A 72,089-nucleotide genomic window follows, 5' to 3' on the forward strand; every position below is an offset into this window, starting at 1 on the left:
CTGGTAGTTGGGTTGGGGAGAAGAACAGGGAAAATGTTTGGTTGGGAAGAAGAGGAGGGAAAATGTTTAAGTGACTACAACGAGGCAGCTACTGCCAAGGTGCATAACGAAATGGGGAAATGGAGACTTGGAGAAAGAAAATTAACTGTTGAGACTCTTCTCTGTTCTGACTCAAATATACTTGACTGATGCATTTCATTCATGAACAGAGCAGCTGATACAAGAATGTCATGTCTGAAATTTCTACACTGAAGTGATGATGTCATTCATAAATGAAGCTTTGGATTAAGTCCTACTCTAGGAGACTCAGGTCTGCCATAATCCTGAGAAGCAAGGCCCTGCAAGGTGAGTCACAGTTCCTCAAGATCTACTTCCATGGTTGACCAGTTATTTGATATTGGGCATACCACTTGGCTTTCTGTGCTTCCTTCCACCCTACAATGTGGTGATAGGAGAGGCCCTACTTCCTTAGGGAAGCTACAATGATGGAGTGAGTTTGTTCAGATAAATCTTTTACACATAGTAAGTATCTTGTAGTAACAGGTTATTTCAATTCTGTTTTGTTTTCATTTGCAGAGATGATAACCATTCTCTTTGGAAGAACATAAATAATAGGTACTTAGGCGCTAAAAAATTGAACTGAGAAAGATTCTCTCCCCACTTGTTCTTAACTACTGTAGAACACCAATAGACCAGAGGGCATGGTATTTCAGGAATTAAGGTCCTAGTTAATAAAGCCTTTTTGCTCTGATAGATGCCAAAACATTTTCTAATCTAAACTGGGCCATTTCTATGACCTGCTGCATAGAGAAGCAGGGCAAGGTGAAAATTCTCTTAGTGGTAAGAGATTGATTGATCTGAGATTCATTTGTTAGGTATGACCTTACACATTCAGCCTGTGGATTCCAAGCATTAATTCTGAAGGATTTTCCATTAATCCACAATATGTTATTATCATTTGCTTCTTTCTGATGAAATGAATAAATAACCTAGGAGGTTAGCATCCTCTGAGTCCAAGGATATTTTCAGTAGTAAAACTCCTTTCTGTAGCAGTGTGAGGAGAGCAGAGCAAGGTGTGGCTTCTTGCTTTGAGGAGATTATTATTTTAATGAAAGGTGTGGGAAAAGATCCAGCTGGACCCTTCTAGTTCTGACTGCTTTGAGACCAGAGGCTGGGAGGTCTCAAGAGGGTCCGGGAATGGCACTTGACCATTATCCTGGACACAGAAGGTGTAGAGATGACAGGTTAGAGACTAGAGATGACCTTGGGAATGGATTGGTTTCTGAGATTGATTTTGAGGGAGAAATCGGATTTTGAGGATTGCAGATGGATGGGGAAAGACAGTTGTGATGGAAATAATCTTATAAGTGAAGGCTTAAACTTGTAGTTAGTTTGGCACTCATGTGCTTTGCACATTATAAGTAGACTCCTAATTTCTTTGTTGAGTCAACCACTGCCCATCTGTCTCAATGGGCCATAGTGGTGAGAAAATGTGACTGGGGTCAGATCAAAGTCCTGAGTTTCAGGTTAAAGAATTGGGCTTTAGACTTTGGAACTGGCAATGAAGTGTCCCAGCTTCTGAGATCAAGAGATGGGAAGTTATGATCTTGCTTTACAGCTCTCACAAGCAGCCATGGAAATGCTGGTAACTGCATTGTGGGATGAAAACCCCAGCAATTCAACAGACCAGAGGGCACTTTGTTACAAAGGCTCCTACAGGAGGAGTCCCAGGTGAGACAGAGGGTGGGCAATTGTGGGCTCCACAAAGCAAGCAGAGAAAGACAGGGGCTAGAGGCAGAGGACAATATGTGCAGAGCTCCAGGTGAGAGGAAAAGGCTGCTGAGAAATAATCAGGACACCTTTTCAAAGGCATCTGGCCATGGCAATGTTGTTTCCAAAGTTTATCAACTCACTGGAGCTAGTGGAAGTGAAAACAAGTGGTCTTAAAGAGATCTGGGATCCAAGAGCAATGCAACCAGCCAGGACTATTGAAAACCAAAGAGCCAATAGTTTCTCATTCCTTACACACTAGCTCAGCTCTGATTTTTCTTGCCTGATCTGCTTGCATGTCTCACCTCTTTCTTTCTCCTTTTTTTGTTGTTATTTTGCCCCAATACTGGGGCTTGAACTCAGAATCTGGGCACTGTCTCAGAGTTTTCACACAAGGCCAGTACTCTACCACTTGAGCCAAGGCTCCTTTTCTGACTTATTGCAGGTTGATTGGAGATGAGATTCTCACAAACTTTCCTGCCTGGGATGACTTCAAAGCATGATTCTCTAATCTCGGCCTCTTAAGTAGCTAGGATTACAGGTGTGAACCACTGGCTTTTGTCTTTTAGACTTCAGTCTCACCCAATGTGACCATTAGTATGACCTGTGTGTACAACACTAACTAATCCAGCATCTCAGCCCATATTCCCATGACAGAACTCTGACAATGTCCTTCATCTTGATTTAGTAGAGCCATACAACAGTCTAAAAACTTAATACAGCCATACAACAGTTTAAAAACTTCAGTTCCGGATTTTCAGTCCAATCAGCTGTGGCCAGGAAGGAAGGAGTGTGTGGTGACATGTCCCATGTATTCATATTTGGAGGAGTGGATCTTGGTGCCCAAATTTCCAGTGGCCTCAAGATGCCAGAGAAGTGATAGGTGTACAGAAATCCTGGAGTGAGTTGAATGGTGATTTATGGAGAGCCAGAGCCAGAAGCTGAAAATCTAAATGTGATGACCTGAGAACAATCCAGGTCATCCTTGGTAAGATCCATTCTTTCCCTCTTTCCCTCCCTCCCGCCCTTCTTCTTACCTCCCTTCCTCCTACTTCCCTTCTTTCCTTCATTCCTTTCTACATTTCCTTCTTCTTTCCAAGATCTGCTCATTCTGGGCCTACACTTTTAATTTCCTTAGGAACAGTAAAGAATAAATAATTCAATTAAGCCTTTTTCTATCACTCCTACTGAGAGAACACAGTGATAGGAATCTCCCCATCAAAGTCATCCGCTCTATCTTAAGTGCTCAGGGACAGCAAAGGGGCTGCACATAACAATCTGTGAGTGAGCAAAAGCATAAAGTACAACCCTCAAGTCAGAATATTAATTCTAGAATTTTGTGTTTATCTTGATGGTTACGTCTACTCCATTTTATTAAAACACTAAGAACTTCTTTGATCAGAAGTACATGAATGTGCTCAAAAGAAAAGCAAAAATCCCACCCCCACTCCCAATAACAAAATGTTCAAATGTATTTCCCAGGAGGGAAAATAAATCTGCATGAGCTGAAAGACAAGACTAAAAGACAAATCATTTTCTGAAGAACGATGGCTTTCTTCCTGCCAAGAACCCCCTTTCAAGCAAGGACATTAGCGCTCCTCTTCAGGCAGGCACTGTCTGTCCCTGTATGACAATAACAATTAAAGAATTAAACAATTAGAAAAGGGAAAAACTTTGTCGTTGATTTTAATTTTATGTTACATGAATTTATGTGTGTGTGTATGTGTGTGTGTGTTTCTAAAGCAATAGTCTGCAATTTATCATGCAGACCCAGTCCTTGTTTCCATATTGTAGATAATTAGTTTACATTACTCTACAGAAATGAATGGTCGCTGGTGATCTCCATTGCCTGCTAACAAATCACTTCTGTTGGGGACTCATTGACATTCTACTCAGGCCTTAACTCTAGGAGCATATGACATTGTCCTTCAGTGTTAAATATCAAGCTAATTTTTTTTTTTTAAAAAGGTCCAGTGTAGAAGCCCATTCTAAGGACTGATGGACACTCTATTTGCTTGTTTGTCTGTTTATTTACTCACTTACTTACTAATGTTTGTGCTGATACTGGGGCTTGAACTCAAGGCCTTCCATTCTTGCATAGCTTTTTCACTCAATCATTGGAGCCCCAGCTCCACTTCAGGCTTTTTGGTGGTTAATTGGAGATAAGAGTCCCTTGGATTCTGGCTGCCTGAACTGGCTTCAAACCCTTGATCTGGAAAAGATGGAGCGAAACAATGGAAAGGGTGACACTGATCGGTATGCATTGTACTCATAACCTGACTTGCGGAATTGAAACTACTTTGTACAACTATTAAAAATTGTTTTGATCTTTGCATCTCAGCCTCCTGAGTAGCTGTAGATTTCAGGACTGAGCCCTTGGCAGCCAGCTGTTTATTTTACAGGGAGGATTTATTTTCTTATAGGGTAGCTTTAGGTGGTTTCTGTAGTTACTGAGAAAAAGAAATCTTCCATCCTCATACTCATAGAGACGAGAGAGTCTAGCCTTGTTCATATGTCTTCAATATTTTGTTGCTTCCTGACAATACCCCTTCCAACAAAAGAAGCGCAGGTTTCAGATGACACTATGAGTTCATATTACTACTAATTCTATCTTTGAACATCTACTTACATTCTGTTTAGGCCAAGTATAATAAGTTACAATCATGAGTTAAGATTTTCTTTGAAAACCAAAGGTTTAAATATTAAGTGCATCTAAGGAAACATAGTAGGTAAATATCAGCCAAGATAGTGGGGGGGAAAAACAAAAACAAAAACAAAAAAGCAAAGACAGGTATCTAGGCAAGGTGGCACACGCTATCATTCCAGCGTTCTGGAGGCTGAAGCAGGAAGATCACAAGTTCAAGGGCAGTCTGGGTTTCAAAGAGGGTCTGAGACCAGCACCCGGGTTACACTGTGAGATTCTGTCAAAAATTTTAAAAAGCAGGGCTGGGAATGTGGCCTAGTAGTAAAGTTCTTGCCTCGTATACATGAAGCCCTGGGTTCGATTCCTCAGCACCATATATATGGAAAAAGCCGGAAGTGGCATTGTGGCTCAAGTGCTAGCCTTGAGCAAAAAGAAGCCAGGGACAGTGCTCAGGCCCTGAGTCCAAGCCCCAGGACTGGAAATAAATAAATAAATAGCAAAGCAAACGAGGAAATCAAAAACTCAATTCAAAACAACAAAGAAAGGGAAGATGATAAGATCATTAATATAGGTATGACTGGTGTTTGGGAAACATTAATAACCCAGAGGAGTGTTAGAGAAAGACCCAGGAAAGTACACTGAAGGACAGGCCCACAGAAAGAGAGGGGGAGCCCAGCCTGGAAGACAAGGGAGGGCTATGACATCATGGCACCAGTATTCTTTTAGGGGGGAGGGGTCCATGTTAGGGCTTGAACTCTGGGCCTGGGCATCATCCCTGGTCAAGGCTTTTGGTCAAGGCTAGTGCTCTACCACTTTGAGCCACAGCTCCACTTCTTATTTCTGGGGGTTAATTGGAGATAAGAGCCTCACAAGGGCTTTTCTTCCCAGGCTGGCTTCAAACTGTGTTCCTCAGATCCCAGCCTTCTGAGTCACTAGGATTACAGGCGTGAGCCATCAGCACCTTGCAGCACCATTATTCTTTCTGCTTTTGCCTCAGAGGGCAGAAATCCTGAGCAACGATCAGACAACTAAATCACTTAGCTGCCCACCACAAGCTAACACAAAGCCTGAAGTATTTACATCATTCTTTTAGCCAGAGCTCGGAGACAAGAACACAGCCGTTCTTGGCCTTAGCAGAGGACTTGAACTGTATCTCATGGCAAATCAGAGTGGCCAGGAAATTGGAATCCAATTGATCAGTTTGAGCTACATGCCTGCCACTATGGTTCAGGACATGGGGGCGCATGAGATTGGCTGTCTCAGGAAGTGTGTGTGAATGTTCCCAAAAACAACAACAACAACAACAAAAAAAAACTTCTGTGCAGGAAAAGAACAGCTACCCATCACAAGTGGGTAAGATTTCACCAGACAGGAGCAGAGTCAAGGGCTGGCAAAAGCCTTCTTTGGTGCTTAGGCATTCTTGGCTTACACCATAGTCTGGAGGCCGCTCTCCATCTTCCTTTAGGTGCTCAGAGACTCTTGCTAGCTGAGGCTTTTGGAAGATTTCTCCTGGACTTGTTCTCACAAGCCAGCCTTAGTCTGCTGAGCAAAACATTCAGCAGGCATGTTAACAGTAGTTGTATCCTGGTACAATAGGGAGCTTTGTGGTATACTCAAGGTTATTCTGTCACATTATAGTAGCTCATTGCAGTCTGCAAATGGGGGGAGGGGGTTTGGAGGGTGCATTGATTTATATAGCTGGAAAGGAGGGCTGCTTTCCAAGAAGAGCTCTGACCTTTGCCTGACACCTCCATGGATTTGAGATTGCCCGTGGTAAACTTCTTGAATCCGAAGGTTGTGGGGTTAGTGAGAGGTGAATTCACAATTCTCTGAGATAGCATGGCAGAAGATGGGAGGGGGGTCAGAGGAAATGGTTGAAGTGTCCCTTTTCTGCTACCTCAGCATTACCTGACGAGACTCCTCCACACTTGGAGCAATCCCATGGGAACAGCCATGTCTCACCAGCCCAAGAGGGATACAGAGGCAGGGACAGAGAAGAGAGAGGATGCACAGACACAATTCCAGGCCAAGGGCTGCCCCTCGCCCATTCCTTTCCACCTCTTCCCACTCCCTACGTTGTCCTCTGGTAAAATGCAGTGGTGGGCACCCAAAGTTTCATCTTAGCATCTCAGTGAGCTTTTGGAAGATACTACCACAGGAAAAGACTTTCCATTGTCTTGTCTTTCCACTTTTCCCTGTTGGCTGTAAGTCAAGCCTTTTAGAACACCTAGGAAGAAGCAGCAGGCAAAGAGAAGACAGCAGGAGTGAGGCCCATGGGGAAGTGGGGTTGGGTGGGTGGTTCTTCCTAGGTGTTCCATCAAGATAATCAACTCATCCCCTTTGGGGGTTTGCTCAAGGATCCCTGCCATAGGGGGCCCTCCTAAATGTTCCCTACTTCAATTCTCTGGTTGAGTTCTCTCCTTAGTACTTCACTCCAGGGAATATTCTAAGCATTTATCCTACTGATTGGACTGAGTTGCCTGTTGTCCCATTAGAACATCTGCTGTGTGAGGATGGGGATTTTGGTCTGTTTTGTTCACTTCGGTTCCACCCCTGCCTGTAGACCAGGGGCCGGCTTCCTCTATGTGATCTGAAGGACAGTGGGACCACAGCCCCAGCTGGAAAATAAGTATTCATGGTAAGATGTGAAGTGGCTTAACAATGATGAAGAATGAGGTGCATATGCTTGCCCTATTCTGGAGTTTAGGGGTGCTATGGGCTACATGGCATTGGAGACTTTGCTTGGGACACAGGACTTCCTGTGGGAAAGGGCTTTCCCTGGCTCCTCCACAGCCATTCGTCAGTGGAGTGGGTGACGAGGGGTGGAGTGGGATGTGGGAGCTGCCAGCCACCAGGATGCACCGTTGGAAAGCATCTTTCCCCAGCTCCAGCTGTTTAAAGGCTAATCTTTTCCTTCACGTGGGTTAACAGTGCAAAGTTGAATCCAGAAAAGGGTTCAATTCAATCTCATTTCCTCCTCCCTTTGATCTCTTCATTTCCGATTTCACTTCCTCTGACAAATTCCTCCTTCCATTCCCAGAACAAATAACTCTTGCTGTGGCACTTGGCCATTCTCAATCATTTTCACAGAGGCCCAGCTCCACATTTGGCCGCCAGTAACCATTACACCATGGATATTCCAATAAATGCCAGGCAATGGCTGGAAAAGGTTGGGCTCAGGGCAGCTCACCTGTGCTGTATGGAGCCTCATGCTTGGAAACCTGGGTGTAGCTAGGATACCATTCTATCAAGTCCTAGGGCATCCCCCCTCCCAAAGGGACACAGCATAATGAGGAGATGAAACAATGAAACAGGGCGTTTCACAGTGAACAAACCAGATTCCCCCCAGGGGTCCCTTGTGGCTGATATCCTGCCTTCAGCCCTTTGTGATTGTGTTTTCTTAATGACCTCATAGGTAAGACCCGAATATTCCATTAAAAACAATCAAGGAGCAAAATGTTCTAGAAGCTTCTGTGTTCTATTTTGACATCTAAGTCTCAATGTGAAATGGTCCCTGAACTAATCATATTAGTAAAACTGGCAAGATTAAAAGAGCCATAAACACACACGCTCAGTGTTTCAACATCCATTAAAATGTATACGGCAGTCTCCTAGAATATTTAATAGGCTTATATGATGACTGAATGTGAATTCATTCATCTCAGTCAAGTCGGGTTATTAAGATACACATGCTAAGTGATTTGTCCTGTGTTTATGCTGTGCTGGGAAAATGGGATCTGATTGGGGGGGGGGTTTGGGAAGGAAAAACAAATGTGGAGCAGTTCTTTATGGAAAGAATTGAGGCTCAGGACACCACTCCACCCTCCATTTCCAAACCAGCTTGATTACAAGCAAACTGCTCAGAGTTGTCCACCTGAAAAATGTGGATGGTTGTCCATGTCTGTTTCTTCCATCTCTGGCTCCTTGAAGTCTGGGCAGTGTAGGTGGGGCAGATCTCAGGTTAACAATGTCAGCTCTGACAGTGCTCAAGGTTCAAATCCTGCCTCTACCACTAAGCAGACACATGCTAAGTGAGCCTCAGATGCTCCATCTATAAAGGCCTGAGTAAGTAACCCATGTGGACCAGCATAGCTAGTGAATGCCCAAGGGTTAAGTTTAGAACTTAGGGTAACATTTACAGCTACTGCTCTCACTCTCCAAGTTGAGAATCTTACATTTTAGGTACATTATTTAAGCAGAGCCTTACCAAAAGCTTTGCAAAAACCAATGGTGTTAGTCTTGATTTGAGATAAGAAAATGAGACTCAGAGATGTTAGTTAACTTACCCAAAATGACACAGCAGATTGAACTGACTAAGGTCCTGGGCTCTTTTTGTATCAAATCTGTTTTGCTACCACCTATAGTTAATTTCCAGTGTTCAGGATCCCTTGGGGGATTCTATACACAGACTATAAGTATTTTTGTCCCCAGACACCACCTTTTCCACTTGGTGAACTTAAAAAAAAAAAAAAAAGAGTGGGTGATTATCTAATTATGCTGGGTTTTCTAGGGTTTGGACCTAGGAAGTTGAAGTCATATTCTCGACATCTGTTTTCTATCCTCCTTCACTAAAACTTAGTCAAGAGAGGCTTATAATATTATTTAAATATTTAATTATTTAACATGATAATTTGGTGAGATTTTTGACTCCACAAGATTAGGGTTTGGATTCATATATACTTTAAGCTAAGTCAAGTAGAGAAACAGTGTCATGCCATATCCTAAAATTTCCCAATTGTGTCAGTATTGACATTTTAGGCCAATTCTTCATTTTGGTGACTGTCCCTAGTATTCTCACAGGTGGTTGTCTGTTAAGCATCATCCCTGGGCTCTATGTACCAGAAACCAGGTAGCAATTTCACCTTCCATCTCCAGTTTCCCAGCTGTGACGGTAAAAACAATGTCTCCAGACGTTATTGAGTGTCTTCTGGGTAGCAAATTTGCTGGTGGTCAAGAATCACTGGGCAAGCTCAAGGTTGAAATTCTTGAGGTGAAGTATTCCTTTCATTCTTCATGGGCTTCTTCAGCAAATAACTTGTGGAGTTATTTCAGTTCTTGTTAAGTAACTGTTTAATCTGGTAACATCTTAGCAGCAGAATATTTGCCATCTCGAGATGTTCTTGATGTGAAGATAAGCTTGCAGGAACAGAAATCGATGTTCTTATCCTGGTGGCTAGCACTGGAAGAGTTTGCTTTGCAATGTGGAGGCAGCCATTTTCAAAATGGTTCCCCAGCTTGCAATGGGGCCAGTGCCCTCTGCTGGAAAGTTTCTCCGCATTGTTTCAGAAGGGGTTGGGTCAAATGGTTTGAAAACCTAATGCCAAGCAGAAGCTGTTAAGAAACAAAGGTCAGCGAAACAACCCAATTAGTTGGAAACTTTGGCAATGACTTCCTTTGCACTTAATAATTGTTTCCATAAGCATTCTGATTTCTCAGCTGAGCTTATCATTTTTTTTTTGGTACCAAAACTTCCTTTCCATCCTGCCATTCATCTACAAACCCACCTTTTTTTTGGTTGATAATTATAATAAGCACATCCACAAAAACATCGTATTTACTGATCATTGGCCATGTGCTAGCAACTTACCTTCTAAATGCTGTCTAAATAGCTCTAAGACAGAGGCAATCATTCACACCTGCGGAAACCAGGCCTGGAAGGGGACTGGAGGATCACTTGGCTCTGAATGGCTGACAAAGCCTCACCCTGCCCCCTCCCCTCGTTTCCAATCCTACCCTCTGCTGCTACATTCATTCATTCATCTTTTCTTTTTATTCGATTGTCAAGTTCTCTTTCTCAGCATGATTCATTATTGATCTAAGGAGGCAGTATATGGCTGTGCGGTGTCATTGTGAATCTGCTCTCCTTTATTTCAAGTCTATTTTTCATCAGATTATTTTAACTTCGGAAACCCCAGGAAGATAAGTTGCTTTTCTCCAAATGTCTTCTATGTGTCTAGATCACAGAATTTTAATAGGTCTGGGTACTTAGGAAGTTCATTGCTCATAGAGCTCCCTAAAAATATTATATCTGAATAACATTCATGCTCATCAGAATATATATATAATCAGAATCTACCCGAGACAGGATAATTTATAGCCTTTCTTATTAGTTTAAAAGCCTGGGACTCTTGTAGACTCTGGCTTAGTGGGTCAGACAGTCTCTCTCCTCCCATTTATCAGGCTTTTGATCTGATGTCAGTGCAGAGCATAGGCACGCCTGGCCCGCAACTGTGTGCCTAGAGAGATCACACACACAACAGGCCCCCTTCCGCTTTAAAAACTTGGGGGGTTGCTAGTGCTGCAGCCCTGCCTGGGTAGGCAGAGGAGGTATTGAGTTCCCAGAGTCCTCACTGCCTCTTTGTCTATTATTATTTTATAGTTTTGTTCTGCATTCCTTCCACTCAACCTCTAGTCCGTAGAAGCCTGTTTCTTTATTGGTTACATATGTCTGCACCTTTTTACCCCAGCAGGGAAAGACAAAATATTCTGGAGGGCTTGGAGGCCTAGGATGGACAGCTAATCCATCCCCAGCTTGAACTAATCGTCAGGCCGATGTGCTATTGTAGTAGGCCCTGCTCCGTGCAGCTGAGCAGTGGGGTTTCAATTTGTAAGAGCATAAACAGATACTAAAGTTGGAAGAACTGGCTGGGTCATTTGTTAGCAGAGTTCAGATCAAATTATCACAGCAGTCCCCTGCTGACAGCCTGAACAATTACCTCCTTTTTTTCTTGATCTTTAAATGTTTTCTGTTTCACTTAAGCTTCAGTAAATAGTTTACTTCTCATGGGCTTCATTTATTGACACAGAGGGGCTTGATTTATTTAATTTGGTTTCTCCTCCACCTTCCCAGAAAGCAGTAGTAAGGTTTCACTGAAATCTCTCTCTCTCTCTCTCTCTCTCTCTCTCTCTCTCACACACACACACACACACACACACACACACACACACACACACACACACAATGATAAGTTTATCATGGCAGGCTGAGGAAAAGGGTTAATGATGGGACTATAAATTACCTGGCTTTTTAACAAGAAGTTGAGATGGCCAAATTCTACAGCCAGTTTTTGAAAGCTTTCAAACAGGAACCCAAGCTCTGGTGGCTCAAAAAATATTGGAAAACAGAGTCAGAAACTGGGTATAAAAAGAGATTGCTGAGATTTAAAGATCTACATCTATACATGGATTATCCAAAGCACAGGAATGTAATTATTCCTTGAACAAGAAGAATGAAGATGAAGAAGAGGAGGAAGAGGTGGAGGAGGAGGAAGAAGAGGAAGAAAAGGAAGAAGAAGAAGGAGAAGGAGAAGGAGAAGAAGAAGAAGAAGAAGAAGAAGAAGAAGAAGAAGAAGAAGAAGAAGAAGAAGAAGAAGAAGAAGAGGAAGAAGAGGAAGAAGAAGAGGAAGAGGAATAGGAGAGGAAGAAAGCTATATTGTCTCTGTTGTATTCGTCTCTTTCTGTATAGACACATTGATGTTCTGTGTAAATTCACTGGGATTAACTCCAACATTTTTTCCTCTCTCTCCCTTCCCCCAGTTTCAACTTTGACTTTCTCTCTTTCCTAGTTACATTTGTCTGCTCCTTACAGTCCTACTGGGACGGATTTATCATCATTTGCTAACATATCTGTCTCAAAATCTCAGCTTTGATCAACTTGTATTTTATAACTTACATCTGTTCTACATTTAACCTTTTGTAATGCTGTTTTTCAAAAATAGTACCTGATCTAACAAAAGAATTGGACGAGAGGGAGAGCTCGAGTGTAGATTTCCTTTTTTTAAAAAAAAAATTATGAACCATACCTTCTTTGACCATATTTTTATTACTCTTCCAGAGTCCGTCTTTCATTAAATCCATAAATCCATCATTTTCCCAGCCTGGAGACGGGACCTCTGCTGATCTGAGGGCCTGGTGCTCTGAGTCCACCCTTCATTCTCCTGTTATGCACACCAGAGCTGGAGGCTAGGAGCTGGGAGGGTCTCCTTCACCGGCTGCCTGGTCTCCTCTGGCCTTCACACTTCAATGTGCCCAGGAGAACCAGAGCCTATCCCAACAATTTCTAACTCCAAACCTATTCTCATTTCATTTCGTTCCTAGTTTTAGTGAGGTTAGTTCCTTTTTATCAACGAATTGCAAGGTATTTAAGAAATAAAAAAAGTCTTAAACATTATATACTAAATACCCAACTGACTGTAATCTAGTTAAATAAAGTATTGCAAGTGCCATGAAAGACCTCTCAAAAGTCTCTCTCTTCCAAATTACATTTTTCTCATTTGTTCCTCAGAAAGATAACTGGCCAAACTGGGGTTGCTTATTTTCAGCTATGTTCCTAGACTTTATGAATATATATACTTGGTCTTCAGAATCCAAAAGTTCAGCATCTGTAGATTCCACCAATTTTGCATCAAAATATATTTTTTTAAATAGCTAGGTGCTGGTGGCTCATGTCTATAATCCTAGCTTCTCAAGAGCCTGAGATCTGAGGATTGCAGTTTGAAGTCAGCTGGTGCAAAAAACCAAAGCCCTCTGTGAGACTCTTATCTCCAACTCACCACCAAAAATAGGTAAAAGTGGATCTGTGGTGTACGTTGCAGAGAACCAGCCTTGAGCTACAAAGCTCAGGGACAGCACCCTAGGCCTTAGTACCAGTACACACACACACACACACACACACACACACACAATCGTTTTTGTACTAAAATTGTACTAATAGTATTGCCATTATTCACTAAATTACACATAATAATAAGTATTCACACAGCACTTACTTTGTATTAGGAAATATAAGCAATCTAGTCATAATTTAAAGTATATGGAAAGATTTGAATAGGTTGCACACAAATCTTATGCCAATTTTGGTATCTATGGAGGGGTTTCCAAAACCAGCTTCCTCAAAATACAGAGATGATTGCATTTCTTCACATCAAATTACATATTCCTCTGCCACTTACTTTCTTTACCTACCTTGTTAAGTGTACAGTTATGTAGTCATTTTTAAGCACCACACACTATTTTGGAGACAAACATCCTCATTGTTTCCAACTTTCTTGCTATTGCAAACAGTGGTGCTTTATGAAAATCCCAGGGTATGTCTCCCAAGGGTATGGCTGAGAGGTTTCTAGAGTGTGTTACTAAAAGCAGGAACCACATCCCAGCAGATACATGTTTCGGCTTTACAGGGTATCACCAAACACCTTTTTGGGAAGTGACCTCACCTTTTCACTCCCCCAACTGCAGGAATGTAATCACATCTCCTAAGCAATTCAGCTGACATGCTTTTGCTTGCTCACAAAGTTGAAACCAAAGGCTAGAGTAATATTACTTTACCACAGTGTTGGCCCATGGAAAGTGGTCCATTCATATTAGTTATGGTGATGATCAATTCACACAGAAATCTGGTGTGGTTGTCAAAACAGAAATGACCCTATGTTATATGAAAGCATACAAGTGAGCATGCTAGATTCAAGGTGATGGCCACCTATGGCTTATTCCCACTACATAGAGACATTGGGTCGGGCTGGGAATATGGCCTAGTGGCAAGAGTGCTTGCCTCATATACATGAGGCCCTGGGTTCAATTCCTCAGCACCACATATACAGAAAATGGCCAGAAGTGGCACTGTGGCTCAAGTGGCAGAGTGCTAGCCTTGAGCAAGAAAGAAGCCAGGGACTCAGTGCTCAGGCCCTGAGTTCACGGCCTAGTACTGGCCAAAAAAAAAAAAAAGAGACATTGGCAGCTAGGTTGGGGTGCCATCTTGAATAAGTCTTACCTTTTCTCATTATATTTACACCCACTCTCAGTCTAGACTCCTTTTGGTACATGACTTTGTGAGAGGATAGTTAGCCATGAATGCCATGGCCTCAGTTTGTTCCTACAGTGAAAGAAGTACTACCCAGGAAGATGGCAGCTCCACAGAACCAATTCCCCTTCCCTATCTCTGTCTGTGACCTATAAAGCATCCTGGAAACCATGGATTTCTTACCATCCTTGAAAGGCTAAGCTTAAAGAAGGTGTTTTGCAGGATATCTGTGAGTCATCTTGAAGATGGGTGATAATGACATTAATGATGAAGATGAATCACAAGGAGGACAAGGAGGAAGGGCATCATGGACACTTTATGTCATATTCTTTGCTGTGTCTGTTATTCAGAAGAATTCTATCAAGCAGCATTAGCTTCATTTCCAGCCCCAGTAGAACTATAAAAATCTATCCTATCTAAGTAGACTCCAGCAAAAGGTTGCGGAGGGGGAAGGGGGCGGTGGTGAGATGTTCCATTTTCACTCAAGTGGTTCTACACTCTAAATTCTAAATTCTTCCTTCTTCACATTATTAAAGGAATTTTCTTCAATAAGAGTCCACCATGGAATTGGAAACTAATCTTTGGCTTCAAACAGCCGGGGCCTCAGAACACAAACAAGTGGCTGATGAAACTGAGGCTCTGTGATTGGGCCCTCACCTCCTTTAAGTTGCTCCTCAAGTGCAGCTCAGGTCACAAGCTAGTACCTGGGGAGTCAGGCGACAGCTCAGGCTCCACATTGTAGCACTTTGGGGTGAGGAGGGAGACTGTGGGTATATTTCTAACACTCTGAGGGGGAGATTGAGCCCTATACCTTTTTCTCCTTCAATTTCCAGAGTATACAGGGCCATCCAAAATTCCCAAACATACCTGTTTGGATGAGGCTAAGTTCCTCCCTCCCTTCTCTCTCTCTCTCTCTCTCTCTCTCTCTCTCTCTCTCTCTCTCTCTCTCTCTCTCTCTCTCTCTCTCTCTCTCTCTCTCTCTCCCTCCCCTCTCCTCTCTCTCTCATATTTGGTTTTGCTATATTTGTTATGCCAAGTTCTACCCTTTGAAAAAATGCAGAAGCCCATTAACGATTAAGACGACAAACAAGCTTAAAACACATCTTAACGGAGTTCACAAATGTCGCAGGTGTAGGCAGGTCAAAGTGATATCTTGTTCTCCTAAATATTTCAACAGATAAACAAACTTTTGATTGTGCTATCTGTTAAAAAAATGACTTTGAACTGTGGGCCAACCCTGCCCACTTGGACTTTCTGAAGCCCACTCAGGGCCAGTCCTACAGATAAGGGGCTTGAGTGGTCCCAGCCAGCCGGGGCCTTTCATCTCACTTGGGCTGTGTGTGTACATGAGTAGTTTGCTTAGCTTGGCTCTGTTAGCCTGAGGACCTTTTTAAAATCCTCCCATTTGTTAGGCTCTAACACCTGATGTGCAAACAAGCCAGGAGGGAAAAATGTTTTCAGCAGCAGTCTGAATGCAAGGCACCTCCAGGCAGGCTGGTCCCTCCTTCTTGCTCATTATTTCTCTCCCACTCCCTGGATCTCTTCCATTCACTTCTCCTCCCCTTATGTCTCCCTTCTCTTCTCCAACCTCTTGCAGACAATAAAATGAAATCGATTGACTTTTGAAGTAGACATATTAAGTTCTTGTATCACGAAAAAAATAAAATCTTATGATAGAGAATGCAGATTGCCTGGGTTTGAAATCTGTTGATGTAGGTCCTAGTGCTGTGGTCTTAAACAATTTACACAATCTCTTGTAATTCCATTTGTCATCAATAAAATAGGGGTGACAATAGTATCCACTCCACATACGCCACACTGTAAGGATTAAAGGAGTTAGAGAGCTGAAGAATTAGGACATGACTTAGTACATTCTACACACTAAGGCTTGGCCAAAATGATTCTGACTTCATTAATACTGCCATTATTATCACCATTATTATCCTCAGTGGTCTTGAAGGAGTTGTGGTTTCCTATGGGGTCTTAGACAAGTGTCTCCTTGACTAAGGCAATGGCTCCTTTAAAGAATGGGATTCCCACAGTTGTGACTGGCTGTTTCTTCATCTGTAAAATAGTAACAGAAATACTGAGCCGGGCAGTGTTCTTGGCAGGATGAGAACTCACCAAAGCAGAAGATGAGGTTGGCATTGTCTGCCATGATGGTTGCCACAGCAACCCTCCGCACTGGACATGAGGCAGTAACAACAGCCAGTGTCCCTGAGATATTTTTCACCCAAGGACCACTGAGAAAATTCCACTTACAAGAGATTATCTCCCTGTAACACATCAGATTGCCCCCTAGTTTAATTTGTATCCATTGGTCTCAAATGGCAAGCACAAGAACATGTCTAACTGGGCAGCCATGCTCACTTGCAGAGACAGTGGGAGGACAATGCTGTTTCCTGGTGAGAATGCATGTGCTGTCTCAGCTTCTGCATGATGATTACAAGTTGGTGGCTCCCTGCTTTGCCTCTCCAGCAGGGGAGTTGCTAGGTACCCGATGAGGCAAATGGCCAGTAAGGAGATAAGAAGTGTGTGTGTGTGTGTGTGTGTGTGTGTGTGTGTGTGTGAGAGAGAGAGAGAGAGAGAGAGAGAGAGAGAGGAGAAGAGAAGATGGGGGGCAGGATAGTCAAAACAGACACACTAAACTGTGTGGCACTGTGGCCCAGTTCTCAGTAGCCCTTTAGTAGTAGACAGCTTTTTTTCATTGTGACACAATACCTGAGCAAATTGACTTAAGGGAAGTAAGGCTTCTGTTAGCTCATGGTTTCAGAGGTTTCAGTCCATCACTGCCAGGTCTGTGGAGAGGCAGAACACCACTGTGAAAATGGGATGATGGAAGCAGAGACAGCATAAGGGTCCCTAGGTAATACAACCCTCGCCCTCCTCCTGACAGCCATTCAGCCAGGAATTCATCCATGGATGAACCCACTGAGGAAGAGAAAGCCCTCCTGGTCTCTCGAAAGTTCGTCAACTTACAAGCAAGCCTTGAGCACATAAGCCTTCTGGGTCATTTCATATATACCATAAGATAAAAATACCAGGTATTGTAGTGTGTTACTCACATTTTCAGCCAGCTTATAAGGCTAATATTGATTTGCATTTTTTACTTTCACATGTGCATATAATATATTTGGCTCATAATAATTGTCTTTGTTGCTTTCTCTTTCCCTACACCTCCAATCTCCTATTGATCTATAGCTTTAACCAAGGTTCAGGTTCCTTTATACATAGTTACAAAGTATTTCAAAATTATTCCCTCTGCTTTTTTTTTTTAACGATATTGATTGTTGTCTATCTTCTCCAGATGAGGAAAAGAGTACCACAAAGACTTAAGCCATTTGCTTTGGAATATGTGACTCATAATGGTGAGGCTATAATTCAAAGACTGGATGACCCAAGGACTTGTTCAATTGCAACATTTGTGAGTAGGTGCTATGTTTCATAGACAAGGTAAGTTATGCTCAGACACTTTAAAAATGTCATTAACCGGGCCCTGGTGGCTCATGCCTGTAATCCTAGCTACTCAAAAGGCTGAGATATGAGGATTGCAGTTCAAAGCCAGACAAGGTAGGAAAGTCCAAGAGACTCTTACCTCCAATGAACCACCAAAAAACCAGAAGTGAGGCTGTGGTTCAAAGTGGTAGTGTGCTAGCCTTGAGGAAAAAAAGCTCCAGGTCCTGAGTTCAAACCCCACAACTGACAAAAATAAAAGTCATGAGTTACCTGCATTGATGATTTAGGGGATTTTATGCTGAATTCTATATGAGGCGCATCTCACAGCCCACTGAAAAATGTAGATGGATGCTAAATGAATTTCCTATCAGCCTGACTGCGTAGAGCCTAGAACACACTGACTTCTTGAGGAATGACAAGCACAGTCAGTTGGCCCCAGGTCCCAGCCTTCCTTCTTGTCCCATCCCTTCCAGTAGGAGGATGTTGCATTCAAGTCCTTTGTGAGGCCCTTCCCTTCAGAGGATGCTTGAAGAAGCAATGGAAGAATCAGCATGCCCTTTTGCAGTATGTTGAGCCAGAATTGGTGGCACGTATGGGGGGTGGGGGATAAGGTACTGCCCTATGATATACTCTACTCAGGCTGATTCCAGGAAGACACCACTTTCCTCCCTTCTCCTGTACCCACCCCCTTCTGGGGTCCCAAGAACCTGACTGCCACACACCAGCCTACTTCCCTCAATGCCTGCTATGGAGCTCATTTGATTCATTCCAAAGGATAAAGTGATTGACCACCAAAGAGCCAAGACTTGTTAGAGAACTTGGACACACCTCCTCTGTGGAGCAGGTCCACTCACTTCAGCAGTAGAACCAAACTTTAATTTTTCTTGTACAGTGAAGGCTGTATGGTGAGAGACGGGTGGAGAAAAGTGCAAGGAGCTTTAAAACAGTGTTCTGCCTGGGGCTCATGGCTCACACCTATAACCCTAGCTACTCAGGAGGCTGAGACGTGAGGATCACAGCTCAAAGCCAGCCTGGGCAGAAAATTCTGAGACTCTTGTTGCTAATTAACTACCAGAAAAAGCTGACACAAAGCTGTGGCTCAAGTGGTAGAGTAGTAGCCTTGAGGAAAGGAACTTAGGAACACTGCCTAGGCTCTGAATTCAAGCCTCAGGACCAGCACACCCGTACACACACACACACACACACACACACACACACACACACACCAAAACAACCCCCCACAAAGCATACACAAAACAACAACAACAACAACAAAAACCAAACAGCATAGTTCTGAATCCCTTTACCCCAGCAAGTGAGTGATGGCCCTTCCATTTTTAGCTTGAGTAAACCCTGAGACAAACATTGCTCTAAATGGGTCAGGGAGTCAGGAAAACCAACAGTTGAGCACATTTGTGCTAACTCTGGTCTTTTTTTTTTTTTTGGCCAGGGTTTTTTTTAAAAAAAAGGAGGGAGGGAGGGAGTAAGAGAGAGAATTCTAATTTCTATCAGTCTAAATTGAGTTGGGGAACATTATCAGCTGGAAGGACCCTTCTGATTTGACAGGCCCCTCTGTATGATGATTAATTACTTCTCAGCTTCATTGGGCTTTTCTAATTTCCTTTTGCCACTGGCTGGAGGCACGGCGCGATAAGTACTGCTCTTATTATTTCGTGCAAAGGAAAATGTCTATTACGCTCTGTGGTACAAGCCAGTGGAATAAAAAGACAGCTGATCGGCCTACTTGCAAGCTCCTCTATCTTGATATGGTCTCCCCTGGCCTCCCTTCCTCGTCTGTTCTAAGACAGAGGTGGCCACACACAGTTTCTTGTCAAAATAAGAAGATAAAATCATAATCTCTATCAGAGTACTTGACATTTGGAAATTTGTATAATGATTTCATGGGATTTAATCCTCCAGCTCGCCACAAATCCTCCTCCAAATGCAAACGCATCTAAAATAGTATACTGAAACAGACAACAGCCTACTGATTTGGTTGTAAATTAAACTTGGGGGGATTGCCTTTTTTGATGTAATGCTCAAATGAGGTGGGGGGAAAACGCGACTATTGTTCTTCTTAATGTAGTTGCCATGGCTGAATGGGAAGAACATGTCTTTTTGGACTCAATGCTGGCAGGACCGTGTGTAGGTTCACAGGTATGTCTCGGGCGCACATACAGCGATGGACATGGTGGTGAGCTGGCTGCTTCTGCAGGGTAATGGCTTCCTCATCATGCTCAGATGAGGTTGGCACAAGCTGTTTGTGTCTGTACTTCTGCAGCTCCTTCTGCCTGCTAATCTCCCAACTTCGGTTGATAGTGAGCATGGGTTCAAGTGCTGAGGGGGATGTGTTTACTGAGGCTTATGAGAGGCACGCCCTATTGCCCCATTGAGTGAGAGAATCAGGGCTGTGCAACTCTAGACACTGATTTCACAGTTTTGCTTCAAAGCAAGGGGAGGTGCTTTAGGCTGGGCTGGAGACCCCCTTGGGTCCCTTCACAGGCCTGCAGAGTGTCTGCAGCCTCTAGTACCTTTGTTTATTGTGGTGAGGGGGGTGAGTGGGTAGAATCCTGATGAGCAGGCTCTGAATGACTGAGAAAGAGCCTTTTGGGTTTTCTTTTCTTTTCCTTTTTTGTACCATTATTGGATATGCGATCAGGGTCTTTCGCTCTCCCTTACTTCCCCCCTGAAGATGCTCTAGTACCTGAGCCACAGCTCCACTTCTGGCTTTCTAGGGATTAATTGGTGATAAAGAGTCTCAAGGACTTTCCTGATTGGGCTGGGTTTGAACCATGATCCTCAGAGCTCAGCACTCCAAAGTAGGTAGGATTGTAGCACAAGGTGAGTGGAGCTAAGTACTGGGTCAATAGTTCCAATGGTCTGAGTACCACATGCTCGACTCTGGCTAAATAAAAAGGGCTGTTTATCTTCATGTTTCTGTTGTTGATTTAAGCTTTTTCTTCCTTTTTCTTTTTTCCCCCACAATATATCTCTGTATATTTTTCTAAAATACACCTCTGTACCCATAATGCTGATAAAAATAATAAAAAGAAAATCTAGACCAAAAGAGAAAACCACATTGTAAGATAATGTTCTAACCTGCCACCTTGTTGTGTTCAAGAATATTTCTAGATCTTTTATATATGAGCAATATGAGCAAAAGTGTTCAAAGAATGGAATTGAAGAATTTGACTCCATTTTTTTCAAATGTCCTGTGGCGTCTGAAGTGGTGGCCTGGGATTCAAATGTCTCTCCAGCTTTTCCCTGGCTTCCCAGCCTGCTATGGAGCCCCGGAGAGCAACAAAGGAGATTGATTCCAGGTCCCAAGGACACACAGCTAGACCTTTGTGCAAGATCCCTCTCTGGTTCTCTCTTCAATGTGTGCAAGTCACTTTGGATGTGAAAAGCATCTCACTGCCAAGAGGTTTCTGGGAGATAGTCTCCATTGTTGCCCATTAGTACAGGAAGTTTATCTCACAGGAGCCAGGCAGAGGAGCTCTAGTCGGTTCTTGTGGTGGCCAAGATAATGCATCCGATTTATCAATGTTTTAGGCTGAGGAATTGCAGCTTAGATTTTCCAGGAGTGTCCTCTGCAAGAATCTTCATCTTCTCTCGAACCAGGCTCTTGGTTGGCTGTGATGATACTCAGTGGTTCTGCCCCTTGACTCTGGGCTCAATCACATGACTTGTTTGGGTTAACAAAGTGCTCACAAATAAGGTAGAAGCTGGAAATGTGCTTCTGTATTCCTTTTTGCTTCCTTTCTTGCTCCCCTGCGTTCTCCATGAAAGCACAGCCAGGCCAAACTACCAGATGAGGACATTCATTGTGCAGAGACGAGATGACCCCAGTTGTCCAAGGTCATTCTAGACTAGCAACAGCCACCAGGTTCTGAAACAAGGACTAAAGCTATGTGCCTGTCACATAGCATGCATTTAATATATATTGTCTCTCATCACACTTCTCTCCTCTTTTCTCCTCTCCTCTTTCTCTTGATTTCCTGAAATCCTGGTAGAGTCTCAACTTCCCTCCACACAGGAGCAAGTACCCACGGATTTCCTTCAATGAGTGCTATACAACAGAGGCTTCAACACAGGCCACAAGCCATGGCTGCAGAAACTACCTTTGGCCAGAATCATGGATAACGCCTGGTTACCCTGAGCACTTCTGCCATCCTCATTTTAGCAAGGCCCTTGGTGGTCTGAAAAAACATACTCAGATGTGTTTGATTTTACTTTACACTTAGAAAATAGCTTCAGCAGTATGGAGATTCTTCAAAAGACTAAACATAGAGCTTTGCTATGACCCAGCAATCCCTCTCCTGGACATTTATCCAATTGACCACAAACCAGGCCACACTAAAGCTACCAGCACAACCACATTCATTGCAGCAGAGTTATCATAGTGAGGATATGGAATCAACCCAGATGCCCTTCAGTGGACTAATGGATCAAGAAAATGTGGTACATATACACAATGGAATTCTATGCTGCCATCAGAAAGAATGATATTGCCTTATTCATAAGGAAAGACTTGGGAAAATTATATTAAGCAAAGTAAGCCAGATCCAAAGAAACAGAGGTTGCTTGGTTTCCTCATTTGTAGCAATTAGAATTGGCCAATAAATCTACATGTAAACACACTGGATAGTAAAAGACAAATAATTACACTTGGATGTGATAAATTAAACAGGACTCTAAACATTCACACAGTGAGACAAAAGGAGGATTCTTAGGAAGGATGACAAAGACTCAATAGTTATTTGAAAATCATCATGTAAAATGATATTTACCAAAATGAACAAGAAATGGAAACAAGAGGTTTTTTTATTTTTACTTTTGGTGATTTTTGTTTTGTCTTGTTTTGGTTTTTCCCCTTTTGTCGCTGTTTTTTTTTGGGGGGGTACTTTTTGTCTTGTATGTCAGTTTATCTGTTTGGGGGAAGGCAAGAGGGAGCACAGAAATAGTGGGGAAAAGGGTGAGCAAATGCAGCAGCAATACTCACTAGCACTATCTTGAAAATGAACTATACATTTTGAGGGAGAGAGGCATCGGGAGGAAAATCTTGGAAGAAAACAAGGGAAGAGGTGACACTGTTCAAAAAGAACTGCACTCATTACGTGACCTATGTAACTGCAATGTGTCTGTATTATCACCTATACAACAAAAACAAATTAAAAAAAAATACCTTCAGTGACATTGTAGAAGACAAGCTTTGCCCACCAAGAGGCTGACAGTGTGGAAACATGCCATTCCTTCCATAACTCGAGGACCATTTACCTCCAAAATGTGTTCTAAGAGTATTTCTAGGCAGTGCTTCCCTAAATAATAAACAGGACAGCTGAACCAGCAACTTCAATCAATTCTATTACAGGACTTCTCAGGGACTTTCTGGGGTATCATGGTTGTGAAAGTTATTTGGTAGTGACTTTGGAGCAGCATTTTATGGTCCAATAGGCCTTTAAATATCCTTTGGGGAAATGTGAGGTGGTAAAAGACACAAGTTGGGGATGAGCCAGGAATTTCTCTGCAGCATGGAAGGAAGTGGAGACTGAGTCTAGGATCCTTTCTCCATTGTCAGTTTTGCTTGTGTCTGTCTCAACTTTCTGTTTTATCACCAATAAGAGACTCTGAAGGTTGATTTGCTTTGGCTACTTTCTTTTTTCCTTTTGCCTATCTGTCTGTTCTTCAAGTCAATTGTGCCACAGTAGCTCCCTGCTCTTTTCTTGTGGAATACGTGCGGGAGAAGGTAGAAGTGTCTTCTTTGTCCCGGAATAAAGCCACTGTGCTGGCAACATTGTTCCCCGTTCATCCTCTCTCCAATCAGCTGAAGTTTAAATGGAATTCTGCCAGACAAGATTTAAAAAAAAAAACCAAAAAAAAAAAAAAAAAAAAAAAACCAGGCACACAAGATACCATTACATTTCATCTTGGGACAATTGTTCTCTGAGCAAAATGTGTTATTTTTCAGCAGATAATCCCTTAGCCAGACCTTGGATTTTCCATGTTCAACATCAGCCACTACAACCCAAAAGCAACGAACTGTGTTATTGACAATGTTTTAATTACAATATATAAAGGATACAAGGCAGCAGAGACGAGGACATTATCTGACTGTAGTGTTACTTATATATTAAAAAGAACTTTGTTGAGTAGAGTCTAGCACAGAACATATATATTTCATATATTTTTTCTGCTAATGGCAAATATGGCATTGCTTTAAAGGAAATAATAATATTCATAGAAATTATTGTCCTTGCAAGCACAAAGAATGAAATTTGAGGCTCTTAGAATTGTGGTCTCGCAGCAGTGTCAGTGTGAACAGAATCGTTGAATCGCTTTGTTCTTTTTTTCCAATAAAAGGTGAAAGCTATTGAGTATTGTTACCGGGCAAGCTAATCTGGACTTCTGGATAGCATGGTTTTGTGTATCTGAACCGGCAAAAGCTTTTGAAGTCCCACGATTCCTTCTGCTTGCTAATTCTTCCATTTGTTTGATTTTTGGTACAAAGAAAATGAAAGAATATGATGAGATTATGGCATTTTAAGTCAATATTTATTAAAAAATCAATCTAGATGAAAATCTGCCCATCCCTCTAATTAGATGAGGCAACTTGAGGTTGATTTTTAATTGCAAAAGTAATTACACGGAGCAGATAGCCAGTGACATTTGATTATGTAGGTGATTGATTAAGAAGCCGAGCTCACCGAGCAGATTGTCAGCCAGGGAATCCAGACAAAAGAGCAAATTAAAAAAGTTGTCCTGTTAGTAATCACAAAATTCAAGGATGAAATTACAGAGCCAAACACCCCCATCTCCCCCATTCCCATCACTCACTCAATACACATTCTCTCCACTGCCTGATAAAGAAATGGATTAGTGTGAAATTAATTGAAGGGGGGAAAAACTGGGAACTGAATTCATGGCTTTGAGAAATAAGGCTTTTAGCAAGTTGAAACAAATTTCTCCAGTTTTATAATACAACTCTCTCTTTTTTGGACAAGAGAGATGTTTTCAGTAAGGATCTTTGCAGAATGTGTGATGATATTAATTTATCTATTAAGAGAGGGGAAGGGAAGAAAATCTCATTTTCTAGCAGGGTGGGATATTAAGATGTCTTGCTTGTTATTCATTCTATTATAACACGAAAGCCTGGGAACAGGCTGTACATTTGGCAAGAGAATCCTTGGATTTGTATACTACCTCGGATGACATATTGGGGAGAATAATGAAAGGGTTTTCCAGTCTCTCCTGAGAACTCCAGTGGGGTCCACTTGAAGATATTGGGGATCAAAGTAGAAGGGGTACATCCTGGAACAATCCCCAAGAGAACATGAGTCTTGCTCACAACAGCAATTTCAGGTCCCCAGGAATCCCAGAAAAGCAAAAGGGAAACTGAGGCAGACACACCCAGTGCAGCTGCAGCAGCAATAAGAGCTCTGTGCTGCCTCCCAGACAGTCTTCTGGGCTGCTGTGGATGGACATGATGTAATGAACTAGTCAGGAGATAAAGCCCGAATCATGGCTAACATCTATCCCTCTGCTTTGTCAGCAGACACCATCCGGGCAGAGCACTGAGCGGGCAGGATGTGCTCCTTACTGCCCTGCAGGGCAGCTCATTTCAGCTCTTTCCAGGTCCTGAGACTCCCTCTGCCAGGAGAGGGGTTTTTTTTTTTGGTCAGCATGCTTGGATTTCTGGACTCTGATACTAGTGGATGTTATCCTCACTTTGTGTTTGGTATTTTGCTTTAAAAAAAAATCTACTCATTTCTCCAACATGTACTTTGAGCAAAGCAGTTAGATATTATGGTTAAGAAACTGTTCTGGGGTGAACAAATGTAGCAGTGGTACCCAGTAGACATTATGTGGAAAATGAACTATTTAACATGTGGGTGGGGATGGAAGGGGAACACTGGGAGAGAATAAAGGATACTCAAGACCTGACTCATGAAATGGCAAGCCTTCTGTACACCACCTTAATAAACACAATAAAAACTGTAAAATAATTGTTCTGGCTCTTTGAAAATAATTTGGTATTTTCCAGTACAACGTGCATTACACATGTCCTCAGACCTTGCAATTCCCCTGTAAGGTCTGTACTATTAAAACAAACAAACAGAACTATGTTCAATGCTAACTAGCAGACATACAGACTAGCAGGGGCGTTCAGAGTCACATGACTCTTATGATTGCTTCAAATTAAGAACATATCAAATACCCACCACCTGAAGAATGGGTTCATAAATTCAGGAGTATCGTTCAGTGCAAAGTACTTACACAACAACACGTCCCAATCATAGCATTGAGCCAAAACAGCAGGTCACAAAGAATGTTTACTAAATGATTCCAAGTCCTGGAAAAGCTCAAAAGTAACGACAGCAAATGTATGTTCTTTGAACTCGTGGGGGGGAAAGGGAAAGGGGGAGGGGGAATGAGGGAGTAGGTAACAAACAGTACAAGAAATGTATCCAAAGCCTAACATATGAAACTGTAACTGCTCTGTTTATCAGTCTGACAATAAAATTTTTTTTAAAAAATGTATGTTCTTTGCGCATTTATGTGTGCTATGATGAGAAGATTATAATCAGGGAGGATGCACAGTGGTAACCGGGTATTTGGGATGCTCTAGTCTTTCCCATTGTGGTCAAAGTTGTTTGACTTCTTTGAATGTAGATTTTTATCCTTCTGTGTCTCCCTCCCTCCAACCCACTCACATGATCATAATTATCATCAGCATTGCCTGTCAAATATTCTGCTAAATTTGGGTTCTCAAATGATGCAAATCTCCAGTCTTAAACAGCTCACCAGTGACTCGTGCCTGTAATCCTAGCTACTTGGCAGGCTTACATTGGAAAGATCACTGTTCAAGGCTAGCCCAGGCAAAGGTTTCAAAGGCTCTTTCCTGACTGAATGGGAGCTGTGGTACAAGTCTGTGACCCTGGCTACAATGAGAAGCCTAAGGGCCTTACTTGATACCCTGACTCGTGCTTGCTTCGAACATAGATAGTAGAAAGGTAGGGAGTGGCTCTGTTTGGGGTCTAATTCTAGGCTGTAAAAGCTGGGAGGAAACAGATCAAGACCTTCTCTCCTGGCGCTGATAAGGAAACCTGCCACGCAGGAGGCACAGAGCCGGGAGCCCAGCCACACTTCCAACCCATTCATGTCACCTCCACATTGATTAGCTCAGCTTCTCCCTCTCAACCCTAGACATGGCACATTGATGGCAGAAATGTCTCTGATCATTTACAACTCCCTTAAGCAAACTTACATCAAGAGGCTAAGACCTTGCCTCAGCAAAAACAGTACAAGTTTACTCGGGCTGCTGTAATAAAACACCAGAGGCTAGGTGACTTAAATAGTAGAATGTTTTTATTTTCTCACAGTTCTGGAGACAGGACATGGGATGATGCGCTACTTGGCTGGGCTTTTTTTCTGAGAGCTCTCTCTTTGGGTTGTAAGAGGCTGTCTTCTCCTTGTGTCTTCCCTGGTTGTTGTACTCAATCTTTGTCCTGATTTCCTGTTCTCACAGAGACAGGTTGTATGGGATAAGAGTCATCTGGACAAGCTCATTTACCTCTTGAAAGACCCCATCTATCTCACTCTGAGGTACTAGGGCTTAAGAATTCAGCACATGAAATCTGAGCTCACCGGTGGATGACTTTGGCCAATAGACTGCACTAGAAGTGATAGTCTAGCCCAGAGAACCGATTTCATGAAATTCCCCTGCTCCTGGTTCAGACCTTGCCAGAAGGAATGATCCTCAGAGCCACCTCGAATGAGTGAGGGCAAAATGGCCCACTGCCTCACCAAGCAGACATGAGGTCCTTCCATGGGAGCCAGAATCCAGCTGCCCCTTAAGAGTAATGACCCAGGTCTTGGTTTAATTCTATTTATTTGTTTTTATCTTTTGAAAGAATTAGCTTTTCTTCACCAAATTTTCTCTATCAGTTTTCTGTTTTATATTTCATCAATTTCTGCCGAGATCTTTGTTATTTCCTGCTCTGCTTGCTTTTGTTTTATTTCTGTCTTTTTTTTTCTAGCTTTTTAAAAATAGGAGATTCTTTTTTCTTTTTTTTTTTTTCTGTCATAGGCTTGAATTCAGGGCCTGGGTGCTCTCCCTGAGTTCTTTTGCTCAAGGCAAGTGATTTACCACTTGGAGCCACAGCGCCACTTCCACTTTTCTAGTGGTTAATTAGAGATGAGTATCATGGACTGCCTGGGATGGCTTTGAACCTCAATCCTCAGATCTCAGTCTCCTTAGTAGCTAGGATTACAGGTGTGAGTCACAAGTGCCCAGCTAAAATAGGAGATTCTTGATAATAAACCTTTCTTCTTGTCTACTATAAGGATACTATGCTCTGAATTTCTAAATACTCCTTTAACTCCATCCTATAAAGCTTGATGTTGTGTTTTCCTTTTTGTTGAGATAGAATATTTTATTATTTTCCTTGACCATTTTTTTGATCTGTGGATTTTTTTAGGTTACTACTGCTTATTTTCCAAATGTTTTTATATTTACCCATTGTCCTTTTATCGTTAACATTTGCTTAATTCCATATATTTCAAGAATAGAATCTGTATTTTAATTCTTCTGTATTTTCTATGGTTTGTTTTATGGACAATGATATGGTTTATCTTGCTTCATGTTCCACAAGTACTGGAAAAGGGTGTGTTTTCTGTTGTTCTGGAGACAAGTGACCTGTACATTTAGTGCTCATTAGCTAATGATGTACTTTTTATTTTGTACTGTTTTCAAGTAGTGGGGGAAAGTACTCTAGCACTTGATCCCTTTTATTTTTAATTTTTCTTCATTTAAAAAATTTAGTTTGGCTTTTCTTGCAGTACTGAGGATCAAATCCAGAGCCTGGCTAGGAAAATACCCCACCACTGAGCTACAATCTCAGCTGTTTCTTGTTTATGAGCCATACCTCCCATTCAGATTTTTTGCTTGTTAACTGGAGATGGGAGTCTTATGGACTGTTTTTGCCAGGTTGGTTTCAAACCTCAATCCTCAGTTCTCCATATCCTGAGTAGTTAGGTGCATTCAACCTTTTGTTTTTGACCTAAGGTCTCACTAGTATTGCCTGGCTGGTCTTCAACTCTTGATTCTTCCACTCCACTTCCTGAGTGCTGGTATTACAGGTGTGCACTGTCATCTGTCATACTTGGTTGATGATAGTCTTCAGTTTGTTTATATTCTTTATGTTTTTCTGTCTACAGTTATCACTGTGAGAACAGTTTAAAGTTTCTAACAGTAGGAACTTGGGGATGTAGCTCAGGATTAGAGCATTTGCCTAACATGTGCAAAGCCTTAGGTTCCATCTCTGGAACATGATAGAGAGAAAAATGAAGGAAAGAAGGAAGGAAGAAAGGAAGGAAGGAAGGAAGGAAGGAAGGAAGGAAGGAAGGAAGGAAGGAAGGAAGGGAAGAAGGAAGGAGAGAAGGAAGGAAAGAAGGAAGGAAAACTATGGATTTTTCATGATCATTTCAGCCCTATCAGTTTTGCTTTGTGGACTTGGGAGCTCAGTCATCTGGTTCAGACACTAAAAACTCTTATGTGTACTTGGTGAATTAATCTTTTCATCACTCTGTAATGTGCCTTTTTATCTCCAGTCATTTTCATATCTCTGAAGTATACTTTGATGATACTAATATATTCACATCAGCTTTCTTGTGCTTCAGATTTGCATGGCAGATTCTTCTCTGCCTTTTAAGTTTTAATCTTCCTCTATGACTCTTTCAAGTGAGTTTCTTGTAGCTAGAGTATACTTGGGTTGTGTCTTTTTATCTAGTCTGATGCTCTCCCACTGAACCATTGATTTCAGATGGTGTACACATGATATAATTATTGATTTAGATTTAGGTCTGCCATTTTGTTTTTTGTTTACCTATGATTTTGTTCCTTTGGTTCCTTCTTTTCTTCCATATTTTAAGTTGTTTGACCATTTTAAGCATCTCATTTTAACTTTGCTACTTTTTGCCATATTATTTTTGTATTTGTTACAGAGATTATATGTATATTTGCCTTTTACTACATGCTTACATTCCATTTATTGCTTCAGTGGAAAGTAGAAATTTTGAAGGAAGTTACCTTCCTACATTGTATTATTTTTATTTTGTATACATATATAACACCAACTCTATCAGGCAGTGTTCTAACTCATGTTTTCAACCATTGAACATACTTTAGATTTTTATTTTCATACACTGAATATACTTTATTTGTTGGTTCTAAGAATCAAACCTAGGGCTTCATGCCTGCTAAGCAATTGCCCTGTTACTGAGCCATACCCCCAAGTCCTAACCATGTAACACTTTAGAGAAGTTTAGAAGACAATAGCAGGCTATTCCATTTTTCCTGTTGCTCTTCTTTCATTTCTGATTTTCCAAACTTCCTTGTGATCTCTCGGCAATGAATTTTAGAGCATGTCTGCTTGTGATAATTTCTTCTATATTTTTCTTCATCATCAAATATATTTAGCATAACCTTCACTTCTGAGGGTACTTGTGCTTACTTGAGAGTTTGGGACTATTATGTCTTTTTTAACACTTTAAAAAATGCCACTCCAGCTGGTACTAGTGGCTCACATCTATAATTGTCTACACTCATGATTCTATAATGCTCAGATCTGCCTGCTGCTCCTCAAGGATAAAGACCTTTCTTTTGTTACTTGGTCCTTGTGAAAATAATTCACATTTCCTCTTTCATGCAGCCTCCTGAACACACTCTGTGACCAGCTGGTCAATGAGCTACCACAGAGAAGGCAGAACTCAGATTCCCCGAAGCTCTAATATTACTCCATGCCAGAACTTTTTCCGAGTGGTAGCCCAGTGATGCTCAGAGAAATGCCTCACGTTTCCATCTTTACTCAGTGCTCCTCCAGCCTTGAGATCTGAGCAGGCTCCCCAAATCTTGTGAATCTCATTTTCTCAAGTTTCCTCACAATGCTCTGAGCCCACGCAGTTACTGTGAGATTGAAATGAGTGGGGTCCGTGTGTAAAATACAGCTTGGGACTCAGCAAGCCCTTCCCAGGGGCGGTGGGGGGGGGTGTAGTTATTTTTTCATCAAATAAGTTAGCCTGAGGCTGGAAACTCACCTGAAGCCAATTTCTTACCACGAGGTCCTGGGCCCTCTTCTGCATCACTTTCTCACTGGAGCTGGAAAAAAATAATGCTCTCTATCTTTAGAGTTAGCTAAATGATTAAATGAGCTAGGTTGCAGGGGTCTATGCCTGAAATCTCAGGAGGCTGAGAACTAGGGGATTGAAGTTTGAGGCAAGAATGTGCAGAAAAGCCCAAGAAACTCCATCATCAATTAACCAACAAGACAATGGGCTGGAGGTATGCTCAAGTTGTAGAGTCCCCAACTGAGTGAGAGTATGAATCCAAGAATCCAAGTCTTGATAGTGACATAAATAAATAAGATCATTAGGTAATGTGAAATAGGACATGAGCAAACCAAGTAAAGTTAAGCCTCAGCAACTGCAATATGTATGGTCCCTGGTCAAAAGATGTAGCCTGAAACATATGAGAAGTCACCAATCAGATCTGGTACATTTTCCTGCAATGCCCACTTGACCGTGAATATAATGGACAAACTAACTTATACTGTTCTATGTGGTTTGTGGTTGAACCTAAAGATCCTAAGACTTTCAGCCCCTCTTAAAGTGACAGCTAGATTCAGGGAAGAAGACAGGTGACCCCTGCATGACCTGGAAGCACTTGACCACCAAAGAGTGCAGCCACTGCGTAGCCGGCCACAGCCCTGGCATCTCTCTCTAGCCTGGCTGCTTTGAGCACAGCCGTTTTCCACATTCCCCTTCATTAAACAAGAAACTCAGATGTTGGTAATTAGACTGCCGTCCCCAGCTGCCAAGTCACATTCGGTTCCAAAAAGCCCTGTATACTGCTACTTGTGCGTTTGTTAACAATGTCCCCACAACAGGTCTGCAATTAGAGCCCATCTGTTCAGTTTCTCAGAGAGCATTGCCAATGGCTCTGGTGAACTTGGAGTCTTCATTGTTGTGTATTCCTGACCATAAACCCTGCTCCAGAGGCAACTAGTCCCTGGGCAAGCTTGGGCACCAAACCTAACATGAGCCCATCATCTGGAGGTAGACACGACCAGGGGATGGCAGGCTTGAATATGCCAGCTTCCAAGGTGTCTGGGCAGGTGTCAGTCAAAATCATTCTTTCTCCTCCCTGCACCAGACATGCCCACCAGTCTGACCACACCTTGCAGGTCTGTCTGCTGCTACTGATACAAGGTTGCTTCCCAGCCAGTACTGTTGGAATGAATTCTGATAAAGCTATTTTTCCCAGGTATGGTGGGAGGGGTGGGTCCTTGATTCCATTCTACTAGGAGACATCCCTCACCAATGCCAGCTCACTCTCCAGATACACCCAGCCTTCAGAGGAGTCATGGAGGAGCACTACTTCGGGTAGAGAGGTTCAGAAATATGGAGCAAGACCAGGAGCATAGAGGTAGAAATGCAGCATCTTTGAAACCAAGCACATTTTTTAAAACGAATTTTCCCAAGAAGGAAGCCAGAACTCATGCTTCAGCAAAATGTGACCAAGAAGCTACTTTATACTGAGACTCTGCCAGGGACTCAAGGAAATAGGAGGTTGCAAAGGCAGCCTTCTCTTTTCCCAGGAAGCCAGTTCCAGCCTGCCATGCACAGGAGCATCTCATAGTGGGGCTTAGGAAAACACTATTGCAACAAGGAAAGTGAGTCCCTGTCATTAGCGTGTAATAGAATTAAACACTTGGGAATAGGTCTAAGCAAGGAACCAGTAGAGTTGTATACGCCTGTAATCCCAGCACCAAGGAAGCTAAGGCAGAAGGACTATGAGTTTAAGGATAGCCTGATCTACATAATTTGAGACTCTGAATTGAGGAAGAAAAAAATAAATGAAGAGATGAAAACTCTGTGTGTTGAAAACTAAAATCACTGAAAAAAAAAAACACTGAAGACCTAAAAACAAAGACACCCTGCCTGCATTCAAGGATAGGGATGAAGATATAACATTTTCACAATGCCAGTACACAGAAAAGCATCTAGAGTCAGTGCAATCCCTACCAAAATGCGAACATCTTTTCTACAGGAATGGAAGAGCCAATCTTCCAATTTATAAGGGATTTTATGGGGCCATGAACAGCCAAAATCACCATTGAAAAAAAGAAGAAGAAAGTTAAAGGCCTTACACTATACAACTTGGAAAGTTACTGCAAAGCTTTAAAAATCACAGCAATAATGTTTTGACATAAGGACAAACATACACACCAATGGATCCCAGAAATAAATCCTCCCACATATGGTTGAGTTTTGAGGACATTCAAATGCGGCAAAGACAGTTCAGAGAAAGCTTGTTAGGTACATTGCAGAAGAATGAAGTTAAATACCATTAAAAGGCCCGACCTTAAAGCATAAACATTAACTCACAATGAATCAAAGACTTAAGCTTAATTACTAAAGCTAAAAACACTGTGGAAAATCTCACTCACAAATGACTGTGGATCTGACATCAAAAGCACAGGCAATAAGTTTCTTTTTTTCAAACCACCAAAACAAAAAACAGGATAAATTGAACCTTGTCAAAACATGTCACATGCTTGTAATCCCAGCACTGAGGAGACTGAGACAGGAGCGTCTCAACTTCAAAGCCAGCGTGAGCTCCATGGTGAGAACCTCTCCCTAAAAAAAGAAAGAAAGAAAGAAAGAAACCTGACAAAGGACTTAAGTAGATATGCTTCCAAAAATATATACAGATGCCAATAAGCACACAGATGTTCAATATCAGTTATTAGGGAACGCAAATCAAAACCACTATAAGACACCACTTTGCATCTGCTGTGATGACTATTATTCCAGTTTTAAAAAACGGGATAAGCGTTGGCCAGGATGTGGAGAAACTGGAACGCTCTTGCATTATGATAGCATAATCACTGTGAAAAATCGTTTGATGGTTCCTTAGATGGTTGAAAAACCCAACCATTCCTCCTAGGTATCCACCCAAAGAAACATCAACACGACATTTCACATACCACGTCCACAAACCATCATATGCATGAGGACAGTGTGAGAACATGCTCCATATGGAAACACACTCAAATGTCCATCAACAGGGGAATGGATACACAAAATGTTCTCCATCCACACCATAGAATATTATCCAGTCTTAAAAAAGGGATAATATTTGGAAACATGGATATTCCTTGTGAATGTTATGTTTCCTGAAATAAGCCAGGTATGGGAGGATATAAGTGATTCCACTGACATCACATTTGTAGAATAAGCACATACCTGAAGATGGGAAGCAAAATGCAGGGTGGTGATCAATCAGGAGAGAGACAAGACATCCTGCCAGTCAGAAGAAATCACCATTGATATGTGCTGCTATTCACAATGCACCCGGAACAGTGCTCAATAAAGCCCTCGGGTGCCTTGGCTCTCCTAAATTCCCAAACAATCCTACAGATTATCTCCATTTATCTGTCCCCAGATTCCTTTTGAGTTGACTAAGTAAGTCAGGAAACCAGGAAACAGGAGAGCCAGGATTTGCAGCCAGGACTCTTGAACACCAGAGATGGTGCCCTTAATTACTGTAACACAGCAGAACTCAACAGTGCATTGCAAGTCTTTAAGAGCAATCTGGGAAAGCTGCTTGGAGGAGGCAGAGTGTAAGGATTGTAGGGGCTTCTCCTGAGGGGTGGAAGAGGTAGGTGGAGTAAAAACTCCAGGACAGAAGGAACAGCTTGGTCAAGGCAAGAGAAAGAGGTGTAGCTTGCAATCAGAGGAATGTAAGAGGAGCTACGTGAGAGCAGAAGCAAAGTCATGAGGTGGGACAAGCTGACCAGGATGGACTACTGGGATAGGACATGGGGGGGGGGGCGGGCAACATGGGCTTCAATCTGTGGGATCATGAAGAACCACAGAAGGAAAGAGACACAATGGTGTACAATTCACCAGCAGAAACTCACAGAAAAGGGAGACAGGGGCACTGTATCCATTCACCAGAATTTAGGTCATTTCTGCTGTGTCCCAGCAACCATCCTAGGTCCTTGGAGACTCAATGGGCAGGACCCCAGGAGCAGGGTAATCGGAGTGGAGCAGGGTGGAGACTGGTGATCAAAGCCCCGGGGTAGCCATAAGAGCACTGTGGATCCAATCTGAGCTTGCTCAGGGTTTAGGATGCTACTACCTAGGACTGTTTCTAGAGGTGGGGATGCTGTCAGAGAGCACTGGAGGAAGATGAGAGCCACCTGCAGAGAAGGCACATGCAGACCATGCAAGGGAGCAGATGAGTGCACGCACAGCCATGTGGGCACCCTGGCTTGGAGTCTGTGCAACAAGGGGTTCTGGGATCCTCCCCACCCCCATACAGTCTTTCACTTGAGAAGCCCTATACCTTTCTTTAGGAGATGCTGAGCCAGGCACTGGTGACTCAGAAGGCTGACCTGGTCAGGAACATCTGTGAAAATCTTATCTCCAATTAACCAGCAAAAGAATCCAGAAGTAGAGCCATGTTTCAAGTGGTAGAGTGGTAGCCTTGAGCAAAATAGCTCAGATAGAGCACCACGGCCCTGAATTCAAGCCCTAGTACCAGCACCTAAAAGAGCGTGAAGAGCGAGGAGAGACAGAGAGAGAGAGACAGAGAGAGAGGGTAGGGGAGGGAGAGGGAGGGAGAGAGTGAAGGGGGGTAGGGAGATGATGAACATCAGTACTCTCCTGATACTACCTTGCTCCCCAAGTCTAGAGATAATGGCCTTAGGGACTCCCGGAGAGTCTAATGTCCCTCTCCACTTGGAAGCAGGGACAGTTTACATTAACACATCAATTAAGGCTGTTAATGGGAATGCCAGTGGTCCTTTAAGAAGGGGAAGGGGAGAGGCATAGAGGCAAAATAGCAAGTAGAGGCCCTGAAACAGGGGTGGTCAAAGAGAAAGGGGTGGGGGGTGGCAAAGAGAAATCCAAGATGGCTGAAGAGTAGAAAGCAAGAGAGAAGGTGGCAGGAGAAGATGCCAGCCAGCAGCTGTAGGGCACCTCCCGCTGAGTGCTAGTCACAGTCCAGCTGGTGCTGCCCCAGTCAAGCCCACAGCAGTCTGAGTACCTTCCTCCATCTCCTAGGTGCAGGGCATTGACACATGATCTCTGTGCCTTGTATCCAATTCCTCGCTATTGGTGAACAAGGGGCCAAGATTGACCTCAGCACCGCCCTCCTCCCTCCCTCCCAGTCCCCTGAAGGAGCTCTGATGAGAGATTAGGGGCCCAGGCTGGGCTGGTACTGAAGGATGCAGAAAGAAGTGGCTAACTGTAGAGATGACATGAGGAGTTCTTGCCTTTGCAGCCACCTCGACTTTATTTGTAGGCTCTAGGAATTAGCTATGACTGCCAGGAAGGAGATATGAACTCACCAGAGACCACTGCACCCCTTCCAGTGAGCTAGCTGTCACTTCCCAGTGCCTCTTCTGTCAAGACAAGGGTCTCCCCCAGGGCTGGAAGTTGCAGGAGGGAGCAGACCCCAGGGCAAGGGCAAACAGATTGGTCCCCACCCCCTGATAACTGAGCAAAAGGAGAGAGAGCTCCGGGTGCGAGGGGGTTCTCCTCCAGGCCCAGGGAACCCTGTATTCCTCTTCTGGGCTGAGGTTTTACCTCCAAATCCCTGGCACAGTTAAGAACAGGCTTGGAGCTCTGTTCAGACACAATTGCTTGTGTTCCCTTAAGGTGACCTGCATGCTTCCACAAAAGAAAATCAAAGACTGTTTGAAAGGATCTGCTCCTAAAGTCAGGTAGTTTACTGTCAGGCTGTTTTGAACTAAGTCACACACACACACACACACACACACACACACACACACACACACACTCGGCTCACAGGGCAATTGTCTTTATGTTCCAGAAAAGCCCCAGAAGACATCCATGCCACCTAGCAACTACATCCACACCCAACTGGGCCCCCACCATCAGTGGGCTAATGGACATTTCTGCATTTCCACATCTCCTAAGTTTATATAGAAGGGCTGAGCCACAGGGAAAGGAGCAGGGAGTCCCCAGCCCCCACCCCCCAACCTGGAGGTCTCTTGCTATTTGCCTTACTGGCTTCCTGTACCCCTCTGTGAATCTCCACAGGGAAGATCAGTTTGTAGAAGATCAGTTATACCCCTGTAGACTATGGGTAGCAGCCTGCCCCGCATCCAGAGCCAGCCTCCTCCCCCCCACCTCCTGCCTGCCAGAAGATTCAACAGAATCATTCTTTTCCTATGATTGGAAAATAAATTGAAAGTGAATTTCAGTCATTGCTTGTGTTTTAAATATGAGGTGAAGGGAGGTCCCCCTGTGCCAACAAGTTCATTAGGTGGAGAAGAGAGGGCAGGAGGCTGCCAAAGGTCCATACACAAGGGCTCTGGCTGGTAAAATGGAAGGACCCAGAACACTGGGACCTGTCATCGATGGTATTTGTGTCATTGGGAGATTGGACTTTGACATCTATACCTGATTATGATCCATTTGTTTGTTTGGAGGGGAAAGGAGGGTAGTCATCACCAAGTGAAGTTATTAAAACGTTCCCACAGGCTGGGAATATGGCCTGGTGGCAAGAGTGCTTGCCTCGTATACATGAAGCCCTGGGTTCAATTCCCCAGCACCACATATAGAGAAAACGGCCAGAAGTGGCGCTGTGGCTCAAGTGGCAGAGTGCTAGCCTTGAGTAAAAATAAATAAAATAATAAAATATTCCCTCTGCCATTCCGGTTCAGAATGTCTCCCAAATGGCTGGTACCTCTGTCAGGTACAGGAAGCTGTGTGAGCTGTGTGAGGAATCTTTTCACACTGATGCCTGAGCCCAGCTCTCAGGAATTCTGATTAAATTGGGGGTGGGGGGGGAGGCTTCCTAGGCATACAGATTATTTTTTAATCTGTAAATTCCTTTAAAATGATTTATCTCATTGTTACACATTTAATGAAAAAAATTCAGTTGAGCATTGTGGTAACCTCAGCTACTTGGGAGGTGGAGGTAGGAGAACCAGGGTCTGAGACTAAGCAAAAAGAGCAGATGTGAAAGACAAACTAAAAAAAACAAAAGGGCGTGGCTGGGGATATGGCCTAGTGGCAAGAGTGCTTGCCTCGCATACATGAGGCCCTGGGTTCAATTCCCCAGCACCACATATACAGAAAATGGCCAGAAGTGGCGCTGTGGCTCAAGTGGCAGAATGCTAGCCTTGAGCAAAAAGAAGCCAGGGACAGTGCTCAGGCCCTGAGTCCAAGCCCCAGGACTGGCTAATAAATAATCCTAGCTACTCAGGAGGCTGAAGTCTGAGGATCAAGGTTCATAACCAGCCCTGACAGGAAAGTCTGTGAGATTGTCAAATCTCCAAACACCAAAAAGCCGGAAGTGGAGCTGTCGTAGAGCTCAAGTGGTAGAGTGCTAGGTTTGAGCAGAAATAGCTCAGGGACAGCACCCAGTTCAAGTTTAAAAAAAAAAAAAGCAGACAAAATAAAAGTTATGGGTCAAGTTTGTGGTTATAGGCCAAGTGAGTTCCTTAGTTTAAACCCCAGTACCACAAGCAAAGAAAAAGAAAACTAAAAAGAAAAAGCACCAGTGTTTGCCCAGTATGCATGGGGCTCTGGGTTTGATCTCTAACACTACCGGTAAAATAAAATAAAATATAAAATAAAGATCACTTGTAAAGATGATTCTAGAATGTGGCCAAGCTGGAAATCTTTTGTCCACACCATTCTACATTCATGGCCACAGCCAGTCACAGCCTCATTAGAGGCCCCAGTAAACAGGGCACTCCGGGACACTGAGCATGTTGGGAAGTTTAAGCCCAGTATCTCCCTTGCTGCTGCCTTTTCCAGAGAATGTGCTGGCCAAGCGGGAGGACCCAGGCCACGGGCAGACAGTGACCCGTGCACTTATAATGCAACAGTCATAGCTGTGTGGATACAGGGCCTGGGCCCAGGATTAGTCATCACTGTCACTGGAAAATACTTCCCGGGTCAGAAAAAAATGGCTTGAAAGCTTGACCTGAAGGTTTTTCCTGTTTCTTTGCTTCTTCTGGGTTAAGATGTGATGTCAAACACTGACCTATTCACTGCTGCTTTCTTTGCACGCTGAGTTTGCCCAGGTTGATAGGGAAAGGGCTGTGTTTTGATGTGGCTGAGACAAGAAGGGGAGGGAGCAGTAGGGAGGGAAAGGGAGGAGAAGGGAGAGGCAAGGCTGGGGTAAAATGTAGATGTTACCTTCTGGAAGTCAGCAGTTAAGCCCTGAATGATAATGAGAGGAAAAAGGAATATTTTGCCTATATAATGCATTTCTTACACACAGCATCCTTGGTTTGTATGGCCCTTCACATCCTGAGTTTTCAATGCACTGAGATCTAATGAAAGTGGGCCAGGACCCTGCCCTTGACTGCTTACTGTAGGAGTCCGCCCCCCCCCCACCCCTGCCCAACCCCCTGTAGGACGACTCCTTCTGAAGTCACAATAGTTGTCACCTCCTGATTCCTCACCATAAGACTTGAGGAATGGTCACTGAACTCTGCATTTGACTGTCCTGGCCTCACTATAGGTTACAAACAGCTGGAAGCTCAAACGCAGATTCTCAAAGAAGAGTCCTGTTTTCAAATTCGATTCTTAAAGCACTGACTGACAAGAAGAAATGCCTGGATAACTGGAAGAGTGATTGCCGAGCTAGCGGATGTTATCTGGTGTTTGCTCCTGTTCTGGTTCTGCAGGACAGAGATGCACTCTGGACCTTGCATGCAGTAGGCAAGTACCCCAATAATGAGCCACACCCCATCCCCCCCATGTCAGTGTCAGTAAGGATATCATGTGGACATGAGGTTGTTGTATAATTTGTCAAATTAGAGCCACAGTGAAAACTGGGTATTTCTTTTTAAGAAATAACAACAAAGAAAAATGTAAAGCTAATTTAAAATAATGAAAAAGGATTACCACACCTCTCTCTCTCTCTCTCTCTCTCTCTCTCTCTCTCTCTCTCTCTCTCTCTCAACATTACAAATAGATTTCAGATCCATGTGGCCATCTTTCCAGAGGGTTCTGAAGCCATTTATCTCAAAAGGCTTCTTACATGTCTGCATTTTCAAGCTTTTTCTCCTTGACACCTAGGGAGCCACTCTATCCGCCTTGTACATTTCAGTGATCAGTGATCCTGAATTCTGCATAGTCCTGACTCCTACAACCCCGGGGCCTCAGAATATTCCAAACCATCCATTTGGAATCTGCGATCTCTTACTTGTAGTTCAAGTGATATGATCCCCTTCCCTACATACCCAATGTCTTAAAGAGAAACCTGGTCTGAGACCCCTCACCATGTGAAATTGAGTGAGGGCTCACAACATTTCTTGATCATCTTAATAGAGTATGATTCCAGTCCTTTTCCCCAGAGGAGAGATTTCATTGCTGGTGTCTGAGTGGTTCAAATTCCTCAGTTGTATCTTCTCCCAATAGGAGAGGCACCACTTAGAGCAGCATGCAGATACTAAGCACTCAATAATTGTCCTTGGGACAGCCATTGGCCATTCTAACAGTAGAAATAAATGTCACAGGTGAGTTGCCAGTCTGTCCACTAAAGTGCCTGCCCACCCCTTCCCCATCCTGTGTTAGAAGGGGGCTCCCAGGAGCTTAGCCTAGGGGTTAGATGAGCCCACAGCTCTTCGGAAAGTGTTCCTGCTGAGCTCCCCTCCTCCAGGGAGCTGCAGCCTGGCCCCATGCCTGGCCCCCAACTTTCCCTCCACTTTTTTTTTCTGATGAAGTCCAGAATATCAATAGCATTTTGGCTTAGAAAGTTCAAGGGTCAATCTTCAAGGTACTTAAAGCAGGAGAAACTCTCCAGGGACTTGAAGGCAAACCTGAGCCCCCCACAGGGGGTCTGGAGTCCTTGGGTGAGCAAAGACACTGGTGGAATCTCCAAGTAAATAGAGGCATCCTCCTGTGAAAGTGCTTGTGTTCCTCATGCTAATTAAACAAACCAATTATGGTAATTAACTGGCACAAATGTTTAAAGGGCTGTGAATCCGAATAGGGGAGGTCATCACTTAGCCTCCGCACAATTATCCTGGCTAAAAAAAAGAAAGGAAAGAAAAAGAAACAAAAAGAATGCATTTCCAAACAAGATCATAGTTGAACAACAACAACAGGTTTTCCATATTCAAAACTGTATGGATAGATTTAAGTGCTTTGAAAATATCTGCTCCCTCTTTTGTTCTCAAATTATTGTAAGACAAGAAAGATTAGAAAGAAGAGGAGCTAGAGAAAAAGAAAAGTATCCATATTTTTTAGAAACTCACTCCACTGGTAGGACTTTTGTGGTCCTTTTCTTTTCCTATCCCTTAAAAACTAGTAATTTGAGAAATTCAGTTTATGGAAGGTGATCTCAACTTTAGCAACAGAACTAGACCTGAAGGGAATGCTAATTAGGCTAAAATCTCTTTGAAAAAAACTGTCTAAATGGTTGGGTCCATATGTATTTATATCTATACCTATCTAGGCAGAGAGGAGAGAGAGAGAGAGAGAAAGAGAGAGAGAGAGAGAGAGAGAGAGAGAGAGAGAGAGAGAGAGAGAGAGTTTCTAAAGCAGGCCTGTGGTTAAAATAATTTGGCACCAAATTCCCCCTGTTCAGTTTCTTCCTAAAGAGAGTTGGTTGGTCAAGTTGATTCTGTGTTGTTGAAATTCAATCAAGAGCATTAAAGAGTAAACCAGTTGGAAAAACAAAGAGCTTTAGGGAAATTAGTTGCTTCAACAACAAACAAGCACTCGGTAATCTTCTTAGAGAAATTAATGAAAGGAAAACCCCCTTCAATTTGGGAGGAGAATGATCCACGCTCTGAAAGCCCGGGCCTAGGAGGTTTAGAGACAAGGTACATAGGAAGAAAGCAGGATTAAATCAGACTTCAATGAGAACACAAAGAATTTGGGGCGCCGGGAGGGGGAGATCTGAGAACACAGGGCACCCACTTTCAGATGGAAGAGTATTTTAGAGGGCCAATGGGTTCTAATCCTTTATGCAAATCTCCTTAGATTGAAGTTTGCTTAAGTGTTTTATTTCTTTGCATGCAATTAACATGTGAAACTGAAATGCTAACCTACTTCAAAGCAGCCTCTAGCTTCTCCAAGTACCTTAGTAGTAGCAGGGAGTGTGAGCTGAATTTCAGAATCTGATGCTTTGGGAATGAAATCTCACTTTTCTGGCAGTCTTGAGAGCCTCCCAAACACAAAATTAATTAATTAATTAATTAATTAATTAATAATACAAAGGAAAAGTACCACCAAACAAATACCTTTCTTACTCATTACAGGCCAGAATTTGTTCTTTTTTTCTGTTGATTTCAAGGTGATACTACATATTCTAGACATGTGCTATCTTTGTTTTATTCCAGTTTGATTGTGTATCTGATCATCCCAGTTTTCACCTCAACGTGAACATCATAATCCTGCATATCAGGCAAAATAGAGGTTTGGTTTTTCCACTTTCTATTTAGAAATCTCTGCAATATTACAGACAGTTCATACAAATGATTGGCACAAAGCATCCCTTTAACACATCTGCAGGCACAGTGAACATACTTGGTGTCAGGACTGTGTCACACACACACACACACACACACACACACACACACATCTCAAACCTGCCTCTCTAAGCCACCAGACAGTAAGTGACACACCTCCACCCTTGTGTGAGCATCTCTGAGGACAGGGGTAAGACAGGGGTATTTATACCTCCCCCCCCCCCCTTGTGCCAGCATCTCTGAATATTCTTACCTATCCTTACCTAGCCCACCCCTTGTCCGCTGAAGCAGCACTCACCTGGACAGAGTGCATTTTCTCCAGTCTGTCTTTCCTGTTTCAAGTTTGTCATTGGGCCCAATCCCATCTGAATATTTTCTCCCCTGCAGTACAAAATCCTATCTTAGATTAGAATGTGTTTAGCTGTCCTGCTTTTTTTAAAAAAAGAAGCATTCCTTCTAAAGTTAAATATATTTTAAGCATGTGGCTGTTTTCATTTATTTTGTAGTTGAACTCAATAAACTACTGTAGTTCTTAATTTAGACATGAAAGGGCAGGGTTTTGTTAACTTCTGTAGTGTGTGTGTGTGTGTGTGTGTGTGTGTGTGTAACTGTACAGTCAGGAACACCAACAATAACACTGATTTGTTCCGATGGATAGCCATCTATCTGAGGTGGCTGGATCTTCCTGTTCTCCCCCAGTACCTCCCACAGCGGCTCCTCAGCCCTCCTTAGCATCTGTCCAGATCTCAGTCCTACAATGAAGGCCACGAGGGCTGGAGAGGGTGTGGAGGCCCCACACAGAGGTCCCCATCTCCAACCTTGAGGGGCCTGTCCTCCAAACCCCTCTGTAGGGGTGCACCAGAGACCTTGTTCTCTCTCTCATGTACATACAGATCTCTCTCTCTCTCTCTCTCTCTCTCCCTCTCTCTCACACACACACACACACACACACACACACACACGAGACTAGACAGGTGTGGGGTGTAGAGAAAGGGCCTGGGGCAGGGCTGTGGGGTAAGAGCAGGGCCCCCAAGCCTTCAATGCATGCTGAGCGAATGACCACTCTGCCTCGTGTGGAGAGAAACAGCCTCTTGGATGTGGTACAGGAGGTGGGGGCATTCCAGACCACTTTGAAGATGGAGGGGAAGGAGGAAGGAAGAGGGGTAGCAGGGGGATGGACTAACTGGAGAGCATTTCATTTTGGACTGGAGAGTCATCCATTCATTCCATGTATTTGGAGGAGCACATTCTATATAGCAGACATTAATCAAAATCCTTGATAGGTACAGATAGAACAGACAAGGATCTGACTGATTAATGCTAGGGAGGGAAATTCTGTGTGGTAGGAGAAAATGATTTCACTGTGGGAAGACAACGATCATTCGCTGGGGGGGAGCCAGGGACCTCTCTGGTGAAGTAGACATTTGAAATCATACCTGAAGGCAGGAAGTAGTGGGATAAACTCTGTGATTGTTGGAGTCAAGAATAACCCAGGTAGAGGGAGTAACCAGTGCAAAGGCCCTGTGGCAGGTGTGAGGCACTGTCAGTTCCACATGGGTAGAGCACAGTGAAGTGAGAGGTGAATGAGGGGAGAAAATTGGCAGTTACTGTGGGAGCAGACAGTGTATGGCCTTGAACATGGTGACTGTGTTGTCTTTTGTTCTGAGTGACAAGAAAAGCCATTTCAGGGTTGGAGAATAGGAGTTTAAATTTTTTCATTGTTATTGAAAGGTGATGCATAGAGGGATTACAGTTGCATAAGTCAGGTAAAGAATACATTTTTTTTTTTTTTGGACAATGTGGCTCCTTCCCTCAGAACAAGATGTTTTTAAAGGATGTGAGATAGAATCAGGTAAAGGCAGCAGGTTGAGTAAGAAAGATCTCATAATAATACAGGAAGCTGGTTGCTGGTGGCTCACACCTGTGATCTGAAGCAAGAGGCTGAGATCTGAGGATCACCATTCAAAGCCAGCCCAGGCATGGAAGTCTGTGAGACTCTTATCTCCAATTAACTACCACAAAACCAGAAGCAGTGCTGTGGCTCAAAGTGGTAGAGCACCAGCCTTGAGCAAAAACAAACAAACAAACAACTCAGTGAAAGCACCCAAGCCCTGAGTTCAAGCCCCACAACTGACAGCAACAACAAAAATAAATAATATAGGAGAGGAATGATGTCAGCTCCATCACTAATAGGGAAGGGCTACATGTGAATGAGGAACTTCTGTGATTGGCTGATGCATTGGACTTGGGGTGTGAGAGAAGATTCCAGGATTGCTTCAAAATGTAAGGCCTGAGCAACCAGGAGGCCAGAGCTGCTGTGGAGAAGACACTGGAGATGGGTTTTAGTGAGAGGAAGAGCTGAGCATAGCCAAGCATCCATCTCTGAACACTGCAGACCTTTTACTAGACAGACAGGCATTAAGCTTCTAGAACCTAACGTTGAAATGTAAAGCTGACCAGACCATCTCCTCCCTCAGCGCACCCAGCCCATCCTCTTTAGCTAGGGTCTGCTCTTCAGCAGATCCTGCAGTGACATTCCACCCTCCAGCACCAAGGATCTCGTGAGACGCCATTCCCCCCCCAACCCCACATCTTAGGGGTAGGCCTGGGACACATGGCTGAACTCTTCTGGCCTCAGTTTCCTCATCAGTAACACAAGGCATGATGATCCAACTGGGGCCTCTCCATGGCTTGGAGCAAGTTTGTGATCATGTGGGGTTCACTGCTAGTTCACCAGGTGCAGCTGTGGAAAGTGAAACAGCAGCCTACGCCAGGCCATGGCATGGGGAGAGAATGCCAACTAACCTTTGATCCCCTCTCTGCCTCCCCCTGGGCACCCTTGGCACTGTGTTCTCTGCCCACATTATTCACACAGGTCCCATAAATGCCTGGTAAGCAGCCATCAGCACAGCCAACTATTGCGATGGGGACCATGTGGGATTCAACAGCGATACTAGCCACCATGGCTATTAGTTTCAGTGGGGCCGAGATTCCACAATGCCCCTTCTGTGAATTCAGACAAGGTCACCCAAAACAGGATGGCATGCCCACCAGACACCCACCAAGTCCCACGGTTCCCTCCCCTTCCTCGGAGCGTCTGGATGAGGTTGGAGAGAAACCTGGGAGCAGCTGGTGGTATTTCTGAACTTGTAAAGAAGGGAAACTCATTTTCCCAGTTGCCGAAAATGACTTGAGGCCTCCTAAGTGCCCCCTTCAGACAGGCAGCTGCAGCAAGCTGGGGACAGCGCAGCACGCACACACGCGCGCACGCAGAGAGCAGATGGGGAGCACAGCTCACTCTGGCGACTCGGCCCACCCCGCTTGTCACCCCCATCATACTTGTTCTAATCCGTGTTTTAATTTACTCTGCTGGCGCAACCCTCGTGCTGCCAGGGCGGTCCGTGGGGCCCCCTCATTCCTGCTACTGATGACAAGACTTATGCAAAAGGCACAATTATTCACCCACCAAGGTGACAGAGACGGCCTCTGCCTGGGAATAGGTTTCCAGCTTCCAGCATTTTCTTGTCAGTCGCTGAAACACTTTGCACACAATTCTGTGGAGGCCTTTGCCCACCCCCACCCCCCCCTTTTATTTTAAAAAAAAAAAAAGCATTTGATCCTAGCAAGGGATGAGGCTTCTAGTGGTGGAAGGCTGTTGGGCCATTGATTCGGAAGGCTGGGTCTTAAGAGAGGCCATTGCTGCACCCACTCTATCAGTTGGATTATTGGATTTTTTTTTAATCAAATAAGATTCTCCTCTCTTTTCTCCTTCTCCTCTTCCACACCACCAGTCCCCTCCTGTTTGGCCTCAGACAAAGGGAACGATGTCAAGGCGGGGCTATTAATTCATATAGATTCCGCATTGTTTATGTCCTTATGTGGACACATTCCAAAACCCCAAAATAAACCAGCTCGAGTATAGCTTTCAGCTGCGCGGCCATGATGTATCTCATTTGCCACGGTCTGAGCCACACTAACAATGCCTTTCCTTTTCCTAGGGCCTAAAATGATTTTCTTCCTGGGAGAATCAATTTGAGAGAAGGAGGGAGAGGAGAAAGAGAGGAGGAAGAAAAAGAGAGAAGAATGAAGAAGATTTAAAAAAAAAAATCACCTTTTCTTTCCTCTTCTCCAGGGTGCAAAGAACAACAACACCGCACAGAAACCCCCTGTCCTGTCCTTGGGCGGGGGGGGGGGGGGGGGGAGGAGTGGGGGGGGAGGAAGAACACCCTTCAGGCCTGATAAGAGCCAGATCAGGCTATTTAGCTCTTTGTCCTTTCGTAATATCTACTTAACATAGTTCAAGGCAGAGAAATGGCAAGCATTAAAGATTCTGTTAAGTTCTTCCCAAAGCTGTTTTCCTCCAGCTGCTAACAGCCTGGAGCTTTCCACTGAGCCTAGGACAGAACCTTCTGGAAGGTTCCTCTGGAAAATGGATCTTTTTCAGCTTAAAAAAACAAAACAAAACAAAACACCTTCACTTGATTTGAAACTTGAAATTAGTTCCCTACTGGAGGCTGTCACCCTGGGGATCTGTTTTCAAATCCCACCAGGCCCGAGAGCTTTCAGTTTGTGAGCTCCAGGCCACATTCTACCCATCCAGAAAGGGCACATTAAATACAGGTTTGTCTCCTGACGCTCCTCAGAATGTTAGCAACAGGAGACCATCTCTTTCTGGTTTATCCTTAACTCTTTGGATGCAATAAGACAAGAATTTGAATTTCATGATTTCATTAAACATCTCATAAGTTGGCACTTCTCTGTCTCCTATTTTGCAGTCAATATCTGACTCTGTAGCGGAAATCAGCCTGTGGAACCCCATGAAGTCAGCCTTTGCCCAGTGGGTGAAAAAGCCTTTCTACCTGTCAAAAGCTGGCCTGCTTCCCACTCAACATTATTCTTATTCAGTGACTACTCCCCAGGAACAGCCTCAAGATCCCTCTCTCTCTCTCTCTCTCTCTCTCTCTCTCTCTCTCTCTCTCTCTCTCTCTCTCTCTCTCTCTCTCTCCTCTTTGTACCTGTGCTATTATTGGGGCTTGAACTCAGGGTCTTGTGTTCTTACTTACCTTTTCCTCACATTCTCATGATGAGGGCTCTACCACTGAGCCACACCTATCCATTTCTGGCTTTTTGTGGGTTAATTGGAAATAAGGGTTTCATGCAACTTTCCTACCTGGGCTGGCTTTGAACTGCCATCCTCAGCTCTCAGCCTCCAGAGTAGCTAGGATTACAAGTGTGAGCCAGCAGTGCCTAGCTGTTTGTTTGTTTTAGACGGGGTCTCACTCAAACTCTGGATCTTCCTGTGGCAGTCTTGGAGCGCTGGGATTACAGGGGCGAGCCACCATCCCTGATTTCAAATCTTTACTTAACAATCCAAGGGGACTTCATAGACGCTTGCTAGACCAAATAGAAGCAGGTGGCTGGGTTTCCATTTTCAGGGCTCACCAGCCATGCCATCATTCTAGAAACACATGGAAGGAAGCAGATCTCCTTTCTCCAGCCCTAAATTTGGCCTCTTTGGGGGGGATGTCTCACTGCCTGTTGCTGCAAGAGGAATGAGAAGCAGAGCCCAGAAGCCCCCTGCCCAGCTGGCTGCTCTGGTCTGTGCAGAGCAAGGGAGGTAAAGGGCAGGGCTGGGAGGGGAAGGGGCCACACCAGAATTTCACACAGTTGGCTTGAAGAGGCACGCACTAAGCTGCCTTTTGAAGCAGAGTAAAGCCTTGTCCATCTGGCCACCCTAAAACTCTGTTAGCTCGTTCTCCTTGCCCAGGGCTGATTGGACCCCCTGAAGCAGAAGTAAAGCATCAATGGCACAAACCCCAGCCACTTGAGGGTATTACATTTCATTTCATGCTTGACTTAATCAAAACTGGGGAAATGAAATGTACACCTTTTTGATGTCCTTTTCCCTGCTGTTTAAAGAGAAGAATCTTAACCCATTTGATCCCCCCATGCACCCGGTAAATGACCAAATATGCCAAGCTGTCAGAAGCAGAAGGCGGTAGTTGCGGGGGTGCAGGGCCACTGGGAAAGCACTTAATGCAAGCCAACTTAAGTTTGGAGCCCAGGGGTGTTGCTGCAAATGCAGAACTTTCTGGATGTGGCTGAGAGGAAACACAGGTTGGCTTTGGCTAGAAGACATTTGTTCCTCCTTCCATATTTCTGTCACGTGCCAGCTTCTCTTCTACATTGCCCGCCTCCACCCCCCCACCCCTCCACCCCCCCACCCCTGTGCTGGTTAAGCAAGGGACTCTGGCACTCTGAGTGTCCTTAGGTGAGTTGCCTGACCTCTCTAGGAGCCCCAATTATCTCATCTGCATGATGGGTGGTTAGAATTGAGGACTGTGTGAGACAATATATCCTAAGTGGGTGGGCATGAAGCTCCCGTGGGAGAAAGTCCTAATAAAGGCAGGCTATTATGGCTATAAGTATTTTTATTTTGCCATCAGCTAAACCATCTCCCCCTGCAAACATTTTATGTTGAAGCGCTACCCTCTCCCCCAATATGATTGTGTTTGGATACAAGATCTTTGAGGAGGAAATTGAGATTAAAGAGGTAGAAAGGATGAGTCTCATGGAATAGAGCTGGTGTCTTTATAAGAAAATGAAGATCCCTCTGTCTCTTCATGACTTAATGAGGGAGACAGTTAGCTTCATTCTTGCCTTTGTTTATCTGTTAAGATAAGAATGATACACAGACCCACTAGCCACATATGATCATTATAAAGATTGAATGAGCCAGGTGCCAATGTCTCAGGCCTGTAATCCTAAGTACTCAGTAGATCTGAGATCTGAGGATTGTGGTTTGAAGCCAGTTAAGGGCAGGAGAGGGCTCTTATCATCAACTAACCACCCAAAATCCAGAAGTGGAATGTGGGGCTAGAGTGGTAGAGTACATGCTTTGAGAAAATCACAACTCAAGGACAGTGCCCAGGCCCCGAGTTCAAGCCCCAGTATTTGCACAAACCCACACATGACAGATTGAATGTCAGTGCAGTCTAAGATCCTTGGTACAACTGGATAATGTATATATGCTTACCTGAACTAGGGAAGGGAAAGAAAAATGAGGGTGTAACAAATATGACAAGAAATGTACTCACTACCTTATTATGTAACTGTATCCCCTTTGCACATCACCTTGTCAATAAAATTTAATTAAAAAAAAGATTCTTGGTACAGATTCATCATGGACAACCAGTCAAATGTGAGCCATTATTAGTTCTGTAGAAGCAATTTTAAAATGTCCTATGTACCCAAACTAAAACCATAGTGACCTCTCATTTGTGCAAAATGTCATCACAAGACAATAAACAAGAAGTGAGACTTGGAGTGCAGTCAGTATTAGAAACTGAACTTTGAATCTTTCCTCTATCACTTAAGCAATGTCCAAGACCTTCTGCCTTTACTGTTTTCTGGGGAAGGTTTCACATTTTTTCTGTGTCTGGCCTTGGACAATAATCCTCCTGTCTCTGCTTCCTGCGTAGCTGGGATTAGAGCTATGCACCACTGTACTTGGTGAGGTGAGTCCTTTTAAGGAAGAAAAATACAAGTATAGGGCACAGGGTTTTATATTTCATTTTATTTTATTTCTACAGGGTTTTTTTTTTAAAAACAAGGACAGATGTCCAACATCTGTCAGGTAAGTAGACAAGTGGGCTCTGACACAGCACACCTGGTGGGAGCCCATGGGGCCTATAAAGATGAGAGTCTGGTCTGTGCAGTGAGAAACTCCAGGGCATAAAATTCTAGCCAGTGCAGATCTCAAGAGCAGCTCTGGTTCAAGGCACACGTGAGCCAGGTGCTTAGCCCCCACAAGCCACACCTGCACTGGTTGTACATGCTAACTGCCTCATTTTCCAGCCTTCTGATGCCTGCCTGCTCTGGTAGGGAAGACTCTCCATAAACTTTCCCTTTTTGTTTTGGTTCAGCTGATAATGAATGTGCATTTCACTGATGGAGTGATGGTGGATCCATTTGGATCCAGAGTGGAGTAGCTTGCTTGTCCTCCTGCCCAGCCTGGGAAATCACCCTGGTGGGTTGGCGTGCCTTTTGCCCATCCCCCTTCCAATGTGCCAGGCCTTGCCATCACAGAGTTCATTCAGCTCAGCTAATTCTGACAGCCCTTCCACGAAGAGTGCATTATTATGTTCATTTTAACAGCAAGTGCAGAGACCTCAGGTGACTTGTTTAGGTACATTCAGCAAGCAAAAGCTAGAGGTAGAGTTTAAACCTTGTAATCAGACTCCAAAATCTTCACCCCCACACAGGGACCCCACACACCACTTGGCATCCTTTATAACTGTGCAAAAATCACAATTCCCATCCCGTATTTGGGGGAGGGGACCCAGTGTTTATTTATGTTGGTGCTTCTGCGTGCCGCACATCAAGCATGGTACATCAAAGAATTCAAATATCCCATCATGAAACTGGCAATCTCATCAGGCAGCAGTGGCTCATGTCTGTAATCCTAGCTACTCAGGAGGCTGAGATCTGAAGGTTGCGGTTCAAAATAAGCCTGGGCAGGAAAGTCTGTGAGACTCTTATCTCCAATTAAGTACAAAAAAAAAAAAAAATCATCTGGAAGCAAAGCTGTGGCTTAAGTAGCAGAGTGCTGGCCTTGAGTGAAAAAGCTAAGGGACAATGCACTGGCTCTGAGTTCAAGCCCTAGGACCAGAGCAAAAAAGAAAAAGAAAGGAAGGAGGAAGGGAGGGAAGGAGGGAGGGAGGGAGGGAGGGAGGGAGGGAGGGAGGGAGGGAAGGAGGGAGGGAGGGAGGAAGAAAGGAAAGGGGGAGGGAGGGAGGGAGGAAAAAGGGAAAGAGGGAAGAAGGAAGGGAGGGAGGAAGGGAAAAAGTAAAGCAACTCCTAGTCTGTTCCCTGTTTAGACAGCACTGAAGTCTCCCTACCTTTTGTTATGGGATCTCATTTCTGACTTGATGAAAACATTCATAATAGACAATCAAGTGCTGATTCCTTGCAAAGGACAATGTCGTGTTTGTTAAATATATATGTACGTGAACACGAGTCTTCAGTGGCAGGATTCTGATGCCTTTTCAATGGCAGCGTAGGCAGAGCCCCAGGGAAGAAAGCTGGGAGCCCCTAAAGGGTCTCTTCTAGGATGGTGATCGGTGGACAGCTCTTGTGTGACAAGATACATAGTTTCTTTTCAGCAACAGGCAGATTATCGGTTACTATAGTTTCCCTAATGCTCAAATACAGCCCAGGCCTAAGCTGAACAGAATAGGTTGAAAGTGCCGAAATTTGGCCCGGGAAACCACATGTTGAGAATCGGAGCCCAAACAAAGCAAAAAGCACATCTCTCTGGTCTTTGATGTCTTTTCTGAGAGATGTAGAGTGAGAAAAATACAACCAGCGCTCTGGCCAGGGGCTTGATGGGCCCCTGTGACAATGAGCAGCCCGAGTGGGAGCTGAGCACAATGTCCTCAATCCCAGGCATCCCCGTCCCTGGACAGGAGGCTCACAAACACCCTGCTGGAAACAAGGCATTTCAACCCGACTTTCTCAGAAAGTTCCAGCCTCCTCAGCCCAGCTAAAGCTGGCCCTTTTACAGCTTTCTTGCTAAGTCAGGCAGCGCGGTCACTAAAACGTCCCCAGTGCTTCTAGCCGCCTAAAGCTACCTTTGGAGCCATTTTCTGCCTACTTTGAATTTTCCTCCATTTGCATAAACATCTTTTCTCCAGTTCTGCAAAAGATAATCTTGCTCCCCTCCAATAATTTATCTCTGCTCTAAAATATTGCCTGGTGGATTCCCTTGGAGATGACGTTTTTCATAAACGGGATTAAATTAACCACTATTTATGGCGGCAATGTGAGTTCCTCCTCTTCTGCGGAGATCTGTTTATTTCATTTTGCTTTTTATTTAAATTTAGGGAGCAAGATAAATGTGCTTTTGTATTCAGAGGTCTCTATCCATCAGCAGATGCCTGCATCTGGGAAAAGAAGTGTGTGGCACATTAGAAGAGAGAGAGGAAAAGAGGGAGAGGGAGAGAGGGGAAGGGAGGGAGAGGGGGAGACAGAGAGACTGAGAGAAGGATCCAGTCATGACTGCAGAGTTCTGAATGGTTTCGGGGAGTTGTTGCTGTATTGTGCCCCAGGTTGTCATTAGTTCTTTATAATGTTTCATGAAAAATATCTAATTGTAACAACTGTATGCCCCCCAGTGAATGTCTCCCCCCCCAATTGAAGTGCTCACAATGGCCATAGGAATAACTGTCCTTGAATTTTCAGTCCTTTGTGAGCTGTCAATAGGCTTACAATGTGCTGAGTTAGGAGGCATATTAATGGGCAGATGCAATGAGGGCCATTCTTCTACCTCAAATCTTCTTATGCAAATACCCCATGAATTCAGTTCAAAGCCCTGCCTTCAAAATGAGCCGAGCCCCCTCTCAGAAAGGGACCCCGGGAAGAAAAGTGACATGAGAAAAGTTTAGACACTTGTTTTTATAACTGAACATGATCTTGTTACCATAATCTGATACTGGTCACTTGCATGGCCGGCTTGTAGGATTTTAAACCCTTAACAGAGATAGATAATCTCCGTCTTTGTAGAAGTGTGGACAGATTCCCGGGGCGCGCAGGAAAGCCGGCACTGAGAAGCGCAGTGCATGCTTTCTCAAACAAAACTTTTCATGATAAAAGCTTTTATCCTCTGATAATCACCAGGGAGATTTCGGTGGTGTGGGTAAGGCTGGCAAAGGCCAGAAAAGGCAAGGTTTTTAAAGATGAAAACAACCACTTCGGAGATGATCCTTGATCTGCTGGAATCAGCTCTCCAGATTCCCAAAACAGCAGGTGGGGAGTTTTCCAAGATCCCCCAAGGCAGCTGAGCCCGGGTGCTCACCCTCAGCCTCGGCCGAGAGCTGTCATCAGAGGCTAGCTAACATTGCTGCTCACCACAAGGTGCTATACATTTTGACCCTTCTTGATCCTTTATACCTATCAACTCATGTAGGTTTCAGAAACCCCTGGAAGTAGCTCCTATTACTTTTTTTCTTCTCATTTATATTAGTTAGGCAAGGGGATTTTATTTTGACAGGTCCATATTTGCAGGCAATATACCTTGATCAGATTCACCACCTCTGTCACTCTCCCTCACCCCCTTCCTTCCCCAACCAATCTAAACAAACTTCATTTTTCAACACCCACATTTGTTCATAAAGAATTTTGACCATATTTGCTCTCCTTCACCCTCTTAGCTGACCCCTCCTCTTCCCCTTAGTACCCATCCCCCCCCCAAGCAGAACCTGTTTTACATTCCTGTCATTCACCTTTTTAAAAATTTTATTGTCAAATTGATGTAAGAGAGGTTACAGTTTCATATGTTAGGCATTGGGTACATTTCCTACTTTTAAGTGTATGTTAACTGTTCAAAAAGGGTTTCACCACAGCATTTCACGCATGTGTACTTCAATCCAACTGACCCTTCCCATTTTTTACTCTTACTTGCCCCCCTGCCCATATTATTAAAAAAGTTCCACAATTAGAAACAGATTACGTAATATGAAGATATATCTATATATTCCTGTGTTCATTATCTTTTAGATCCAGCATCCATAGCATGAGAGAAAACATGTTACTTTTGTTCTTCTGCACCTGGCTTTCCTTAACCTTATAGTCTCCAGCTCCATCCATTTTCCTAATCTTCCCTAGTTTCAGTTTCAAGTCTTAAGAACATTGATCCACTTCAGATTGATAATAGCACAGAGTGAAAGAGTGGAATCTAGTTTCAGTCTTCTGCATGTGAATGTCTCCTTTCTCAGGCACTTCTCCGTGAAGAATGACATTGGGAATTTAACACGAATTGCATCAAATCTGTAGATTACTTTCTGCACTATGGCTATTTTTGCAACGGATGTCTTTCCATCTTTGGTGTCTTCTTCAATTTCTTCCTTCAAATTTTTATACTGTTTCACTGTAGAGGTCTTTAACTTCCCATGTTAAATGTGTTCCTAGGGTTCTCTTGTTTTGCTTTGTTTTTGAGGCCATTCTGAATAAAATTAGGTTTCTGATTTCTTCTCTTTTCTTTTCTTTTTTGCCAGCCCTGGGGCTTGGACTCAGGGCTTGAGCACTGGCCTGTCTTCTTTTTGCTCAAAGCTAGCACTTTGCCACTTGAGCTACAGTGCCATTTCCAGCTTTTTCTATATATGTGGTGCTGAGGAATCGAACCCAGGGCTTCATGTACAAGAGGTAAGCACTCTTGCCACCAGGTCATATTCCCAGCCCTCTTCTGATTTCTTTCTCAGCCTGTTCACTGCTGTACATAGAGAAGCTACTAGTGTATTTTGTATGTTCATTTTGTATCTGCTATATTACTGAAGATGTTTGCCAGAATTAGAAATTTGGAAATGGAACCTGTAAGTTCCTTCAAATACAATGTAAACTGCAAATAAAAATAAAGTGACTTCTTCCTTCCCTATTTGGAAGCCTTTTATTTCTTTCTCTTGCTTTATTGCTCTGGCTAGGAAGTCTATATTGCATAGGAGTGGAGAGTTTACGTGTCTCATGCCATTGGACTTCAGGCACATGGCTTTCCTTTTCTTCTCATTTAGTATCATACCAACTATATACCTGTTGTATGTTGTCTTTATTATGTTGAGGTATATTCATTCTTTTATCATTAAAGGAATTTTTGGCAAAGGCTTTTGTCTATCAATTGAGAAAATAACATAATTCTTTAATTCTGTGTATGTGACATATTACACTTATTGATTTTGTACATGCTCAACAACCTGGCATCTCTGAAGTAAAGCCAAGTTGATTTTAATATATGACCTTTTGAATATGTCAGTGAATTTGGATTAGAAGAACTTTATCTAGTATTTTGTGTTGACAGTCACAGAAAGACTGGCCTACAATTCTTTCTTTCTGTGTGTCTTTTTCCCATTTGAGAATGAGTTTGATACTAGCTTAATAGAAAGAGTTTGATAATGTTCTTCCTTTTCCAGTTCATAGACGAGTTGGAGAAATATCAGTAGAGAGAAATATTGGTAGTTGTTCTGACCTTTGTTGGAAAACTCTTTATACTGCTTCAACTTCATTGCATACATTATATATAATATTATATATAACAAATATATAATCATATATATCATATACAATATATAAGCTTACATCATCTTGATTCAATCTTGGTAGATCAAAAGCATCTAAAATGTATTCACTTCTTTAGATTTTCAATTTTATTTGAAAACAGGTTTTCAAAATATTCCCTCATGATCTTCTAGATTTCATTTGCATTTGTTGTGGTAAACACATTTTTATCTAATTTTATTTATTTGGGTTCCTCCTCCTGTTAAATTGGCAAAGATTTATTAATTTTATTTCTCTTTTCAAAGAAACCAATGTTTTGTTTCATCGATTCTTTGTATAGTTATTGTTTGTTTTATTCTTTTGTCTCCATTTCATTGATTTCTACCCTAATCAATATTATTTCTTTCCATCTCCTAGCTTAAGGTTTGGCTTTTCCTAGGCTTTTCAGGCCATTTATTTGAGACGTGATTTTATTTTGCTTTGATGTAGGTGATCATAGCCCAAATCTTCCCACTGAAGAGTACTAGGAACTTGAAGATTTCCCCTCTCATTTCTTTATTAACCCACACACTTACCATTCAACAGTATTCAGTCTGCACTGAATGTTTTGAATATTGTATGTTTGAATATTTTGTGGAGTCTCTTCTGATGTCAAGTAGCTCCTACTGTTGTCCCCATTGTACAGATGAGAAAAATGAAGGAAAGATTAAGTGAATTCCTTCTCAGCATGAAGGAATTGGAAAGCCCTTTAAGGAGAAATCTGCTTTGGGCAGGCTAGCTGGTTCCAGGATGAAATGGAAATTCCTCCTCACCCCAGATATATAGGAATCTTTGCCTGCCAGAAGTAGCTCCTCTCCCCCTTCCCCTAACCTGTATGAGAAAATCTGGCCATCTGGCCTCAGTGAAGGGTTCTTTCATTCTTGACACAGTTATAGGATAAGCTTGTATTTACAAAACATTTCCCAAGGAGAATGCAGGTTCAATAGTAATGTCCCTTTATCTACACAGTACTATAGCTGTTTATATGTCCAGATACCATGGCCACTCTTCAGTTAAACACACTGAGACATAATATTACAAATTGAAAGTCAGTTGTGTTGCTTAACAAGAAGTGGCAGATTGTGTGATATCATTATTAGCAGTAACATCCAGCATTATCTTAACTATTTATTCATTTATCTACTGACTGTCAATTCATTTTTCCCTCATCCCCATGCTGGGAAGGCTGACTTAAAGTGTCCATTTATAGCTGAGGAAACTGAAGACTTGGGGAAGGGGACAGGGCTGAGGGTTGAACCCAGGAATGTAAACAACTCTCTGTTCCATACCATCAAGATCCCTGCCTGCATTTCCCATTATCTATACTGAAATCTTCCCTCCTGCTGGGACACACTAACTTACCTCTTGCCACCCATGCCTGGCATCTGTGTTTTCATACCCTCTGTGTGTGTTCTTGGTTAATTCCATGTATTGCCTTGCCATTTATTGCTAGTGTGTGTGCATGTACATTTGTGGCTTAGGGTCTAGAGGATAGTCATGGGAAGGGAAGGAAGAGAAGAAACAAGACCAAGTAACAAAAATCTTGGGGTTCACTGAAAAATAGCCTAAAGCACAAAATATCTCATTTCCAGGACTTGCCAGAAACAAATCCAATAGCAAAGGGTAAAGTATGACTGACTATGCTCAGCAAAATACATAACAACAGTAATAGCAATGATGGTGCTAAACGCAAGAACAGGCACTCATTATTTATGATTCATTGTCCTACTATTTATGGATGAGACAATACTAAGGAACAAACCTTGCAAAATGTGGAATGAAATCCAGCAGTTCAGACATTGGATAGGGCAAGAGAAGATGAGTAACTGCTGACAGTCTGCATAAAGAGAATGCCACAGATAGAAGTAATTTTTTTTTCCTTCAACGTAGTGTAGCTGGAAGGCTAAAACCAAGGTAGAGCAGGGCTGGGCTGAGCTGGCCCTTCTCTTCCTGCCCTCATCAGCAGATGGCCACCTTCTCTTTGTGTCTCACATGGGTGCCCATCAGATTAGGGCTGCAATGTTATGAATTAGTTGAACCTTAGCCTCTTTCCAGAGCGTATCTTCAAATAAAGTTACACAGGGAATTAGGATTTCAACATATAAATCTGGGATGAACATAGTTCATCACAAGAGGAACAGAACATCTGAGAACACCCTTGAAGATGATAGAATTCAAGATGGCCAGGAACCAATGAGTGATTTGAACACAGGAGATATAAGCAGGGAAGTTAGTTTTGTTTGTTCTGTGCAATTTTAACAATGGGAGTGGGGGAAGAGAGAACACACCAATTTTTTCAGCTTCTTTCAACAAAAAGAATAAAAAGCTCTAGTAATGCTGAGTCTTCCCTTCTTGAGCAGCCATAGCCTTGCCTAGAGCTTGGGAGAGGATTCGGGGGTTACTTTTCCAGTTTCCACCATTTCCTATTATACAGATCTATGATTCCTCACCCAAACTTTAGAGGCTCAAGCACATACCTTTTAAATTATAAAGAGATATTTAATGCTCCTATATGTACTGTCTTACACACCCACTCCCCCGGGGGTGTCGGGACAGTATTCCCACAGTCAATCACACTAATATCTCTCTAGTAAAGTGCATGCATATTCACACTGAGTGCAATGAATAAAGGCTTTGAGAAGGTTCTCTCCCATCTGCCCTGGGCACATTTTGCTGCCAAGTCAGATCAGGTCAGAACAGGTTTGGCCACAAGTGATTTACAGCAAACCTGGAGAGCCAGAGCATTTAGGATTTGGGGACTTTCAGATCAAGGCTGTAGTCCTGTCTTACAAGCAGCTGACTTACTCACCTGTCTTCTGATCTAGCCCCAAGGGACACCTGCATTATAACTTCTGTTCTAAAAGGCCAAGAGTCCACAATAGGATAAAGGCTGGGAGGAGATGAGTTTCTAGACACAAAGGGCTGGAGGCAGTCAAGTGTTGGGAGGATTTCAGGGAGCTCTTTTCTAGCCAAGGTTTAATGAAACTAATTTACTTTAAAACAATTTCTGGAAAGGGAAGCATACTTTAGAAGATCCTTTAGAATTAAAGAAAAAGAAAAGTGCAGTGTAAACTGAAAAGAGATGAGTCCTCAAGCCAGGAAAAGACATGGGGAAACTTAAATGTGCATTAGTAAGTGAAATGAATTAGTAAGTCTGAAATACCTACAAACTCTATCAAATTCTGAGAAGAGCCAAACTATACAGTGAAAAACATCATGGCATCCAAGGGTCGGGAGAGGGGAGGGATGAACAGGCACAGCACGGAGAAGTATTAGGGCTGTGAAACTGCTCTGTATGCCCCTAAACTGGGAGGCACATTGACCCAAATTCATACAAACTACAACACCCAGAACCAGCTCTAGACTTTAGGTGATGGAGAGGCCTCAAGGTAGGCTCATCAGTTGTAACAAATGAATCACCTTAGTGGGCAATGTCAATAATGATGGAGGTTTTGCACAGGTGGGGGTAGGAATACTACAGGAAATCTGACGCTTTCTCTCAATTTGACTGTAAGCCCAGAATTGCTCTCTGCTGAAAAGATTGTGATGCATGACCCTGTGTCCACCGGTGTTCTCAACAAGTACCCACTGAAGCTCATCCTGGGCCTTGGGCTGGGAGATGGCCACCCTGGAGGACTCCATACAACTCCACATGTTGGTCTTGAGCTTAGCCACTGGAGGACACAGTTCGCACTATCACTGACATCGTCATCCAAACGTTGCTTCCCAGCTCTGCCCCATTGAGTTAGAACAGGTCAGAATGCCAAAGGGTGTCAGGATCATCTTAGACAAGTCACATGGAAAGCCAAACTTTCTTCACAATGCCAACTATAGCCAAACCTAGAAAGAAAAGACACACAGACAAAAACTGCAGCATTGGTAGTATAGGCCTAGCATTCTGGCTACTCAGGAGATGGAAGTTGGAGACTCATGGTTCCAGGTTGACCCTGGATGAAAGCATGAAATCATATCTGAAAAACAAATGAAAGCAAAAGGACTGGGAGTATGGCTGAAGTAGTAGAGTGCCAGCCTAGCAAAGATGAGGTCCTGAGTCCAGTCCCTAGTGCCACCAATAAAAGAGAAAAGGAAAAAAAAGACCCTGATTTTTTTTCTTTTTTGCCAGTCCTGGGGCTTGAACTCAGGGCCTGAGCACTGTCCCTGGCTTCTTTTTGCTCTAGGCTAGCACTCTGCCACTTGAGCTACAGCACCACTTCTGGCCTTTTCTATATATGTGGTGCTGAGGAATCAAATCCAGGGTTCATGTATTCAAGGCAAGCACTCTTGCCACTAGGCCATATTCCCAGCCCGACCCTGATTCTTTATTGTTTTTCTAGAAACCAAAATTGTTTGTACTTAAGCCATTTACCAGCATGAATCAGGTCAAATTTCATCCTGCTTCACAATAGTAAAGGAAGGAGACTGAGGTCCCTGCCCTCAGGAGGCTTCTGGTTTCCATGAGGGAGAGAGGGAGGCCATCCCATGACTTCTGACTTCTGCAATACTTGGTTCTATATTGGGACACTTCCTGAAGACAGCTGGTCTACCCACAATGTGCTCCAATGGGAAGACAATGAAGCATGTTGAATGGAAGAATGTGCCTCTTGCTTTCATCCCTGTATGGCCATACTTAATTACTTTAAAGATACTGCTTCCATTTGAGCACTTGCAAAGTTCTCCTGAAAAGGATTCATTGGTTGGGTTGGTTCTGTTGTTTTCACTCACAGCTATGGTTGGAAAAATGATCTTCAGCAATGATTCTTCCTTCAGTGGAGTTTCAACTTTCCCAAGAGTTTTTCCTAGAGGATAAATAGAGATGGTGGTTAACACATGGCTTTTCAAATTGAGTTGAAAAGTTTATCAAAATATCATTAGCCTGCTTTACATAACCTTCCTTGATTGAGTCCAACTTGTGTTTGACCAATTATTTATGAAGCCAAGCTATAGATGAGACTTCTTTGGCACCTGTGCCCCAGCATTAGGTTGAAGAAGAGAATGAGCACTTCATACTTAGGGGTCTGAAGACCCTCTCAAATGCCACCTGCCCACTCCTAGCCAAGGGAGGCTCTATGGCTGACACAGGGAATTTCTAACCAACCAACTATATTTATTTACCATGTTCAGATGAACATCTACTATACTGTAATGCATGATGGGTAATCATTAGAGGAAACCCTTGCATAGTTCAAATTAGTGGTCAGCCAAAATTGACATTGTTTGGCTGTCTTCAGGAAGTAGGGACCAAGAGGATACTCTGCTGTTTTCTGCACTGCCCCTTTTCTACAGTGGTTTTCCAAACAAGAGCAACCAAGACTTTGCTTTGTACCTATCACCATGATAATAAAGACAGTGGTAGCAACTGTCCTGTGTTTCCAGATGCCAAGTACACAAGCTTGACAAGACCTTGGTGACAGAAACATTCTTAGACTTTGCTCTGTTCAAGTGATAGAGGCTTCAGGAGGTCATCTCACAGGATCTCAGAGCTGAGGTCTAGATCGGAGTGAATCGAGGGTGTTCTGACACTTGACTGTCTTTAGATAGTGGGGCAACCTCAGCCTCGTTGTCCACAGGGTCACCAGGAGGCCTTCTTGTTCCATATGATGTAATTTTTTATGACTTGGGTATGAGTCATAAAGCCATGGACAACTTAAAGGAACATCCATCCTCCATCCTGGGAGCCCAGAGATCAAGTTACCAGGGGAAATTCAACTCTAGAAAAAAGCTAGTGGCATGAAGATGGCCCTGCTGTCCTGAAAATTATTCTGACCTAGCCACACTCTATGTGAGTGTGTGTGTGTGTGTGTGTGTGTGTGTGTTTGTGTGGGGGGGGGGCGTCCAAGAAAGAAGAACCTGCCCATCACAGCCTCTTGTACCTGGTTAAGAGCAAGGGTCACTCACCTCAATCTGGCCTTGTACCTACTGTCACAATGTCACATTGTCACAATGGTAAAAAAAAAAAAAACTAGAAGATGCAGCAAGTTCAATGTGTCATTTGACAGTCAGACAGAATCAATGTAGGTCATGTTTTACAAACAGACAGACACACACACACACACACACACACACAACACATACAGACACACAGTCACATACACAGTGCTCTGGACAAGCTGCTAACCAACACCTTGGGGCTCAGAGAGACACTGAGTAGTTAGCAAACTTACACCACCATGCCTAGCCCTGTTTCTTTGTTTTACGGTTAAAATCCTTTTTTTCTTCTAACCCTCTTCCTAATTCTCCTCTTTTTCTCCTCTTCTTGGGTAAACTATTGAAGTTTATCACAAGGGTCCTTATTATACAGTGGAGCCTACCATGCAAGTGCACATCAGTGCTTTCTCTCTGCGTGGGCAGCTGTTCTATGAAATTGTTAAACTTCAATGAAGCCAGTCTGCCTTGTAAAGATTTTCTGACTTTATTTGTGAGTGATACAATCCTCAGCATGAGCTTCCTTAAAGCAAGACCAGAATTTCTTTCTTTTTTTTGTGGTACAGAAATTTAATGGTTAAAATGAGTTTGCACATGAATGCAAATACATGGCATCTCAAAAGTAGACAGATGTTCAATAATCAAGATGGGTACAATTGAGCTGATGTGACAGAATTTATTTCTTGACCAGGTAGTGAGAAGTGGGTAGTCCTAGCTTGGGACTTGATCCATCACCAAAAGATGTTAACAGGCTCTGGCCTCCCCTCCTTCTCTCCTCTTCTTGCTCTCCCTGCAGGCAGGATCCCTGTTTATTACTGCAATGGCTCCCAGTGAGAGCTCACCTGACCTTTGTCCACACCTTGCTTCTCCCAGGGTCAGGATCTGTCTCTTTGGCTCAGATTGGGCCATGTGGCCACCTCTTACCCTTATGCTTTGGTCAGAAGATAGGAGGCATGGATTGGCTTCATTCTGGTCACAATTCATCCTTGGAACCTAGAGTGAGGATGGTTCCTGTCCAACCACATGGATTGAGATACAGACCTACAGGGACCTTGACAGACAGACAGTTTGGTTTTCAAAAGGAAAACCATTCTCCGAGATGAGCCTGTTTCTACAAAAAACCCAGCTCCTCAAATGCATAACATAGAATTCAGATCCCAGATTTTGGTGGTCCAGTATTGAAGACTTGGAGCAGTGTTAAAAGAAACAGGTTTTCCAGACTCTGCGTGTGTCCTTGCATGATGTCATTTCTTTTACTTTTTTCATTTTTTCAGGTTGGAGATTGGGACTCAAACTCAGTACCTGCTGTTTGTGTTCATCGGCTAACACTCTACCAACTGAGCCACACCTCCAATCCCCAGTATTCTTTTTTTTTTTTTGACAAACAAAATGAAATGTTTTAATGATAATTGGTATTTGAACGGCCTTTTGTTTCTGAGAAAAATTCTTTTTAAAAAAATAATTTATTTATTAATTGAACAAAAATTTTTGACAAGGTGTTGTGCACAAGGGGTAGAGTTACATAGTAGGGTAGTGTGTACATTTCTTGTGATATCTTACACTCTGTTTTTCTTTCCCTTCCCTAGGTCAGGTAGACATATATATATTATATATATATATATATAATACATATATATGTATATAATATATATAATATATATGTATATATGTATATATATGTATATATATATGTATATAATATATATAATATATATATATAATACATATATACATATATATATATAATACAGAGTGTACCAAGAACATATACAGTAGCCAAGTGGCCTATGCCAAAGAAAATTCGCCTAGGGCTTTAAGTAATGTTGACAGTAGACAATATGTCAACAATAGTCTTATATGAAGATACATACATAGCTTTAGAGCTATTGTGATCCACTGAGAGGTCTATTTTTGACCTTTATATGTTGAGCAGTTGTTTGGTTTTGGATACATAATGTAGGGTCGCTGACCTACACCTGTGGGATATACCATTTGACAAGAAGTTTTTGGTTTCGCAGACCTGGTCTCTACTGTCTCCCCCCTCCCCCTCCTTATCAGTCATATATCAAGGCGATCATGCCCCTTTGTTTTCTGTGTTGTAGGCTTGTCTTGCTCAACATTATTTGTTCAAGTTCTGACCATTTCCCTGTGAATACCAATATTTCACCATTTCTAATTGCTATGTAATATTCCATTGTGTATAAGAACCATATTTTTTGGATCCATTCATCTGTGGAGGGGCATCTGGGTTGTTTCCATATTTTGGCTATTGTGAATTGTGCAGTGATAAACATGGAAGTGCAAATGTCTTTTTGATATCTTGGGACCTGTTGTTCAGGATAGATGCCTAGGAGTGGTATGGCCGGGTCATAGGGTAGGTCTATGTTGAGCTTTTTGAGAAACCTCCATACTGTTCTCCAAAGTGGTTGTACTAATTTGCACTCCCACCAACAATGGAGAAGGGTTCCTCTTTCCCCGCACCCCCTCCAGCATTTGTTGTTGCCTGAGTTCAGAGTATAGGCCATTCTAACTGGAGTGAGGTGGTATCTCAGGGTTGTTTTTATTTGCATTTCCTTTACTGCCAGGGATGTTGAACATTTCCTCATCTGTTTCTTTGCCATTTTTATCTCTTCTCTTGTGAAGTCTCTCTTTAGCTCCTTTGCCCATTTCCTAATTGGTTTACTGGGTTTGGAGGGGCTTAGTTTTTTGAGTTCTCTGTAGATGACAGATATTAGGCCTTTGTCTGTTACTGTGCTGGTAAAGATCCTTTCCCATATGGTTGGCTGTCTTTCTATTTTGGTGGCTATGTCCTTCGCTGTGCAGAAACTTTTTATTTTGTAGTAGTCCCATTGTTGAGTCTCTCCCCTAACTGTTGTGCCCCTGGGACTCTATTCAGGAAGTTCCTTCCTGTGCCTATAAGTTCTAGCGTCTTTCCTCCTCTGTCCTTCAGTAGTTTCAAGGATTCAGGTCTGATGTTGAGGTCCTTGATCCATTTTGAATTGATCTTGGTGCATGTTGATAGGCTAGGGTCCACCTTGAATTTTCTACATATGGCTGCCCAGTTTTCCCAGCACCAGTAGTTGAAGAGGCTCTGTTTATTCCATTGTATGTCTTTAGCTCCTTTGTCGAATATCAGCTGACTGTAAGAGTGCGGTTTTATTTCTGGATCTTCAATTCCAATCCATTGGTCTTCAGGTCTGTTTTTATACCAATACCTTGTTTTTGTTATGATGGCTCTATAGTAGAGCTTGAAGTCTGGTATTGTGATACCTCCTGCATTGCTTTTTTTGCCTAGAATTGCTTTGGCTATTCTAGGTCTTTTGCTGTTCGATATGAACTTATGGGTTGCTTTCTCTATTTCAGTGAAGATTGTAGCTGGGATTTTGATGGGGATTGCATAGAATTTGTATAACAATTTGGGCAATATGGCCATTTTCACTATGTTGATTCTGCCTACCCATGAGCATGGGAGGTCTTTCCATCTCCTTGTGTCTTCTTTGATTTCCCTTATTAGATTTTTGTAGTTCTCATTAAATAGGTCCATCACGTCTTTGGTTAGGTTGATCCCTAGGTACTTTATTCTTTTTTTGGCTACTGTAAAAGGAATTATTTCCATAATTTCCTTTTCTGCCTGTATATTGCTGGTGTACAGAAAAGCTGCTGACTTTTGTGGATTGATTTTGTATCCTGCTACTTTGCCAAAATGGTTTATTAGGTGAAGGAGTTTGGGGACTGATTTTTGGGTCCTTCAGATATAAGATCATGTCATCTGCGAATAGGGATATCTTGATTTCTTCCTTGCCGATGTGGATCCCTTTGATGTCCTCCTCTTGCCTTATTGCTATGGCTAGGGATTCCAGCACTATACTGAAAAGAAGTGGGGAGAGTGGGCATCCTTGTCTTGTTCCTGAGTTTAGGGGGAATGATTTTAGTTTCTCCCCATTTAATACGATGTTAGCAGTTGGTCTGTTGTATATGGCTTTTATTGTTTTGAGGAATGTTCCATCTATTCCTGTTCTCTCCAGAGCTTTTAATAGGTATGGATGTTGTATTTTGTCAAAGGCTTTTTGGGCATCGACTGAGATAACAATGTGATTCTTGATTTTAGTTCTGTTTATGTGGTGAATTACATTAATTGATTTACGGATGTTGAACCATCCTTGTGACTGTGGGATGAAGCCTACTTGGTCATGGTATATAATTTTCTTGATCAGTTTCTGGATCCTGTTAGCTAATATTTTATTGAGGAGCTTTTTGTCTGTGTTCATTAGTGATATTGGTCTGTAGTTCTCTTTTTTTGTTGGGTCTTTGCCTGGTTTGGGGATGAGTATAAAATTAGCTTCATAGAATGAGTTTGGGATTTCTTCCTTTGTTTCTATTTCACGGAAGAATTTGAGGAGTATTGGTATTAGCTCCTCACTAAAGGTTTCATAAAATTCGTTGGTGAATCTGTCTGGGCTTTACTTTGTTGGGAGGTTCTTGATTACCCCCTGTATCTCGCTGTACGTTATTGGTTTATTTAGTTGATTTACTTCTTCTTGGTTCAGTTTGGGAAGTTTATACTTCTCTAAAAATTGATCCATTTCTGTAAAATTATTATTTTTTACTGAGTAGAGGTTCTGGAAATAGTTCCTTATGGTTATCTGAATGTCGTGTGTATTATAATTTTTCTGGTGGAGTCCCTGATTTCACGTATGTGAGTCTCTTCTCTTCTTTTTTTTGTAAGTCTTGCGAGGGGTCTGTCGATTTTATTTTCTCAAAGAACCAGCTTTTAGTCTCATTTATTTGTTGAATGGTCTTTCTATTTTCAATCAGATTTATCTCTTCTTTAATCTTTGTAACCTCTCCCCTCCTAGTCGTTTTAGATTCTGTCATTTCTTGTTTCTCCAGTTGTTTTAGTTTCATCGTGAGGGTATTCACCTGCTCTGCTTCCATTCTTTTAATGTGGGTGCTGAGTGCAATGATCTTGCCCCTCAGTACTGCCTTAGCTGTATCCCATAGGTTTCTTTGTGATGTATTTTCATTGTCACTGTGGCTCATGAATTCGTTAATTTCATCGTTAATTTTGTCTGTGGCCCAAGTGTTGGATAACAGTGTGGGGTTTAGCCTCCAAGAATGTGTATAGCCTCTGTGGTAGCCGTTGTTATTGAGGGATACCTTTATTCCACTGTGGTCAGATATAATACATGGGATGACATCAGCACTTTCGTATTTGCTGAGGTTCTTTGTGTGGGCTATGACATGGTCTATTTTGGAGTATGACCCATGGGCTGCTGAGAAGAAGGTGTATTGGGTCTCTGTAGGGTGGAAGATTCTGTATAGATCTGTCAGATCCATTTGGAATATGGTGTTACTTAGGTCCTCAGCTCCCTTGCTAATCCTCTGGATGTTGGATCTGTCTCTTGGAGAGAGTGGGGTATTAAAGTCACCCACTATGATTGTGTTTGGGTCTATCTTGTTCTGTAGTTCTATGAGAATTTGCTTGACATATGTAGGGCCTCTTTTGTTCGGTGAATATACATTTATCACCGTGATGTCTTGATTCTGGATTTTTCCTTGTATTAAAATGTAGGGGCTGGGGATATAGCCTAGTGGCAAGAGTGCCTGCCTCGGATACACGAGGCCCTAGGTTCGATTCCCCAGCACCACATATACAGAAAAAAACGGCCAGAAGCAGCGCTGTGGCTCAAGTGGCAGAGTGCTAGCCTTGAGCGGGAAGAAGCCAGGGACAGTGCTCAGGCCCTGAGTTCAAGGCCCAGGACTGGCCAAAAAAAAAAAAATGTAGTGTCCTTCTTTGTCTTTTTGAGTGGATTTTAATGAGAAGTCCAGCTTGTCTGAGATCAGGATCGCTACTCCTGCCATTTTGGTAGGTGAGTTTGCTTGGAAGATCTTGCTCCATCCTTTCATTCAGAGCCTGTTTTTATCCCTTGCTGTAAGATGGGTCTCTTGTAGACAACAGATGGCAACTTTTTGTTTGCAGATCCATTCAGTCTGCTCCTCTTTATCAGAGAGTTTATACCATTTATATTCAAAGAGATCAAGGATAAGAGTGTTTTTTCTCCTTCCATTTTCCTTAGGCTGTTTTTCTTCTCTTTTTTTTTTTCTTGTCCTTAGTGAGCTGCTCTTTCTGTTGGGCTCTGGCTATTGTAGTTTCTTTCTGTTTCTGTCTGTGTGTCCTGTACGATTTCTGTTGGGTGGGGTTCCCCTCTTAGAATTCTCTGTAGGGCTGGTTTTTTATTCACATACTCCTTTAGATCCTCTTTGCTATGGAAAGATCTGGTTTTCCCCTCGAGTATGAACTCTAGCTTCGCTGGATATTTTATTCTGGGTTGGCAGTTGTTGGCCTGTAGGACTTGAATGGTGTTCTTCCATTCTCTTCGCGCGTGGTAAGTTTGTGTGGAGAGGTCTGCTGTTACTCGGATCCTCTTCCCATTGTAATAAATTTCTTTCTTTGCTTTGGCTGAATTCAAAATTTGCTTTTTATTCTTGAGATCTGAAGTCTTGATTATTATGTGCCTGGGCGAGACTTTTCTAGAGTCTGGTCTTCCAGGCATCCTATAGGCTTCTGTTACCTGGGTGAGGTCCCTTGTGAGATTGGGGAAGTTTTCTGCAATCACTTTATTGAAAATATGTTGAAGCCCTCTGCTCTGGTATTCAGCTCCTTCTTCTACTCCAATTATGCGCAGATTATATCTCTTGTCTTTGTCCACTAGCTCCTGGATTAGTCTGCCCTGGAGCTTAACCGTTTCTTGGAGTGTGGTAATTTTCTGGTCCTTTTCGGCTGCATCATCGTCCAAGAGAGAGATTCTGGATTCAATATGGTCAATTCTTTGTGCTGTGGATTCAAGTGTGGAGTTTATGGATGTCAGAGAGCTATTTCTGGTTGCCAGATCAGCTCTGATCATGGAAATTTCTTCCTTTAAAGAGTTGTATTTTAAATCTATTTTTTCATGTATTTCACTTCTCAGGATGTTAAGGTCTTCTTTAACAGAGGTTTGCATTGTATCCATTTTTGCTTCCATTTCTTTCTTGGCTTCCTGGATGTCCTTCAAGACTTCCACTCTAAACTCCTGGAATTGTTTTCTGATTTCGTTTCTGAGGCTTTCCATCATTTCTGCTATCATAGCCTCAGTTGTTTTTTTATTCTCTATCTCCTCTTCAGTCGTACTGCTTTTTGGAGCTGGCGATTTGGCTTGCCCTTTGATGAAATTTGTTATATTTCTTTGTGATTTGCGCATCTGGGGGTCTGTGGGTGGCTTCCCTGAGTTGGCTCTGTGCTGGTTCCCGCTGGTCCGTCAGTGGAGACTTGTTTGTGTCCTGGCTCTGGGTTTGAGTTTGGCTGTTGAACCTTACTGCCCAATGGGTGAGCGTGACCTTCTCGATTGTTGCTGAGGTGGTCACCCTCACTTGTTCCTGCTTGTGCGCTCCCGAGGGGGTTTGTTCAAGAGGTCCTCCTGCTGGGGGGCTAGCACGCTGGCCCACGCTGGCCCTCCAGGGGGGTGCGTGCGTGTGCACTCTAGTGCTTCCTTTGGGGTTGTGTTGCCCCGAGTTGTTGGAGGGTGCTTGTGTCCTCTTGCAAATTTGCTGGGGGCTGTATGCATGGGCTCCAGCAGGATCAAGTGTCCAGGCCCGGGTTGGTGCCCACAGACTCTCTGTGTGTCCGCTGTGAGGGGGGCATGTGTTCGGGCCCAGGTGGCCCTGCTGTGCTGGTGTTGCTCACCAGTGAGCCTGGGGCTTCCAATGCCTACCAGCCCCCTGGCCCATGCTGGGGAGGGGGTGGGGTCGGTGGGGCCAGGTTCAGGCAGTTCTGCTGGGGCTTTGGGGGGGATGCCTTGGCGCTGCTCCACCTCTGTTGGTTCCCTCATCCTCCCAGAGGTCTTAGAGCCGCCAGCTATGGAGCTGCTTTATTCCTTCGGGGTAGGGAGGGATAGGGAGGGAGCTCTAGCTTCTTTGTAGGGTTTGGGTCTCTGCTAGAGCTGGTCTCCTATTTGTGGGGGGGGGCAATGAGGAACTTACTGGTCCTGGGCTGAGTGTGTGTCCCGGGCTGCTGTGGGCTCCTCAGAGCTGTGGTGCTGGGGTGTGGCGATGGGTTGTTTGGTGGTGGTGGCCCCGGCTCTCCCCGTCTGCACCTCGGGTTCCCCTGCTGCTTACGTCTGATCCCAGCCGTTTGGTCCCTCGCCGCTGTCGTCTGTCTTGGTTGGTCTGTTCTCGGTCTGGGGTCCGTGGAGCTCCTGCTGCCCGGACTCTGCACTCCTGGTGTGACTTTTCCCCCACTATTCTTTTCTAACCAAAACACTGAACATGTTTCTAGAATATTCTACCTGAGCCCCTATCTCATGTTCCATGAAACAGACATGCTGTTGGATGTTTTCTCTGATTTCAGGAAACCTTGTTGCCTTTTCTTCCTTAGCAAGAAAACTACTATCTGGGTATAAAATAAAAATGTATTTTTAAATAAACAAGCTTATTTTAACAACTAAAAATGTCTAAAAGTAAACACTATACAGTGACAATAATGTTTTCATCTCTGTAATCCTTCATATCTAGTCACATCATCATTATTACTTTTGATCATCAGGTCTCAACAGGGACAATTTTATCTCCCAGGGTACATTTAGCAGTGCCTAAGAGACATTTGGGGGACTTCAGAAAGAGCAGGGTAGGATTTAGAAATGACAAGTGCTACCACACATCGAACCCCTACCACACAGGACTCATTGGAGGTCAAGAGACCAAAGCCGAGGAACTCTGCTTTTGATTATCACAATGTTTCCCTGGGGAAGGCAGAACGGGAGACACCATGTCATCATTGGACATTGCCCAGAGATAGTACCAACCAGGAAGTCAGAGGACCCCAAGAAACTCAGCATCCAACCAACCATTCCCTGAATCAACAGATTTTATTTTTTATAAATCAGGTTGCCCCAAATCCAGAAGTAGGCAGCAGCTGAGGTTTATGTTCCTAGTGATACCACCCAAAGCACTGGCACTATTTTTCCTGTCACTCCTGTTGGGCTGGCTTTTATTGTTACTACATAGTTCTAAAGGGCTTTGTGTGATTCCCAAATCACATGTGCCCACACCCGGAAGGACAACAGCGGCAGAAGCTGCCACCCCGCACCTGCAGTGCCACCCTGGTCTTGCCTCCTTCACCATCTTTGGCCACACAAGAAGCTGGGAGAGGAAGTAATCTGCTTTCTAGCTGTGTGACAGGAGAAGGAACCAGATATACAGTCCCTGAATCAGGCAACCTACAATGTCTGCCATGTGGATTCAAGACTTGCCCATGATGGCAGAGCTGGTCAGAGCCAGCCAAAGGCTCAGGATTTGTGACATTAACTCTGAACTACTTTCACTAAGATATGTCAAGGATTTTCTATTTCTAGAAAGGCAGGACTCTTTAATGAGCCCAGAGGAATAATTTTCTCAAGAAATTCTTCATGTGCCATTTAGATGAGTAGACTTTGTGTTCGTACCCCCAACTGCCTTTGTGACCCCAAGTGTCTCAGATGCCTATTTATAAGTGCAGTAATGTGACCCCTAATGGGAGCAATAACTCACTCCCCGTACTTCAGCAAAATAGCTACATTGTCTTGGATCTCAGCTATAAGAAACTCAAAAGATTCTCAGTGTAAAAAACCTCCAGTAAGTTGCCTACCGGGAAGGTCTCTGAGTGGAAATGAAATAGAGACTCACAGGTCAGTTCTGCACTCACAGCCCATGACTGAGTAACAAATTCAAGTCCACCGGCCATGACCAGCATTTGAAAACATGGGATAGAATATTCTAGGAAAGAAAGGACCAGAGTGTATTGCATATAGAATGATCAGAACAATGGTGTGGCATTTGGTGTGTGTGTGTGTGTGTGTGTGTGTGTGTGTGTGTGTGTGTGTTTCTTGCTGTGAATCACAGTTCAAAAGTTGGAAAAGCAGTATATTTCCTTTGCATAGAAATGAAGAGCAAATGAAAGTCGAGGCAGAAACTGCCCTGTCATGCACAGGAGGTTGGGTTACACTGACTCGGGCCATTACTGAAATGTCCCTTTGCTCACTAATTATCTTGAGAGCCTCACTGAGCTAGCTCAGATCTAAGCAACCCTTTTGCCACATTGTCTCTTTGGCCGAGTGACCAGTCAGTTCTGGCATGTACTCAAGCCACCTCCAGTTCATCACAGCTGCTGCCGCCCTCCCTCCCCTTGACTTTCTACATCCCTGGGGTCTGTCTCCTTGGAAGCACTGATTTGTGACCTGATTATGTGGGAGCTCACCTGCCTCCACACTGTACACTGTGGAAATGTGAAGGGGAGGAGAGATGGGAGGTCTGAGTACCTCCGTCCCCCTGCAGTGGTCTCATGGGGTGTGAGGCTCACCCTTTGGCCTTCTCCGCCTCTGATTTTTAATCTATGTACACTAAAGAGATGCTAGTTCATACTAGTGAGCCCCAGCATCTTTTCCCATTGCGTTGAGCGGTGCAGACACTTTTTCTTGCCTTAGCATCTCTCACACAAGGTTGTAGAGGGGAGGGCAGAGCGCACTTGGGGGAGCTCTCACCACCACTCATCCTTGCCTTGGCTCTTCTCTCCCCATCAGGGGAGGAAATCTGTTTGGACTCAGAGGTCTCATGAGCCACAGCTTTGCTTTGTCTTTTCCGGTTCTCCCACTCATGGAGGAGCTGTGAAGCTCCCACAGAGCCTACTCTGTCTGCCACCCCCACAGGTCCTCACCAAAGCAGTGGGACTACTTCAAGTGAAAGGAGAGCTAGAAGATAGGCACATGAGCTTACTATGGGCAAGCTACAAGTGTTCTCTGCTCTTCTTTGACCTTAAGCATCAATCACTGGTGTGTGCATACGAGAGCTCAGACTCAGCCACGCAAGGAATGATGTG

The sequence above is a fragment of the Perognathus longimembris genome, chromosome 10, assembly GCF_023159225.1.
Source record: "Perognathus longimembris pacificus isolate PPM17 chromosome 10, ASM2315922v1, whole genome shotgun sequence".
Classification (NCBI taxonomy): domain Eukaryota; kingdom Metazoa; phylum Chordata; class Mammalia; order Rodentia; family Heteromyidae; genus Perognathus; species Perognathus longimembris.